Source organism: Oryctolagus cuniculus, chromosome 1, assembly GCF_051225735.1.
Source record: "Oryctolagus cuniculus isolate XC-2025 breed Fujian yellow rabbit chromosome 1, ASM5122573v1, whole genome shotgun sequence".
Classification (NCBI taxonomy): domain Eukaryota; kingdom Metazoa; phylum Chordata; class Mammalia; order Lagomorpha; family Leporidae; genus Oryctolagus; species Oryctolagus cuniculus.
In genome coordinates this window covers 15,483,722-15,555,810 of record NC_142867.1, presented here as the reverse complement: position 1 = coordinate 15,555,810, position 72,089 = coordinate 15,483,722, and the positions used below count along the sequence as shown (strand labels likewise).

At 39.1% G+C, this 72,089-nt stretch overlaps 5 protein-coding genes across 5 annotated transcripts in view; all 5 read right to left on the bottom strand.

Moving 5' to 3' along the window:
• Window positions 1-376: 376 nt before the first annotated feature.
• On the bottom strand, window positions 377-7,511 carry LOC100344801 (olfactory receptor 5AP2). The gene is made up of 2 exons (XM_002709142.4): window positions 7,499-7,511; window positions 377-1,284 (listed from the first exon to the last, which is right to left on the bottom strand). Coding segments are annotated over exons 1-2 (909 nt in total). The 5' UTR covers window positions 7,500-7,511.
• Window positions 7,512-18,416: 10,905 nt separating this feature from the next.
• Window positions 18,417-19,367, bottom strand: LOC100345056 (olfactory receptor 5M10). Its single transcript, XM_002709143.3, has one exon. The coding sequence runs from the start codon at window positions 19,365-19,367 to the stop codon at window positions 18,417-18,419; it is 951 nt and encodes a 316-aa protein (XP_002709189.3).
• A 14,010-nt stretch (window positions 19,368-33,377) lies between these two features.
• LOC100345310 (olfactory receptor 5M10-like) lies at window positions 33,378-34,328 on the bottom strand. Its single transcript, XM_002709144.3, has one exon. It carries the CDS (start codon window positions 34,326-34,328, stop codon window positions 33,378-33,380), a length of 951 nt encoding a protein of 316 aa, XP_002709190.3.
• A 3,552-nt stretch (window positions 34,329-37,880) lies between these two features.
• Window positions 37,881-67,193, bottom strand: LOC100353652 (olfactory receptor 5M10). Its single transcript, XM_089312097.1, has 3 exons — window positions 66,272-67,193; window positions 59,919-59,997; window positions 37,881-38,067 (listed from the first exon to the last, which is right to left on the bottom strand). The coding sequence occupies exons 1-3, from the start codon at window positions 67,191-67,193 to the stop codon at window positions 37,881-37,883; spliced, it is 1,188 nt and encodes a 395-aa protein (XP_089168223.1).
• Window positions 67,194-71,517: 4,324 nt separating this feature from the next.
• The window catches only part of LOC100345568 (olfactory receptor 5AP2-like), a 954-nt gene continuing 382 nt past the window's right edge, over window positions 71,518-72,089 (bottom strand). Inside the window, exon 1 of the mRNA XM_002709145.3 lies at window positions 71,518-72,089. This exon is cut by the window's right edge and continues 382 nt beyond it. Within this exon, the coding sequence (XP_002709191.3) occupies window positions 71,518-72,089 (572 nt within the window).

Sequence of the window (72,089 nt, the reverse complement as noted above, 5' to 3'; positions counted from 1 at the left end):
AGAAAGAGAGAAAGAGACACCCATTTGAATGATCACTGAACACACCAGGAATGCCTGCAGTGGCCAGTGCTGAGTTCACTCAAATCAAGGAGCCTGGAACTCAATCCAGGTCTCCACACTGTTGATGGGAACCCAATTACTTGGTATATCATCAGTTGCCTAACAGGAGCAGGCATCAGGAGGGAAACCCAGACAAACTAGGCACTCATCTATGGGATCCAGCTTCCTAACTGTTAGGTACACTGTTCCCTTGATACACTTCATTTAAATCACTTAAATACACTTTATTTCATGGGAGAAAGAGCGTAAGTAGTCAGAAAATAAAATCATTATGAAATTATTTTGTCCTACAAAACCAGATGTTGGGTATATGAATTTAGAGTATGTGTTTCTGTAAGATCTTCTTTATGACACCTTTCACATCTTTATTTTTCAAACTATAGATGAGGGGGTTTAGCATGGGGATCACTACTGTATAAAATACAGAGACAATCTTGTCCTGCTCCATTGAGTAGCTAGATGTAGGGCGTAAGTACATGAAGAGAATTGTCCCAAAGAATATGGTGACAGCCATGAGGTGAGAGGCACAGGTGGAGAAGGTTTTGTACCTACCCTCTTTTGAGGGTATTTTTAAGATGGCAATGAGGATACACAGGTAAGAAATGAGGACAATCATAACACAGCTGATGATATCAAAACTGGAGAAAGCCATGATCACAATGCCATTGATGTGAGTGTCAGAGCAAGAGAGTTTGAGCAGGGGTGGAGTGTCACAGTAGAAATGGTTGATCCTATTTGAATCACAAAATGACAATCTGAAAGTCATCCCTGTGTGGATGGCTGCATTTCCAAAGCCTGCTAGGAAGGAAGTAGCTATCAACAAGAAGCAAATTCTCCCAGACATGATAACTGGGTAAAGCAGCGGGTTCCAAATTGCTGCATATCGGTCATATGCCATAATGGCCAACAGGAAGCATTCAGTCCCCAGGAAAGAGCCAAAGAAGAAAAACTGGGCAGCACATCCATTGAAAGAAATAGCTTTGTTCTTAGACACAAGGTTCACCAGCATCTTAGGAGTGACCGAAGAGGAGTAAGAGGCATCGACAAAGGAGAGACTGCTGAGAAAGAAATACATGGGATTGTGGAGACACGGATCAATCTTAATCAGTATGATCATCCCCAAATTACCCACCATGGTTGTCAAATAGATTGAGAGAAACAATACAAAGAGAACACCCTGTAGATCTGGATTGTCTGTGAGTCCTAACAGGATAAATTCCTTCACTTCAGTTTGGTTTTTGCCTTGGCTGTCTTTCATTTGAGCTGTAATAAAAGATAATATGGTATTTAGTCAAATGAGTATATAATTGGATCATAGAATTATTTTCCTGACATGCATATAATCTAACAGAAAAGAGTGAAAACACAATACAGATTATGCTGGATTTCATTTCAAGTCAAATTCTTGTAGTTGAGTACTGTATTTGTTGCCACTTTATGAAGGTAACTGATTTGGATCCATTATCTGTGATCACTTCTAGCATTTAATATTTTAATAATTACAAGAAAATATCCTTAAAATGTGACTATTATTTTGAGAATTAAATTAGCTGATATATTAGCATAATGTCTATACACAACCTCTTAGAAAGGTAACAGAATGAATTTAAGTCACAGACAATTTTTTCTCAATACTAATTGAAAAATTAAAAAAATATTGACAACAAAATGAATCGATAGCGGTATCTAAGGAAAACAGTTGGATATGCTTGACTTTAAAAACATAAAACCAGGGGCCAGTGCTGTGGCATAGTGGACTAAGTCGCTGCCTGCAGCGCTGGCATCCAGTATGGGCGCTAGTTCAAGTTCCAGCTGCTCCACTTCTGATCCGCTCTCTGCTATGGCCTTGGAAAGCAGTGGAGGATGGCCAAGTCCTTGGGCCCATGCACCCACACAGGAGACCTGAAGGAAGCTCCTGGCTCCTGGCTTCAGGTAGGCCCAGCTCCGGCTGTTGCAACCATTTGGGGAGTGAACTAACGGATGGAACACCTCTCTATCTCTCTCACTCTCACTCTCTCTCTCTTTCTATCTCTCCCTCTCAGCCTCTATAACTCTGCCTTTCAAATAACTAAATAAAATCTTTTAAAGAGTAAATAAAAGGTAAAAGTAATGAAAGAAATAGAAGATCTTTTCCTGCAGCCTATATAGTTAACTACAAACCAAATTTCCATGATGAACATTTACAGAGAAAAAAGAGTTCAGTTAACTATAGAAACTGTTCAGTAATTAAATAATAAGAGATCGATCAGACTATAAGATTAATAAATATCCTTGATGAAAGTGACACAACTATCCAAGGCCGTGAAAAATATTAGCACTCAGATTCACACAATGAGGGAACCAGAAAACCCCAGAAGTAGCAATGGAATTTTCCAGGCAGCTTTGTAAATCAGAAGAATTTGACAGAAATAACCTAAATATATCCGGCGCCGCAGCTCACTTAGCTAATCCTCTGCCTGCGGCGCTGGCATCCAGGGTTCTAGTCCCATTCGGGGTGCCGGATTCTGTCCTGGTTGCTCCTCTTCCAGTCCAGCTTTCTGCTGTGGCCTGGGAAGGCAGTGGAGGATGGCCCAAGTGCTTGGGTCCTGCACCCGCATAGGAGACCAGGAGGAAGCACCTGGCTCCTGGCTTCAGATCAGCGCAGCACACCGTGGCAGCCATTTGGAGGGTGAGCCAACGGAAGGAAGACCTTTCTCTCTCTGTCTCTCTCTCTCACTGTCTAACTTTACCTGTCAAAAAAAAAAATAACCTAAATATAAAAGAGAGTTATTCTTGCATAAAATGATGAATCAAACTACAGAACCAAAAAGTCAGAATAGACACTCAACTTAGATTTTCCAATTGTAAGTTTAAGCAACAGCAGCAGTAGAATTCTCTACTTCCACTCAAATCCCCAATATCTTCATGACCTTCAGATTGTTGAACAATAAGTTAAATTGCACTACCATATCCACTTAAGTATGGCTGAGAAGGTGAGACAAAGTGCTACATCTTTTATTACTCACAGAAATAAGTATCTTGCAACTGTCCAAAATTAAAACACATGGCCTACTTAATGCTTTTGCTAATACCAGAGGTAAATAATCTACTAAACACAGCAGGGGAGAGAGTGGACAGATGCTTCTCGACACTGCCATACACAGAAGTTCTTGTTGTGCTCTGCTTCCCTCATGTCCTTTGAGCTACAGGCGCAATATCCCCACCAAAAGTCACACCTGGCATTTTTACAGAGTAGTATGCAACTACCAAAGTGTCATCTCACCCATTAATATCTATGAGCCTTACTACAAATCAGTGGAGATGATAAGCAAGTATCAAGAAAGTGGTCTTTGTCATCTAAAGTTTGTAAAAGATGGTGATTTCTTAGCTATTCAGCGCTGAAGCCTGGAATCAGCTTCTCGACACCACATTGCCTGTCTCTGCGTTTCACCAGCACACAGGGACCTCTGACCTCTTCCTGAGAGAGATCTTGTTGTTAAAAATTCAAAGAAGAGCATCACCACAAGAATGATAAAGAAAAAATTGATCTTTCTTTTTCTTTCTTTCCCAAACATAAAAGTTTTGCTGAGTGAATAATTCAAATAGAAACAGTAAAATGGAAAAAAAAATGCTTCAAATGCACAAAGCATGCAAAACAGCAAAAGTAAAGGATAAAAAATTTCAAGATGTGCTAAAGTTTGGTGAGGATTCCCTGTGCTCTACCAGCATTGTGATACTTTGTACTATTTTATTAAAATTCTATGTCATAGACAGTGTTATTATCCCATTCTGCAGAGTGGAAATTAGAAGTACAAAAAATAACTTTGCCTTTGCCAAGAGCCACAGTTAGCCCATAAAGTTTAAATATATACTCAGATAATGCACTTCTTGTTTTATTTAACATTCTAGGTCATTTAGATTTATTCTATTCATAACAGAGCTATGCAGCAATACAAGAAACACTAGATATTGTCATACTCACGGCTTCAAGTATACCCAGGAAATATTTAATTATATGAAAAAATCATGTAACTCTTGACAAGATATGATTACAATCTTTCTAGAAATCATATTCATTAATTGCATTAATAGAAATCTACCTTTGTTTCACATTTTGTGCTTCAAACCACATGCTCCTATCTCTACCACAATCCGGGAAAATATATTTCTTGCTTCTCTGAAATATCTCCCCGCCCCAGAGCTGAGATTTTAAGGTCAACCTTATACCCTAGAGACACTTGATTTAGTTTAAGCTTCTGTTTATGAAAAGAATAGTGAAATTTCCATAAATATTTCTGAAGTTCAAAGGGGTCTTGAAATCTTGTTATTGTTTGTTGTTGGATTTCTCCTAAAGACATAAAAATTTTGCAGTAATAAAAGTGGATGCAGCATGAATTAAACATTTATTCTTAGTCTCTCGGTGCTCTGGGAACCCAGAGTCAATGAACGACTGAAGGAATTAAAAGGATTATGAGTTTTTCTGCAGGTCAGGATGTTAAATGAACAGACACATTCATAAACTGTCTTTACCTTTAGTAACTGCTTTACTTCTATTGGATTCCTTGTTTCTTTTTGTTTAATGCCTACATTCACCAAAAACAGAAAAGGAGAAAGGAAAACATAAATCCTTCACTTAGGAAGGCACTCCCTTTTATTCTCCCAAGTTAAGCCAGAAGCATAGTTTGAACAGATTTTAAAGACCATTCATCACAGATAGAGGGAAACTGACATCATTTCGGGCTTCTCCAATAGATTTGTTCTACATTCAACAGAGATTGACTCTCTGTCTTTTAGTCTTCCTCAATTATAAATACCCTCACTTGTTATATCAAGACAAATTAAGTTTCCAAATTGCAGTAAGGTAACTATACTATTGATTACAATTCTTTCCAACGCAGAGTATTCAGAACTGACTCTGGAGTGAGCACTCTAATTTATTTCAGATGTTTATTTCTTCTTCTTTGACCTCTTGGGACTCTATGAATCACGGTACCACATTATAATCTACTTATTTTTCCACCCTGAAATTAAGAAAATTTCAGATATCTTTTCTACTTCTCTCCTTTACTCATGGGATACATAAACCCAGTAGAGGATAAATTTCGAGTCACATATTCCTAATAACTATTAAGCATCTTTCTGCTGTTTTCCATGAGAGCTGATGAATTGGTTCCTTTGGGAGAATCAAAACAAATCTTCAAAACAGTACATTAGCTCTACCCCTGGCTCCACCTCCTACAAGGGCTCTCTGTTCATATGAGATGTTATACCATCAGTTGAATTGATAATTTGCTGTATAAATACAGTGGAATACTACTCAGACTTTAAAAGAATAAAATCCCATCATTTGCAGCAAAATTGATGGAACTTATAACATATTAGGTGAAATAACCCAGACACATAAAGACCATTACTGTATGCTCTTCCTCACAAACAGGAATTTTTAAAAAAAGTAAATCTGGACAGAAAATGCTGATTATTAGATTATGACATTGGGGATAAGGATAGAGGGAGATTGGATAAAAATATAGGGGAAGCTTTGCACAGCTCACTAATTGTGACCAAAAATATACTAAGATGAGATATTGATAATAGTAGAAGCTGAGTGTGGACTATACCAGAACTCTTTTTACTATTTCAGAAATTTTGGTTTATAAATTTGAAACTATTTTGAAGTTAAAAGCTTTTTAAAAATTATACCACTGATTATAAATCAGTGGACCACTGATTGTGAGGCTTTGATTGTTTCAGTGTATCTCTCTCTTCCTTCATTTCTTTATTTATTTATCTAGAAGAGTTACAGAGAGGAAGAGGGAGAGGGAGAGGGAGAGGGTGAGGGAGAGGGAGAGAGAGAGAGAGAGAGAGAGAGAGAGAAATCTTCCAACCATTGGTTACTCTCCAAATGAACACAACAATTGGTGCTGGGCCAGCCTGAAAACAAGGTCCAGGATTGCATCAAGGACTCCCACATGGGTGCGGAGTCACAAGCACTTGGGCCATCTTCCACTGCTTTCCCATGTGCATTAGTTAGGAGCTAGATCAGAAGTGACACAGCTAGGATTTGAACTGGCGACCATACAGAATTCGTGTATCAGGCAGTGGCTTTGCCCACTATGCCACAACACCTGCCCTGCCTTTTTCAATCCTAATGCTACCTCATAGTGTGACTTTACAGGTCAAATAAATTAATGAATATGAATTGCTGCATCAAACACATACACATTAATGAACAAGATTTTCCCTCATCTTGAAACTCTTCCCCACTCTCCAGAGTAAGAAACACTTTTCAACATTGGTGGCCTAGATTGAAATTTACAAGGTACCTCTTGTCCAAATTTATAAAAGACCCAGAGCCGGCACCACCATAGCTCAATAGACTAATCCTCCGCCTGTGGCGCCGGCACACTGGGTTCTAGTCCTGGTCGGGGCGCCGGATTCTGTCCCAGTTGCTCCTCTTCCAGTCCAGCTCTCTGCTGTGGCCCGGGAGGATGGCCCAAGTGCTTGGGCCCTGCACCCGCATGGGAGACCAGGAGAAGCACCTGGCTCCTGGCTTCGGATCAGCGCAGTGCGCTGGCCGCAGCGGCCATTGAGGGGGTGAACCAACGGAAAAGGAAGACCTTTCTCTCTATCTCTCTCTCTCACTGTCCACTCTGCCTGTAAAAAAATAAATAAATAAATAAAAGACCCAGAAAGACCCAGAAAAGAATAATCAATATCTGACAGTAATTTATGATACATTACTCTATCTGCACTGTTTGGGATTAAGTGAAAGTCCAATGCAATTGCATAACCTAACATCGATAACTCATTTTAATGACCATACAACCATCTAATGCAAAACTGGGTCACTCAATAGTCACCCTCTCCTTTATGATCACAGCCTCACATCCTCACACTTACAGCAGCCCCTGTTCTCTCAGGTAGATGCCTGTGCCTTATTGGTTCCTAAAGGCAACCGATCTCACTCTGTGCTGGTCTGTGGCTATTGGGATTCATGCAGACAAAGTTTCCCTTAACACTATTGCATGCAAAGTGAAAGCTACCTGTATTTTACATATCAAATGGTTTCTTTTCTCAACCATAAAGTAGAGAACCATGTTAATATTTGCACAGCTTCCTTACTAAGCCTTGTGCAGATTCTTAAAATCAAAAGATGCATAATACATATATTTGTGGCCACACTGTGGCATACTGAGTGAAGCCTCTGCCTACAGCACCGGAATCACATATGGGCACCAGTTCATGTCCCAGCTGCTCCTCTTTTCTTTTTTAAGATTTATTTATATTTATTTGAACATCAGAATTACACAGAGAGAGGAGAAGCACCGATCCAAAGCCAAGAGCCAGGAGCTTCTTCCGAGTCTCTTACATGGGCGCAGGAGCCCAAGGACTTGGGCCATCTTCTATTGCTTTCCTAGGCCATAGCAGAGACCTGGATCAGAAGTGGAGCAGCTGGGACTCGAACAGGAGCCCATATGGGATGTCATTAACCCGCTGCGCCACAGCACCTGCCCCATGCTCCACTTTTGATTCAGCTCTGTGCTACAGCCTGGGAAAACAGTGAAAATGACCCAAGTGTGTGGGCCCCTGCCATTTGAGGAATGAACCAGAGGACAGAAGACCTTTCTGTCTGTCTCTCCCTGTCTCTGTAATTCTACCTCTTAAATAAATAAAATCTTGAATATATATCTGATATTAAGAATTCTTTTTATTTTTTTTTAATTTATTTGAATAGCAGATTTATGAGGAGAGGAAGAGAGACAAAATGAGAGATCTTCCACTTGGTTCACTCTCCAAACAGCCGCAGAGGTCAGATTTGGACCAATCTGAATCCAGGAGCCCAGAGCTTCACTCAGGTCACTAGCATGGGTTCAAGGTTCCAATGACTTGGACCAATCTCTGCTGTTTTCCCAGGTGCATTAGAAGGGAGCTAGATCATAATTGCAGCAGCTAGGACTTGATCTAGTCCCCATACGGGTGACAGGGACTCAAGCATTTCACCCACCTTCTTTTTCCAGGTGCATTAGCAGGAAGCTGGATTGGAAGCAGAGCAGCTGGGACTCAGATTGGTATTCAGACATGGGATGCCAGTATCACATGCGGCAGCTTAACGTGCTGTACTACAGGGCCAGCCCCGTCTATATGAAGAAAATTAAATCTGTACAGGTCTTCCAGTTATCAAAAATCCCTGCCTTTTTTTAACTTTTATTTAATAAATATAAATTTCCAAAGTACAACTTTTGGATTACAATGGCCTCCCCCCCCCATAACTTCCCTCCCACTGCAACCCTCCCATCTCCCACTCCCTCTCCCATTCCATTCACATCAAGATTCATTTTCAGTTATCTTTATATACAGAAGATAAATTTAGTACATATTGCACAATGTGAATTAATGCTGTAACTCAAACAGTACTTTACACTTTGTGTTTCTGTGTGGGTGCAAACTGTTGAAATCTTTACTTAATATATGCTAAAGAATCCCTGCTTTTATATGAAAAGTACAACAATTCTACCTTAATGAACAAAACTTAGCATATAAACCTGAAATACCATAGAAAAGAGTTATTTACTGTACAGGATTCTTATCACTATCATCATGATCAATATTAGAAGACTCCTGGCTCCTGGCTTCAGATCAGACCAGCTCCAGTCAGAGGGGCCCTCTGAGGAGTGATCCAGTGGAAAGAAGATCTCTCTCTCTCTCTCTCTCTCTCTCTCTCTCAATCTGCCTCTCTGTAACAGCCTTTGAAATAAAATAAATAGATCTTTAAAAACAAAGAATTTACTATTGTGTGATTCGGTGGCTGAGTGACATACAGTGATTCATTCAATCTCCTTGTGGTTAAGACTCTAAATGTTGAAAATGCAGATAATTAGCCCTTCACTATTTCACTTGTGAAAATTGTGATATAAAACTGAGAACCACACCTATGATTAAGTGTTATAACTATCTTTAGGCCAATTGATTTATATTCTATCCCACTTCTCAAGAATTTCTGAGGTTGCTTTTACCCAAACACTGACACAAATAAAATCAAACAAAAGTAAATAAATAGAATATAAATAGACTGCAGTTAGGTCAGCTAATTTAAATTAACAAAAAAGCCAAGATTGGTTTAAGTTTCCTTGCTATAAGCCATAGTGGTTCTCAGGACTTGAACATGTTCAGGAAGGGGCTCCTGCTATGTCATAGCAAGTTAAACCTCTGTCTGAGGCTCCAGCTTCCCATATGGGCACCTGTTCAGTCCCACTTCCCCCAATTCCAATCCAGCTCCCAGGTGATGGCCTGGAAAGACGATAACGATGGTTCAACTGCTTGGAACCTGCACCCGAAGCTCCTGGCTAAGCTCCTGGTTGCTGACTTTGGATCAGCTCAGCTGTGGCATTTGTGGCCATTTGGGGGAGTGAACAAGTGGGTGGAATACCTCTTTTTGTTCCCCCTCTGTAACTCTGCCTCTCAAAATACAGAATACAAAATAAATAAATCTTTAAGACAACAACAACAACGAAATGTTAAGGAAGAATATCATTATTAATACAAAATGTAGCGTATTTTTGTGCTTGTTCAAATTTTTGAATAGTATGTTTTGAATAGTTTTTGAATAGTATGATGATTCTGAATGTCAAACCATTCTCATTCTAGGAATCAATAAACTCTCAATGTAACAACACAAAAAGGAGGCTTGCTATAAGATAAGGCCATCTTCCACAGAATAAGTGATGTTTGCCTTCAGAAAGCAGGTGCAGGTGTACCAGATCCTTTACTGTAATGATTACCTGTCATTCTAGGTGATTCCCTAGCCTCTCCTACATCATTCTTGATTCTGTACAAGATTTGCTCCTGATGCCTCCCTAACTTAGCCATAACCAAAGAAAAACACAACCAATAAATTCCTCTGAAAGCTAAAGATCATTACTCAGTAATCCATAAATTTTCACTCTTTTTTTCAGCTACTGTTTCATAACAAGGATTTGGATAGAACCAACCTTAGTCAATTAACCAAAACTTAAGAATGGAGCATAATTTTACAAAAATTAACCTAATTTTTACAAAATTATACATAAAATAGGCAGTACAAAAATACATAGTAATGCAAAAAGCAAAATTTATTCAAAAGGTTTAGGTCTGAGTGATTCATTGTGAAATATTTTTATTGCTTTAAAGTTAATATACTAGTTGAATGTATATAGCATTTCCTAGAGTTGTATTAGTTAAAATTAGAGTCAAAATTGTCATATTACCAACCATCAAATGTAGCTTAATAATGGCTAAACATTTATATATATTGAAATATTAAGCTGCTTGCTTAACTAAAATACATTTATTAAAGTAAATAAAGTATCTGACTCTTTTTAATCCATTGATTCCTCAACAAAAGTTGATAAAGCTTGGAATGAGCTTCTCGCAGACACTTTTAAGAACCAAAGTGAATGTTGGGTGTTCCCTCACAGAAAGATGCATATATACACACCCTCAATCATTTGTAGGCTCTTTCTGGAAATTCTTCAGAGTGGGTAACTTCATGAATAGCCCCATAAAATCCTAGTAAATTGTTCATAAGTCAAAGTCACTGCAGTGAAAAACACACCTGGAATTCCATTACACTGTGTTGATGATCAAATCTGAACCCACACTCTTGGAAACTCATAATCAGATATGGATCATTTATTTTTAAAATTGAAGAACATAAATAGTTTTACTGAATTTCCTGCAAAATGATAACAGGCATTATTCAGGCATCAGGGACATTGTTCTATGCCAGATTTGGAGTACAAATATTCTATCAGTCACAAGTAACAAGCACAATCCTAGTCACCCCTTTTTCAATATTACTACAGCTCTGTGGACCATAATTAAGAGAAGATGGTTTGGGGGGCGGAGCCAAGAGGCGGAATAGTGAGGGCGCACACCGATAGTCCGGGAAAATTTAGTTTAATAAAAGGGGAGTTACGGTAGCCTCAGAAAAAAGAACCAGGAAAATATTGCAGGGGAAACTCTTCTGGATCAAGTGGCCGTGAATCAGAGGACCTACTGGGAGAACAAGGTCGCCCACCGCGCGGAAGCCAAGCAACGGGACCAAGCCGCGGAAGAAGCCTCAGGGTCTGCGCGCCAGTGCTCGAAGGGGAGTGCATGCCACACAGACAACAGCGGGGAGACTTGGGACGTTCAGAGCTCTGAGTCCACACATTGGCGCTGGAAGGGGAGGTGAGCTCAATAACCCGAGACATTGGTGGGGAAACGGGGGTCAGAATCTAGAGGGGGCCGGAAAGTGCAGCAAACTCACTACCGGAAAGAAGGAAAAAAAAAGCTTCGGGTTTCTCTTCCCCCTAACCTTGCAAAGGTTACAAGGCTGCAAGGCTTGAAGAATTCCCAAGAGACAAAGAGCAGGCCCCCTCTCTGGATTTACATACCAATGGGAGAGAGCTAAGGAACTGAGTCACTACAATTCAGTAGCCTAGGCAACCCAGTGGGAGTCCAGAGGAGCCTAACAGACTCTGGGACTCTGCCGGTAGAAGCCAAAGACTGGAAGCCCTGCAGTGTTACTTACCCCCTGAATAAATAAAATAAATAAATAAATAAAAAGAGAGAGATTTACCACGCATAACCTGAGGGTGTCACCTTTGCACACCCTTAACCAGGAAGAACCAGGCAGAGCTCTCAGGCCGCACCCATCTCAAGCCTCCAAGGCTCCTCCAACAGCAGGCAATGCACTTAACACGGACACAGTATAAAAAAAAAAAAAAAATTAAAAAAAAAAAAACACACAGTGACGCAAGAAGAATTAACTATGCTGAGTAACAAACACAGAAATCAAGGGAACAAGATCAACGATGACACTATGATACCTCCAAATAAGCAAAACACCCCAAGCCAAGAGTATGAAGATGATGAGATAGAAGAAATGCAAGAAATGGATTTCAAAAAATTTATGATAAGAACATTTAGAAGTTTTCAAAAGCAAATCCTTGAACTACAGAAATCCTTAATGGACAAGATTGAAAATCTCTCTCGTGAAAATGAAATTTTAAGGAAGAGTCAAAATGAAACGCAGAAACTAGTAGAACAGGAAAGTGTTATAGTGAAGAGAAATCAAAATGAAATGAAGAGCTCAATAGATCAAATGACAAACACATTAGAAAGCCTTAAAAACAGAATGGGTGAAGCAGAAGAGAGAATATCGGACTTAGAAGATAGAGCACAGGAAAACATACAGTCAAACCAAAGAAAAGAAGAGGAAATTAGAAACCTAAAAAATATTGTTGGGAATCTACAGGATACTATTAAAAAAACCAACATTCGAGTTCTAGGAGTTCCTGAAGGCATGGAGAGAGAGAAAGGATTAGAAGGCCTTTTTAGTGAGATACTAGCAGAGAACTTTCCAGGTTTGGAGAAGGACAGAGATATCCTAGTACAGGAAGCTCATAGAACCCCCAATAAACATGACCAAAAGAGATCCTCACCACGACATGTGGTAATTAAACTCTCCACAGTGAAACATAAAGAAAAGATCCTAAAATGTGCAAGAGAGAAACGTCAGATTACTCTCAGAGGATCTCCAATCAGACTCACAGCAGACTTCTCATCAGAAACCCTACAAGCTAGGAGGGAATGGCGAGACATAGCACAGGTGCTAAGAGAGAAAAATTGCCAGCCCAGAATATTATATCCTGCCAAGCTCTCATTTGTGAATGAAGGTGAAATAAAGACCTTTCATAGCAAACAGAAATTGAAAGACTTTGTGGCCACTCGTCCGGCCCTGCAAAAGATACTTAAAGATGTGCTACACTCAGAAACACAGAAACACGGCCATCAATATGAAAGAAGGGAAAGGAAGAACACCTACCAGTAAAAGAGCATGGGAAGCTCAAAGCATATACTAGAATATATTTCCGGGAAAATGGCAGGGCAAAGTCACTACGTATCAATAGTCACATTGAACATTAATGGTCTGAATTCTTCAGTTAAAAGACACCGTTTGGCTGACTGGCTCAAAGAACACAACCCAACTATTTGTTGCCTACAAGAAACACATCTCTCTAACTAAGAGGCATGCAGACTGAAAGGGAAAGGTTGGAAAAAGATATTCCATGCCAACAGAAACCAAAAAAAAAGCAGGTGTAGCCATATTAATATCAGACAAAATAAACTTTAACACAAAAACTGTTAAGAGAGACAAAGAGGGACACTATATAATGATTAAGGGTTCAATTCAACAGGAAGATGTAACTATTATAAATGTATATGCACCTAATTACAGGGCACCGGTCTATTTAAAAGATATGTTAAGGGACTTAAAGGGAGATTTAGATTCCAATACAATAGTACTGGGGGACTTCAATACTCCACTCTCAGAAATAGACAGATCATCTGGACAGAAGATCAACAAGGAAACAGCAGATTTAATTGACAGTATTGCCCAAATGGATCTAACAGATATCTACAGAACTTTCAACCCTACATCTACAGACTTCACATTCTTCTCAGCAGTGCATGGAACCTTCTCGAGGATTGATCACATACTAGGCCATAAAGCAAGTCTCAGCAAATTTAAAAGAATTAGAATCATACCATGCAGCTTCTCAGACCACAGCGGAATGAAGCTGGAAATTAGCAACTCAGGAAACCCCAGAAAGTATGCAAACACATGGAGACTGAACAACATGCTCCTGAATGAACACTGGGTCATTCAAGAAATCAAAAGAGAAATCAAAAAATTTCTGGAAGTAAATGAAGACAACAACACAACATATCAAAACTTATGGGATACAGCAAAAGCAGTATTGAGAGGCAAATTTATAGCAATAGGTGCCTATATCAAGAAATTAGAAAGGTACCAAATAAATGAGCTTTCAGCGCACATCAAGGACCTAGAAAAACTGCAGCAAACCAAACCCAAATCTAGTAGGAGAAGAGAAATAATTAAAACCAGAGAAGAAATTAACAGGATTGAATCCAAAAAAACACTACAAAAAATCAGCCAAGTGAGAAGCTGGTTTTTTGAAAAAATAAACAAAATTGACACCCCATTGGCCCAACTAACTAAAAAAAGAAGAGAAAAGACCCAAATCATTAAAATCAGAGATGAAAACGGAAACGTAACAACAGACACCACAGAAATAAAAAGAATCATCAGAAATTACTACAAGGACCTGTATGCCAGCAAACAGGAAAACCTATCAGAAATGGATAGATTCCTGGACACATGCAATCTACCAAAATTGAACCATGAAGACATCGAAAACCTAAATAGACCCATAACTGAAACAGAAATTGAAACAGTAATAAAGGCCCTCCCAACAAAGAAAAGCCCAGGACCAGATGGATTCACTGCTGAATTCTACCAGACATTTAAAGAAGAACTAATCCCATTTCTTCTCAAACTATTCAGAACAATCAAAAAAGAGGGACTCCTCCCAAAGTCTTTCTATGAAGCCAGCATCACCTTAATCCCTAAGCCAGAGAAAGATGCAGCACTGAAAGAAAATTACAGACCAATATCCCTGATGAACATAGATGCAAAAATCCTCAATAAAATTCTGGCCAATAGAGTACAACAACACATCAGGAAAATCATCCACCCAGACCAAGTGGGATTCATCCCTGGTATGCAGGGATGGTTCAACATTCGCAAATCAATCAATGTGATTCACCACATTAACAGACTGCAAAAGAAAAACCATATGGTTATCTCAATTGATGCAGAGAAAGCATTTGATAAAATTCAACACCCTTTCATGATGAAAACTCTAAGCAAATTGGGTATAGAAGGAACATTCCTCAATATAATCAAAGCAATTTATAAAAAACCCACAGCCAGCATCCTATTGAATGGGGAAAAGTTGGAAGCATTTCCACTGAAATCTGGCACCAGGCAGGGATGCCCACTCTCACCACTGCTATTTAACATAGTTCTGGAAGTTTTAGCCAGAGCCATCAGACAAGAAAAAGAAATCAAAGGAATACAAATCAAGAAGGAAGAAGTCAAATTATCCCTCTTTGCAGACGATATGATTCTGTACTTAGAGGATCCAAAGAACTCTACTAAGAGACTATTGGAACTCATAGAGGAGTTTGGCAAAGTGGCAGGATATAAAATCAATGCACAAAAATCAACAGCCTTTGTATACACAAGCAATGCCATGACTGAGAAAGAGCTGCTAAGATCAATGCCATTCACAATAGCTACAAAAACAATCAAATACCTTGGAATAAACTTAACCAAGGACGTTAAAGATCTATACGATGAGAATTACAAAACCTTAAAGAAAGAAATAGAAGAGGATACCAAGAAATGGAAAAATCTTCCATGCTCGTGGATTGGAAGAATCAACATGATCAAAATGTCCATTCTCCCAAAAGCAATTTATAGATTCAATGCAATACCAATCAAGATACCAAAGACATTCTTCGCAGAACTAGAAAAAATGATGCTGAAATTCATATGGAGACACAGGAGACCTTGAATAGCTAAAGCAATCTTGTACAACAAAAACAAAGCCGGAGGCATCACAATACCAGACTTCAGGACATACTACAGGGCAGTTGTAATCAAAACAGCATGGTACTGGTACAGAAACAGATGGATAGACCAATGGAACAGAATTGAAACACCAGAAGTCAATCCAAACATCTACAGCCAACTTATATTTGATGAAGGATCTAAAACTAATTCCTGGAGCAAGGACAGTCTATTCAATAAATGGTGCTGGGAAAACTGGATTTCCACGTGCAGAAGCATGAAGCAAGACCCCTACCTTACACCTTACACAAAAATCCACTCAACGTGGATTAAAGACCTAAATCTACGTCCTGACACCATTAAGTTATTAGAGAACATTGGAGAAACCCTTCAAGATATTGGCACAGGCAAAGAATTTCTGGAAAAGACCCGGGAGGCACAGACAGTCAAAGCCAAAATCAACTATTGGGATTGCATCAAATTGAGAAGTTTCTGTACTGCAAAAGAAACAGTCAGGAGAGTGAAGAGACAACCGACAGAATGGGAAAAAATATTTGCAAACTATGCGACAGATAAAGGGTTAATAACCAGAATCTACAAAGAGATCAAGAAACTCCACAAAAACAAAACAAACAACCCACTTAAGAGATGGGCCAAGGACTTCAATAGACATTTTTCAAAAGAGGAAATCCAAATGGCCAACAGGCACATGAAAAAATGTTCAAGGTCACTAGCAATCAGGGAAATGCAAATCAAAACCACAATGAGGTTTCACCTCACCCCGGTTAGAATGACTCACATACAGAAATCTACCAACAACAGATGCTGGTGAGGATGTGTGGAAAAAGGGACACTAACCCACTGTTGGTGGGAATGCAAACTAGTCAAGCCACTATGGAAGTCAGTCTGGAGATTCCTCAGAAACCTGAATATAACCCTACTGTTCGACCCAGCCATCCCACTCCGTGGAATTTACCCAAAGGAGTTAAAATTGGCAAACAAAAAAGCAGTCTGCACCCTAATGTTTATCACAGCACAATTCACAATAGCCAAGACCTGGAACCAACCTAAATGCCCATCAACGGTAGACTGGATAAATAAATTATGGGATATGTATTCTTTAGAATACTATACCGCAGTAAGAAACAACGAAATCCAGTCATTTGCAACAAAATGGAGGAATCTGGAACACATCATGCTGAGTGAAGTAAGCCAGTCCCAAAGGGACAAATACCATATGTTCTCCCTGATTGGTGACAACTGACTGAACACCAAAAAGGAAACCTCCTGAAGTGAAATGGACACTATGAGAAATGGTGACTAGATCAGCATAGCCCTGACTGTTAATGGACAACTTAATACATTATCCCTCTTAGTATTTTTTTTTTGTCTGTTCTACTTAATATGACTGGTTTAATTCTGTAATTATCACACAGTGATTCTTAAGTGTTGAAAATTAACTGAAATGTGATCCCTGTTAAACATAAGAGTGGGAATAAGAGAGGGAAGAGATGTATTATTTGGGGCATGCTCGGGCTGACTTGCCCCAATTGGTAGAGTTGGAAACATACCAGGGGATTCCAATTCAATCCCATCTAGGTGGCATGTGCCAATGCCATCTCACTATTCCTAGTGATCAATTTCAGTTCACAATTGATCATAATGAAAGGACTAAGAGTCAAAGGGAGCACATAAACAAGTCTAGTACCTGCTAACACTAACCGATAGAATAAATAAAGGGGAGAGTGATCCAACATGGGAAGTGAGATACTCAGCAGACTCATAGAATGGCGGATGTCCTAAATAGCACTCTGGCCTCAGAATCAGCCCTAAAGGCACTCGGATCTGGCTGAAAAGCCCATGAGAGTATTTCAGGCATGGAAAGCCAAGACACTCTGGCAAAAAGATCTCTGTGAGTGAGATCCCAGTGGAAAGAACAGGTCTTCAAAGAGGGAGGTGCCTTTCTCTGACGGGAGGAGAGAACCTCCACTTTGACTATGACCGTGTCTAAACAAGATAAGAGTCGGAGAACTCAAGGGGCTTCCATAGCCTTGGAAACTCATGACTGGTGCATAGGGAGATTACTGATGCCATAAACAGGAGTGTCAATTTGTAAAGTCAACAACAGGAGTCACTGTGCAATTACTCCTCATGTAGGATCTATGTCCTTAATGTGCTGTACATTGAGGCTTAATGCTATAACGAGTACTCAAACAGTATATTTCAATTTGTGTTTCTATGGGGGTGCAAATGGTTGAAATCTTTACTTAATGTACACTAAACTGATCTTCTGTAAAAAAAAAAAAAAAAGAAATTATCAATTCCCAACTTGACTCTCACTGGGATTAAACATGACAATAGGTCTGATCTAATTTCATCATCATTTAAAAAAAATCATCTATTATTTTTCACTTTGTTTATGTGTGGGAGCAAACTGTTGAAATCCTTACTTAAGGTATACTAAGCTGATCTTCTGTATATTAAGATAATCGAAAATGAATCTTGATGTGAATGGAAGGGGAGAGGGAGTGGGAAAGGGGAGGGTTGTGGGTGGGAGGGACGGTATGGGGGGGGGGAGCCATTGTAATCCATGAGTCGTACTTTGGAAATTTATATTCATTAAATAAAAGATAAAAAAAAAGAAAAAAAAGAGAAGATGATTTTTCAGTATTCCAATAATAGCAATATAGAGGTAAATTAATGAAATATGTTATCAGACTTACACCAATTGATATTCAGAGTTTTTTGTCAGTATGATGGATTTTAATGAAGTATTAATTTTGAAAAAATATTTTTAAAATGGTCACTGGGTGTTGATGATAATAAGCAAGTCACAAGTACAGAGTAATAATTTTCTTCATTTTAGAGATTCACTGTATCATTATAGCTCATAGTGATTACAATGAAAAGAAGCTTAAACTACAGCTTTGCAACATAAGCTTCCTCTAATTACTTGCTTCAGGGCATGAATCACATCCTTATTCCTTAGGCTATAGATCAGTGGGTTCAGCATAGGACTCAAAAAGGTATAAAAAACTGCAATAACTTTGGACTCCTCTATAGACTTCTCTGATGGGGGCCTTAAGTACATGCAGAAGAGGGTTCCATAAAATATGGTGACTGTGGTCAAGTGGGAACCACAGGTGGAAAAGGCTTTGTGCCTGCCTTCAGCAGAACGGATCCTCAAGATGGCTGCAAAAATGAAAAGGTAAGACAGAAGAATGATGAAGAGAGAACTTGAGAGGGTAAAGCCCGCAACGATGAACATTGCCATCTTTTTGACATAAGTGTCGGAGCAGGCCAGCATTATGAGAGGAGGATCAGCACAGTAGAAGTGATTGATTTCTAGGGAGCCACAGAAGGATAAGTGAAAAGTCAGCAATGCCTGAGAGAGTCCATTAAGAAAGCCGTAAATGTAAGGGAAGGCAACCAGAGAGATGCAAGTGTTCTTGGACATTCTGGTGCTATAATGTAAAGGGCTGCAAATGGCTACATAACGATCCAAGGCCATCGAAGCAAGGATATAGAACTCTGTAATCACCAGGGCAATGAAGAGAAGACACTGTGTGAAGCATCCAGCATAGGAGATGGTCTTCTGGTCTGAGAGGAAATTGTTCAACATCTTTGGAGTAATATTAGTTGAGTAGCAAACGTCTACAAAGGAGAGGTGGCCAAGAAAGAAATACATGGGCGTTTGGAGGTGGGAATTGGTCCTGATCAGCAGAATCATGCACAGATTTCCTGCCATTGTGATTACATAGATGCCCAGAAAAACCCCAAACAGGATCTTCTCTAGTATTGGGTCATCTGTGAGTCCCAGGAGAATGAATTCTGTCACTTTGGTGTTGTTGCTCCAGGATGACATTTTCTTACACCTAGAAAACTGAAAGTGACAAAGAACAGAGAATTTTGTCTCATTCAGATTCTGCATTCAATCCATTCCTTTTATTATTCAGTTACCTATTGATCTGAAGTACAAAGACTCTGCAATATAGTCACCAGAATTCCTAATTATTTTTAACTTGGCTCTGAATTTCTTTCTCTATGTACCTCAAAAACGTATATACATTTTCTCTCTCTCTCTCTCTCTCTCTCTCTCTCTCTCTCTCTCTCTCTCATCCATGCACATATACTTTTATACTAATATTTTCTTAAGCTTTTATGTGTATTTGTGCATGTATCTTTACCTTTAGGACTTCCATTTTCTTTCCAAATTTCTAGAATAATAGTCAGCAACACAATAAGAAATGAACATCAGCATGTCATTTACATCATTCAAGCATAAAAATGGATGACCTGTACCTCCAGGACACCTCCAACCATAAAATTCATTGTATCAGATATTGAATTAAGGCTGAACTTTCAGCTCAGCATTTTCTCTCTTTTTCTCAAGATTTGTTTATTTATTTATTTGGAAGGCAGAGTTACAGAGAGGCAGAGGCAGAGAGGTAGAGAGAGAAATTTCTATCAATGGGTCACTCCCAAAATGGCTTAAAAGGCCAGAGCAAGGTGTTTCCTCCAAGTCTCACAAGCAGGTACAGGGATCCAAGGATGTGGGTCATCTTCCACTGCTTTCCCATACACATTAGAAAGGAACTGAATAGGAAGCCGAACACATGGAACTCGAACCAGCAGTCATATGGGATGCCAGCTTTGTAGGTGGCAGCTTTATCTGCTATGCCACAGCACCAGCCACAGCATTTTCTCTTAAAATTCAGGTTTGTATGACTTAACTTCATTCAGATAATAATGAATTTCTGAAATCTGTGTCTTGGTTTGTGACAAAAGACATGCAGAAGCAAGAATTATCCTCATTAGTTTAGAAATATATCCATCCATTTAATAGTGTATATTGCAAAAGTTAATTTTTTCTATTCTACATTATGGATTTCCACTTTCAAAGATCATGAATTATTGAAAAGAGGTAACATATAATAAACCTATAGACAAAAATATATGTTATCACATAAAGGCATGTAATATGAAGTAAATGATCTTAGGGTGCCATAGATGATCAGGGGAGACCTTGATGAGCAGGCAACATTTGAAGAGGAAATACAACAAGCATTTCAGGAAGAACGTGGGTTTTTTGTGCCATTAATCTCATCGTGAAAGCAACTGCATAAGGAAGCACAAGTGTTTAAATGTGATCCTATTTTCCAGGTCCACACACTCTCTCTCATTTCCTTCTGTAAATATAATCACTGTGACAATTACTCAAGAATTGCACCTTAAGGTTATTATTTGTTTAGTTCATACATATAATTTATAATCAGAAAAACTCACACATGGTAATAGAATCAGTGCTGACTCCATGGTGCAGAGGTTAAGTGGCCCTTTGCCACACTGACATACCACGTCGGAGTGCAGGTTCCAGTCCCAGCTACTACTTGTCTTGCCCAGCTCCTAATTAATGTGGCTGAGAAGGCAATGGATAATGGTCCAAGTCCTTGGGCCTCTAACACTCATGTGGAGACCAGAATGAAGCTAGTGGCTCCCGCCTGTGGCATCATCCAGAACTGGCATTAGAAAACATCTGGGGAGTAAATCAGTAGATGGAAGAGCTCCCTCTCCCTTTCTCTGTCTCTCCCTCTCTGCGTCCTACATCCTCCCAAATAAATAAGTAAATCTTTTAAAGAAATTGACTCTTCACAGAGTCGGTGAAATATTAATATATGAATGTAAATTCAGGTTCAGTTGATGGGAATATTTATCCCAAAATGATGGCATTATAACCTGCCACATGAAAACTCAACAAGTATGTTTGGTGAAGAAATTCAGATAATAACCTACCTGGGAATACTGACTCACTGCCTTTTGAAAAAACAAGATGAGGAGCTCTGTAATGCATTTAGTAGGAAAAGTCCCTGAAGTATTTTTGGAATAATTTTGAAGATCCCATTAAAATATTTGTATTACTCCAGGGAACAAACTTAATTTAGTGTTTTGATGGGCGAGATTCTCCTTTGAGGCCAAAACCCTTACCTAACATTTGTGTAGGTACTTTAGTATGTGTATACATGAGAGATCTCTAGCTCAGACAAAAACAACTTAACAATTTCAATTATAAGGAAAATATGAGTAGATGCATTGTATCCTTTAATGTAGCCAAGATAAAACATTTCCCATTAGAAGTCTTCAGTTTGTCTCCTTATACACTGAAATAGGTCACCTAATGAGTGTATGTGATAGGAATGTATGGTGAGAAATTTGAGAGAAAACTTCTTGATAGACTGTAGAGATCAGAAGTGACACACAAGCGACATAATTAGTAAAAACAAATATAAGTACTGGCCAGACCCAGGGACCTTTGTAGTATTTATGCAGGGATAATCTGCTCTAATGAGTTAATTCATCAATATACTAGGAACCATAGGCAGGTCTCAGGATCACAATACCGTCACAAAATTGATACGTCATGACACTGGTGATTTAAGTTGAATATTGAAAATATAATAAAAATACTTGGACAATATTCAGCACTATGCTTATTAGAGAATATAGAAGCTAAAGATGATATCACTGTTCTTTTTTATCCAAGGTACAAACAGTTACAGGTCAATACAACCCAATGAATCAAAGTATAGTTTGACCAATACAGTAGAAGCATTTCTAGTTTAGTTAGATCTTCAAATAATGAAGTATAAGGTCAGAAATCAGAGAGAACTTTTCATGTCAAAAACAAAACATGTATCTTTATCATCCCAAGAAATTTTAAAGATTTATTTATTTATTTGAAAGTTAGAGTTACACAGAGAGAGAAGGAGAGGCAGGGAGAGAGAAAGAAAGGTCTTCCATCCGCTGGTTCACTCGCCAATTGGCTGCAACAGCTGGAGCTGAGCTGAATCAAAGCCAGGAGCCAAGAGCACCTACCAGGTCTCCCATATGGGTGCAGGGGCCCAAGGACTTGGGCCATCTAATGCTGCTTTCCCAGGCCACAGTAGAAAGCTGGATCATATGTGGAGCAGCCAGGTCAAACCAGCGCCCATATGGGATGCTAGCACTACAGGCAGAGGCTTTACCCACTACGCAATAACACTGGCCCCAATCACCCCCAGAAATTCGAGATTTCAATATCTGTTGTAGAAAAGCTTTCTGTATTTCAAAGTTTCTGTTTTATTCTGATTCCTTACATAAGTAAATGTTAAAATAATTTTAAAAATAATGTTAACAACATAAACCTTTCTGTGGAGTAAAAGGTCTTAGAGAATTATGAAATTGGCACACTAATCTCTTGATGCCTTAAAGTGGACCACCTTTTTTTTTTTTTTTGCAGAGCAGAATTAGATTTCATTCTGATAAAATTGGTCCTGAAATACATATTTAGTTACTGATATATGGTAATAGCAAAATTATTTTAAAAAACATGTTATTTACAAAAAATTTTTCAAGCAAGAAATAGAACTAGCTTGATAATAAAAAATGTATATAATTAGAAATTTAAGATCTGAAAAACAATATTCCATGCTTATTAGTAAATGCCTTATAACTAAAATTCTATACTAAGGCAAACTGAAAAGTCATTTATCAAGGAATGAATAAGTTTACAGGAGGCAGACTTTTCCTAGATGAATGAGAGTGATTCAAAGGGTTTCATGTGATCTTATTTTAATTTTCCAAGAAAGGCTTCAGAATACTTGCATTATAGTTGAGGATAGAAATTGCTAGTTTATTTTAATTTGCTTTAATTGCAATTTCAAGTAATGTGTGTGTGTGTGTGTGTGTGTGACCAATGATCTTTGTTAGTGAAATGTGCTGTCTTATCTGAGGTGCCATCTTCAACCCCAGGCACCATCTTAGATCCTGACCCAGTCCCCATCTTGTACAATAAGTTTTGACCTATCCAAAATCCAGCCTGGCTTACTAGAAGTCAGGTGACCAAACTGCCCAACCACAGGTGTCAACTCCACCCCACACTAATGAGATTTTCTGCTCCCACTTCTCCACCCCTACGAGGCTATAACAAGACCTACCTTCCAGCACACTCTCTCTCTCCTTCTCTCTCCTCCTCTCTATCCAGCCTGTCTGGACCCCACCCCACCCAGCAATTAAGTTTTCCTTTACCTCCAGCATTTGGTATTTTGTGGTGGCTTTTCATTGGTGCCATGGCTCAGACCCAGGCTCTCCCATTGACCATGCTCTCCCCTCAGGGATCTGAGCTGTTTTGGAATCCTGGGTTCCTACCAACCACATAACTCAACCCCGGATCTCCGTCTTCACCACCAAACACGCGGTGATTCCTGTCCACACACCAGCTCTCCAAACCCTGAGGTTACACATGGAATTGTGAAGTTTGCCGCTGAGAACTCTACCTCCAATTGTGGTTCTTTTCATCTCCAAGTCCTGGTACCAGGCACCACAACCTCCAAGGGCTTTACACCTCTCCACAGACTTTACACCTCGGGGAACAGTGGGTGCAGGTGAGGACCCTGCCCTCTGCTCTGCCCCATACTCTCCTCTTCAGACTGCGGCAATACCAGGGATGACTACTGGCATCCAGTCTGACCCCTCAGTTCACTATGGGAGCTTCCTCATCCCACGTTCCATGCAACTCTCCCCTCAGTTATTTCCTAAATAATCTTGTTCCTCTCAAATTGGCCCCATATCTCAAACACCATCACCTCATTTTTGTTGTAGTCACGCGTGGCCCACCTATGATTTCGAGAACCAGAGCAAATGGCCACTTAACGGCACATTGGACCCTGACGTTAATCAGGACCTCTGCCGCTTCTGTGAGTGGGAAAGTGAAGGAAATCTCATATGTCCAGGCTTTCTCCTATCTCTCCTCTAAACCTTCGCGCTATACCTGTTGGTCTCGGCTCATGTTCTTTTAACTTCAAAAGCTCCAACTAAAAGGCCAAAACCACTTTCTTCTACTTTCTGCCCGACAGATGAGACCCCACATTTCCTTAAATGAAGGAGAGTAACTCAAAGGGTTTCATGTGCACTTATTTTTATTTTCCTAGAAAGCCTTCAGGATACTTGTGTTATACTTGAGGACAGTAATCGCTAGCTTATTTTACTTGGCTTCAGTTGCATTTTGTTGTTGTTGTTGTTGTTGTTGCTAATAAAAATTCCACAGTATTTATTATCTTCTTGTAACAACAAAGGGGTAATAATATAAGGGCTGACTGGCATCTCATATGGGTGCCAATTTGAGTCCTGGCTGTTCCACTTCCAATCCAGCTCTCAGCTACGGTCTGGGAAAGCAGTAGGAGATGGCCCAAGTCCTTGGGCCCCTTCTTGCAACTGGGAGACCCAAAAGAAGTTCCTGGCTCATGGCTTCGAATCAATGCATCTCTCTCTCTTTCTCTCTCTCTCTCTCTCTGAGCCTTTGCCTCTCTGTAACTGTGCCATTCAAATAAAAAAATAAATCTTCAAAACAAAAAAAAAAAAAAACCAATATGAGCAGGTATTTTGGAACTATACTCCCAATAAAAGGGCACCTAAAAAACAAACCAAAAAAAACCCTGTATTGATTTCTCCATATTTTCTCATTTCAGCAATCAGTTCAGGTTGGAGACACTTTAGAGCACAGTAATACAATCTCCTTATAGCATGACATTTTTATACAGTACTATAACTATCAAAGTGTCACTGCACCCATTAGCATCTATGATCCTTACTACAAATCACTGGAGATGATAAGGAGATTTTACTGCAAGAGAGTCAATAAGCTGGCCTTTGTCAGATAGTAAAGTGTGGTGATTTCTCAGCTACTGGGTGCTGAGCCTGGAATGGAGCACAGGCTCTTGGTGCTAACTCATCAGCTGCTCAACACCACATTGATATCTGTCCTCTTCCCAGGAGAGATGTGGATTGTTGAAATTCAAATATCAGAATCCACACAGGAACAATGAACACAAATATGATCCTTTTTCTCTCGTCCCAAACAAAAGCATTGCTGACTGTGTATTCTAATAGAAACAGGGAAAAGAAAAAAAAAATGCTTCAAATGCACAACATGCCAAACAGTAATGGCAAGTAAAAGATAACAAATTTCACGATGTGCCAAAGTCTGGTGAGGATTCCCTACGCTCTACCAGCACTGTGATACTTTGCCTGTATTATTTTATTAAAATTCTATGTCATAGACAGTGTTATTATCCCATTCTGCAGAGTGGAAATAAGAAGTAAAAAAAAAAAATTTGCCTTTGACTGGAACTGCAGTTAGCCCAAGAAGTCAAAATGTACACTCAGACAATGAACTTCTTGTTTGCTATAACATTTTAGGTCATTTAGAATTATTCTATTCATAACAGAGTTATGCAGAGTTAAGTAGCAATGCACTATATATTGTGCTTCATTTATATTCAGGACATATTTAATTACATGAAAAATTCATGTATCTCTTGACAAGAAGATATGATTACAATCTTTCTAGAAATCATATTCATCAATTGCATTAATAAAAATCTACCCTTTCACTCACATTTTGAGCTGTGAAACACATGCTCCTATCTCTACCACAATCCTGGAAAATACATTTCTGGCTTCTCTGAAATATCTCCCCACACCAGAGCTGAGATTTTAGAGTCAACCTTACACCCTAGAGACACTTGATCTAGTTCAAGTTTCTGTTTAAGAAAATAGGAGTGAGATTTCCAGAAATATTTCTGAAGTCTAAAGGGGTCCTGAAATCATGTTACTGTCTGTTGTTGGATTTCATAACAAATTTTGCAGTAATAAAAATGGATGCAGCATGAATTAAACATTTATTCTTAGTCTCTCGGTGCTCTGGGAACCCAGAGTCAATGAACGACTGAAGGAATTAAAAGGATTATGAGTTTTTCTGCAGGTCAGGATGTTAAATGAACAGACACATTCATAAACTGTCTTTACCTTTAGTAACTGCTTTACTTCTATTGGATTCCTTGTTTCTTTTTGTTTAATGCCTACATTCACCAAAAACAGAAAAGGAGAAAGGAAAACATAAATCCTTCACTTAGGAAGACACTCCCTTTTATTCTCCCAAGTTAAGCCAGAAGCATAGTTTGAACAGATTTTAAAGACCATTCATCACAGATAGAGGGAAACTGACATCATTTCGGGCTTCTCCAATAGATTTGTTCTACATTCAACAGAGATTGACTCTCTGTCTTTTAGTCTTCCTCAATTATAAATACCCTAATTTGATAGCCTAACAAGACAAATTATGTTTCAAAATTGAAGCATGGTAACTATACTATTGATTACAATTCTTTCCAACGCAGAGTATTCAGAACTGACTCTGGAGTGAGCACTCTAATTTATTTTAGGTAATGTTCATTTCTTCTTCTTTGACCTCTTGGGACTCTATGAATCATGGTACCACATTATAATCTACTAATTTTTCCACCCTGAAATTAAGAAAATTTCAAATATCTTTTCTAATATTCTCCTTTACTTTTGGGATACGAAAACCCAGTAGAGAATGAATTTTGAGTCTCATATTCCTAGCAACTATTAAGCATCTTTCTGCTGTTTTCCATGAAAGCTGATGAATTGGTTCCTTTGGGAGAATCAAAGGAATCTCAAAATAGTATATTAGCTTGGCCGATGCTGCAGCTCACTAAGCTAATCTTCTGCCTGTGGCGCCGGCACCCCGGGTTCTAGTCCTGGTTGGAGCGCAGGATTCTATCCCTGTTGCTCCTCTTCCAGTGCAGCTCTCTGCTGTGGCGAGGGAAGGCAGTGGAGGATGGCCCAAGTACTTGTGCCCTACACCCACATGGGAGACCAGGAGGAAGCACCTGGCTCCTGGCTTTGGATCAGCGCAGTGCACCTGGCACAATGTGCTGGCCATAGCAGCCACATGGGGGGTCAACCAATGGACAAAGGAAGACCTTTCTTTCTGTCTCTCTCTCTCACTGTCTAACTCTGCCTTTTAAAAAAATATAGTATATTAGTTCTACCCCTGGCTCCCCCTCCTACAAGGGCTCCCTGTTCATATGTGATGTTATGCCATTTGCTGGATATACATGGTGGAATACTACTCAGCCTTTAAAAGAATAATATACCATCATTTGCACCAAAATTGATGGAACTTATAACATGTTAGGTGAAATATCCCAGATACATAAAGACCATTACTGTATTTTCTTCCTCATAAGCAAGGACTTTAAAAAATAATGAATCTGGAAAGAACATGCTCCTTATTAGATTATGACAGTGAGGATAAGAATACAGGGAGATTGGATAAAAATATAGGGGAAGCTTTGCTTGACTTGCTAATTGTGACCAAAAATATACTAATATGAGATATTAATAGTAGAAGCTGAGTGTGGACTATACCAGAACTCTTTTTACTATTTCACAAATTTTGGTTTATAAATTTGAAACTATTTTGAAGTTAAAAGCTTTTTAAAAATTATACCACCTAGGTAAGGGTAACAAGAAAGCAGGGGAGACAGAGAGGTAAAAAGAAAAAGGACTGTGCTGGCTGAGAAGCCTGGCTCTGTGGCTCACTGATTGTGTGGCTTAGACTGTTTCAGTAAATCTCTCTCTTCCTTGACTTTTTCATATTTTTATTTATATATCTAGAAGAGTTACAGAGGGAGAGAGAGAGAGAAAACTCTTCCAACCTCTAGGTTACTCCCCAAATGGCCACCACAGTTGACTATGGGATAGCCTGAGGCCAGGGTCCAGGAGTTTCATCAGGACCTCCCAAGTGGGTGCAGAGTCAGAAGCACGTGGGCCATCTTGCACTGCTTTCTCATGTGCATTAGCAGGGAGCTAGATCAGAAGTGGCACAGCTAGGATTTGAACCGGCAATCATACTACAGGCAATCTTTGGACAAGTCAAGGCTAATCTAGGCCTGTGGAATTCCTGGGATAAGAAAGTCACATACTCCCATCCTGAAGGAGGATGTTCATCAAGAACACTCTGTTAAAATTATCTGTGCTACCGGAGGCCCCAATAAGTTGCTTGTGTATGTTGTTATCTTTTGTGCTTCTTTGTTCTGGACCTGGTTATGTATAAATACCGCTGAGACATTAGAACAAACGAGCCTTGATCAGCCTTTTTGTCTTGGCCCTATTCTCTGCGCTCTTGTCCCTCTTTTCATTCCCACTCCCTCCTTCAGGTTCCATTCGACTCGTGCAGCTGGCTGGCACACATACAGAATTCCTGTGTATCAGGCAGTGGCTTTACCCACTATGCCACAACACCTGCCCTGCCTTTTACAATCCTAATGCTACCTCATAGGGTGACTTTACAGGACAAATGAATTAACGAATATGAATTGCTGCATCAAATTCATATAAATCAATAAATAAGATTTTCCGTCATCTTGAAACTCTTCCCCACTCTTCAGAGTAAGAAACACTCTTGGGGCCAGTGCTGTGGTGCAGCTGGTTAATTCCCTGGCTTGAAGTGCTGGCATCCAGTACGGGTGCCGGTTCAAGACCCTGCTACTCCTCTTCCAATCCAGCTCTCTGCTAAAGCCTGGGAAAGCAGTAGAAAATGGCCCAAGTCCTTGGGCTCCTGCACCCATGTGGGAGACCCGGAGGAAACCCCTGACTTCTGGCTTCGGATTGGCGCAGCTCTGGCCATTGTTGCCAATTGGGGAGTGAACCTGCGGATGGAAGACCTGTCTCTCTCTCTCTCTCTCTGCCTCTCTTCTCTCTGTGTAATTCTGACTTTCAAATAAATAAATAAATATTTTTAAAAAACAGAGTAAGAAACACTTTTAAACATTTGTGGCCTAGATTTGAGATTTACAAGGTACCTCTATTCCAAATGTATCTTCTGTATAAAAGATGCAGAAAATGAAGAAAAACATTATCAATATCTGATAGTAATTTATGTTACATTATTGTATCTGCATTGTTTGGGATTAAGTGAGAGTCCAATGCAAATAATTAAAACAAAAGGTTTTTGGAAGTGATGATTGACAGGACATAAGAGCAGAAATCGGCTGTTTAAGATCCAGCTGGGGGCCGGCACCGTGGCTCAATAGGCTAATCCTTCGCCTGCGGTGCCAGCACACCGGGTTCTAGTCCCGGTCGGGGCACCGGATTCTGTCCTGGTTGCCCCTCTTCCAGCCCAGCTCTCTGCTGTGGCCAGGGAGTGCAGTGTAGGATGGCCCAAGTGCTTGGGCCCTGTACCCCCTGGGAGACCAGGAGAAGCACCTGGCTCCTGCCTTCGGATCAGCGTGGTGCACTGGTCGCAGTGGCCATTGGAGGGTGAACCAACGGCAAAAAAAGGAAGACCTTTCTCTCTGTCTCTCTCTCTCACTGTCCACTCTGCCTGTCAAAAAAAAAAAAAAAAAAAAAAAAAAAGATCCAGCTGGGATATGTGTTTGGTTCCCTCATGCCCTCGTGGTCCTTGATTTGTTAGCAGACAGCTCCTTCCTTCATTCTTAGCTCCCTCTTATTGGGCATCTTTGAGCTACTTTATCAACAAACTGAAATGATTCGTTACACATTTTCTTAATGATTTACATTCAAGTAAAATATTGCATAGTTTCTTTGGTCAGAATTCCATTCTCAAAAGAAAATTCTTTCTCTAGTATCAGACGCTTTTTCTTCCTACACTTTTGTAAAACTTTTGTGTTTATCTATCTTGAATTTCATATCATGTTTTTTTATGATTTATGATTTCAAACAGAGAATAACATTTTACATGTTTATGTGGCCCTGTGATTTGTGTCATTATTTTAAATTAATCAAACACATTACTTCTTAATAGATGTTGACTTGTCTCAACAATATTATAAATAAGTACTAGATATTAATTTTGCATTTACTTGCCAGCTTTTATCTATGCACAGGCTATTTTAACATAACAGCTATAGTAATATGAATGAAAATTTTGTTTCAGTGCTTTACAATTAAATTATAGCATTTAGTCCAGATTGATCATCTTTGAAATTAACTTTATTAACTGTATTACCTAACACTGATAACTCATTTTAATGACCATACAACGGTCTAATGAAAAACTGGGGCACTCAATATTCACCTCTCCTTTATGATCACAGCTCACATCCTCACACTTATGGCAGCCCCTGTTCTCTCAGGTAGGTGCCAGTGCCTTATTGGTTCTTAAAGGCAACTGATCTCATTCTGTGCTGGTCTGTGGCTATTGGGATTCATGCAAAGACAAAGTTCCAGTATGAACTGGTTTCCCTTAACACTATTGCATGCAAAGTGAAAGCTACCTGTATTTTACATATCAAATGGTTTCTTTTCTCAACCATAAAGTACAGAACCATGTTAATATTTGCACAGCTTCCTTACTAAGCCTTGTGCAGATTCTTAAAATTAAAAGAGATGCATAAAAATATATATTTGGTCTCGTACTGTGGCACAGTGGGTTAAGCCTCCACGTATGGCACCAGAATTTCATATAGGCACCAGTTCATGTCCTGGCTGCTCCTCTTCCAGTCTAGTTCTCTGCTATGGCCTGGGAAAACAGTGGAAGTTGAGCCAAGTGCTTGGGCCCTGGCATTTGGGGAATGAACCAGTGGATGGAAGGCTTTTCTTGCTGTGTCTTCCTCTGCCTGTAACTCTACCTCTCAAATAAATAAATAAAATCTTTAAAATATAAAGGTATATAAGACTTCTTTTTAAATTTGTTTATTTATTTTAAAGGCAGAGATGTGGAAAGAGAGAGACACTCTTCACTATTTCACTTGTGAAAATTGTGATATAAAAGTGAGAACCACACCTATGATTAAGTAGTAAGTGTTGTAATTATTTTTAGGCCACCTGATTTGTATTCTATCCCATTTCTCAAGTATTTCTGAGGTTTTTTTATGCAAACACTGACACAAAGAAAATCAAACAAACATAAATAAATAGAATATAAATAGACTGCAATTAGGTTAGCTAATTTAAATGATCAAAAAAGCCAAGATTTACTTAAGTTTCTTTGCTATAAGCTTCAGTGGTTCTCAGTACTTGAACATTTTAAAGAAGGGGCTCATGTTGTGGCAAGTGAGTTAAGCCTCTGCCTGAGGCACTGGCATCCCATATGGGCACCAGTTCAGTGCCAGTTACTCCAATTCCAATCCAGCTCCTTGCAAATGGCCTGGGAAACAGTGGAAGATGGACCCTGCACCTGACGCTCCTGACTAAGCTCCTGGTTCCTGGTTTTGGATCAGTTCAGCTCTTGCATTTGTGGCCACTTGGGGAGTGAACAAGTGGATGAAACACCTCTTTTTTGTCTCTCCTTCTGTCTGTAACTCTGCCTCTCAAAATACAAAATAAATAAATCTTTAAAACAAAGAAAAGAAAAGAAAATATTAAGGAAGAATACCATTATTAATGCAAAATATAAAGTAGTTTGCGCTTATTCTAATATGAAATTTTCAAATAATGTGATAATTCTGGATATCAGACCATTCTCATTCAAGGAATCAAAAATTCTCAGTTTCCCAACATGGTAGGAAGGTTTGTTATAAGATAAGGGCATATTCACCAGTATAAATAACGTTGCCTTCAGAAAGCAGGTGAACCAAGTGCTTTACTATAATGGTAATTCCCTGTCCTCCTAGGTGAATCCCTTCTACATCATTGCTGACTTTGTACATGATTTTCTCTGATGCCTCACCAGCTTAGCCATCACTAAAGAAAGCACAAGCCAAGAAATGACTCTGAAAGCTAAAGATTATTACTCAGTAACCCATACATTTCCACTCTGTTTTTTAGCGACTGTTTCAGAACAAGGATTTTGACAGAAGCAACCTTAGTCAATCAACCAAGATGTAAGAATGGAACATACCTTTACAAAACTTAACTTTTACCTAATTTTTATAAAATTGCACATAAAATGGGTAATACAAAAATACATAGTAGTACAAAACTCAAATTTATCCAAAAGCTACAGGTCTGGGAGATTATTTGTGAAATATTTTTAATACTTTAAAGTGATTACAGTAGTTGAATGTACAGCATTTCCTACAGTTTAATTAGTTAAAATCAGAGTCAAAATTATCAAATTACCAACCATCAAATGTAGCTTAATAATGGCTAAACATTTATATATATATATATGTGTGTGTGTGTGTATATATATATTTCAATATGCAGATACTTGCTTGACTTAAAGTACATTTATTAAAGGAAATAAAGTATCCAACTCTTTTTTTCCATTGATTTTATCAATAAAAGTTGATAAGGCCTGGAATGGGCTAATCACAGAAACTTTAAGAACCAAAGTGAATGTTGGGTGTTCCCTCACAGCAAGATGCATACATACACACCCTCAATCATTTGTAGGCTCTTTCTGGAAATCCTTCAGAGTGGGTAACTTCATGAATAGCCCCATAAAATCCTAGTAAATTGTTCATAAGTCAAAGTCACTGCAGTGAAAAACACACCTGGAATTCCATTACACTGTGTTGATGATCAAATCTGAACCCACACTCTTGGAAACTCATGATCAGATATGGATCATTTATTTTCAAAACTGAAGAACATAAATAGTTTTACTGAATTTCCTGCAAAATGATAACAGGCATTAGTCAGGCATCAGGGACATTGTTCTACACCAAATACTGGGGTACAAATCTTCTGTTAGTCACAAGTAAGAAGCACAATACTTGCTACACCATTTTCAATATTACTACAGCTCTGTGGACCATAATTAAGAGAAGATGGTTTTTCAGTATTCCAATAACGGTAATATAGAGGTAAATTAATGAAATATGTTATTAGATTACTACCAAATCAAATACAGATTTTTTGTTTAAAAGAGTATTTTTAATTTTCAATATTATAGGTTGCAGTGAAAAAATTTTGGATTCAAGGTATTACAATTGAGAACATATTTTTTAAATGATCCTGAGACTTGTTGATGATAAGTAAGTCACAAGTACAGAGTAATAATTTTATTCTCTTTAGAGATTCACTGTATGATTACAGCTCATAGTAATTACAAATGAAAAGAAGCTTAAACTACAGTTTTACAACATAAGCTTCCTCTAATTACTTGCTGCAGGGCACGAATCACATCCTTATTCCTTAGGCTATAGATCAGTGGGTTCAGCATAGGACTCAAAAAGGTATAAAAAACTGCAATGACTTTGGACTCCTCTATAGACTTCTCCGACGGGGGCCTTAAGTACATGCAGAAGAGGGTTCCATAAAATATGGTGACTGTGGTCAAGTGGGAACCACAGGTAGAAAAGGCTTTGTGCCTGCCTTCAGCAGAACGGATCCTCAAGATGGCTGCAAAAATGAAAAGATAGGATAGAAGAATGATGAACAGAGAACTTAAGAGGGTAAAGCCCGCAACAATGAACATTGCCATCTTTTTGACATAAGTGTCGGAGCAGGCCAGCATTATGAGAGGAGGATCAGCACAGTAGAAGTGATTGATTTCCAGGGAGCCACAGAAGGATAAGTGAAAAGTCAGCAGTGCCTGAGAGAGTCCATTAAGAAAGCCGTAAATGTAAGGGAAGGCAACCAGAGAGATACAAGTGTTCTTGGACATTCTGGTGCTGTAATGTAAAGGGCTGCAAATGGCTACATAGCGATCCAAGGCCATTGAAGCAAGGATATACAACTCCGTAATCACCAGGGCAATGAAGAGAAGACACTGTGTGAAGCATCCAGTGTAGGAGATGGTCTTCTGGCCTGAGAGGAAATTGTTCAACATCTTTGGAGTAATATTAGTTGAGTAGCAAACGTCTACAAAGGAGAGGTGGCCAAGAAAGAAATACATGGGTGTTTGGAGGTGGGAATTGGTCCTGATCAGCAGAATCATGCACAGATTTCCTGCCATTGTGATTACATAGATGCCCAGAAAAACCCCAAACAGGATCTTCTCTAGTATTGGGTCATCTGTGAGTCCCAGGAGAATGAATTCTGTCACTTTGGTGTTGTTGCTCCAGGATGACATTTTCTTACACCTGGAAAACTGAAGTGACAAAAAAAGTAAATAATTTTGTCTCATTCAGATTCTGTATTCATTCCATTCTTCTGTTATTAATTTACCTATTGATCCTAAGGACAAAGCCTGCAATAAAGTCACCAGATTTCCTACTTACTTTAAATTGGCTCTCTGAATTCCTTTCTCTATGAACCTCAAAAACATATACACATTCTCTCTCTCTCTCATACACACACGTATAATTATATATTTATTAATATTTTCTTATGCTTTTATGTCTATTCATGCAAATATCTATCCCTTTAAGGACCTCCATTATCTTTTCAAATTTCTAGAATAAAAGTCATCAGCAACACAATAAGAAATGTACATCAGTAGGTCATTTACATCATTCAAACAAGTGAAGAAACTGTACCTCCAGAGTACCTCGAACCATAAAATCCATTGTTTCAGATATTGAACTAAAGCTGATCTTTCATCTCAGCATTTTCTCTTAAAATCCATTGTTATCGGGCTCAATTTCAATCAGATAATATTGAATTTCTGAAATCTATGTCTTGGTTTGTGACAAAAGACATGCAGAAGCCAGAATTATCCTCATTACTTTGGTAATATATCCATCCATTTACCAGTGTATGTTAAAAAGTTAATTTTTTCTATTCTACCTTATGGAGTTCCACTTTCAAAGGCCACATGAATTATTGAAAAGAGGTACATATAATAAACCCAAGGACAAAAATATATGTTATCACATAAAGGCAATTAATATGAAGTGAATGAACTTAGGGTACCGTAGATGATCAGGGGAGACCTTGATGAGCAGGCAACATTTGAAGAGGAAATACAGCAAGCATTTCAGGAAGAATGTGGGTTTTTTGTGCCATTAATCTCATCGTGAAAGCAACTGTATAAGGAAGCACAAGTGTTTAAATGTGATCCTACATGCCAGGTCTACACACTCTCATTTCCTTCTGTAAATATAATCACTGTGACAATTACTCAAGAATTGCACCTTAAGGTTATTATTTGTTTAGTTCATACATATAATTTATAATCAGAAAATCTCACACATGGTAATGGAATCAGTGCTGGCTCCATGGTGCACAGGTTAAGTGGCCCTTTGCAACACTGACATACCACGTCGGAGTGCAGGTTCCAGTCCCAGCTACTACTTGTCTTGCCCAGCTCCTAATTAATGTGGCTGAGAAGGCAATGGATAATGGTCCAAGTCCTTGGGCCTCTAACACTCATGTGGAGAACAGAATGAAGCTAGTGGCTCCTGGCTGTGGCATCATCCAGAACTGGCATTAGAAAACATCTGGGGAGTAAATCAGTAGATGGAAGAGCTCCCTCTCCCTTTCTCTGTCTCTCCCTCTCTGCGTCCTACATCCTCCCAAATAAATAAGTAAATCTTTTAAAGAAATTGACTCTTCACAGAGTCGGTGAAATATTAATATATGAATGTAAATTCAGGTTCAGTTGATGGGAATATTTATCCCAAAATGATGGCATTATAATCTGCCACATGAAAACTCAACAAGTATGTTTGGTGAAGAAATTCAGATAATAACCTACCTGGGAATACTGACTCACCGTATTTTGAAAAAATAAGATGAGGAGCTCTGTAATGCATTTAGTAGGAAAAGTCCCTGAAGTATTTTTGAAATAATTCTGAAGATCCCATTAAAATATTTGTATTACTCCAGGGAACAAACTTAATTTAGTGTTTTGATGGGCGAGATTCTCCTTTGAGGCCAAAAACCTTACCTAACATTTGTGTAGGTACCGTAGTATGTGTATACATGAGAGATCTCTAGCTCAGACAAAAACAACTTAACAATTTCAATTATAAAAAAAATGTGTAGATGCATTGTATCCTTTAATATAACCAAGATAAAATATTTCCCATTAGAAGTCCTCAGTTTTTCTCTTTATACGTTGAGGAAGGTCACCTAATATGTATTTCTGATAGGAACATGTGGTGAGAAATTTGAGAGAAAACTGTTTCATAGACTGCAAAGGTCAGAAGTGACACACAAGTGACATAATTAGTAAAAACAAATAAATGTCTTGTCATTGCTCAGGGATCTTTGGAGTATTTATCCAGGGATAATCTGCCCTAATGCATTCATTCATCAACATACTAGGAACCAAAGGCAGGTCTCAGGACTACAATATCTTCACAATATTGATACTTCATAATATTTGGTATTTTTAGTCAAATATTGAAAATATGATGAAAAAATACTGGACATTTTTCAGCGCTGAGTTTATTAGAGAAAATGGAAGCTTAAGATGATATTATTCTTCTTTATTATCCAATGTACAGATAGTTCTAGTTCAATACAATCCAATGAATCAAAGTATAGTTTGACTGAGACAGTGGAGGCATTTCTAGCTTGGTTAGATCTTCACATGATGAAGGATAAGTCAGAAATCAGTCAAAGATAACATTCCATTCAAAATCAAAATATGTATTTTCTTCACATCAAGAAATTTGAAGTTTCAAATTTTGTCATATGTTTCTTTCTCAACAGAAATGTAAAAGCTTTCTCTACTTCCAAGTTTGTGTGTTAGTCTGATTCCTTACATAAATAAAAATAAAATAATTTTTAAAATAAAATTTAGAACATAAATATTTCTGTGGAGTAAAAGGTCTTATAGTATTATGAAACTGACACAACCAATCTCTTGATGCCTTAATGTGGACTACTCAATTTTTGCAGGACAAAATGACAAATTTCATTCTGATAAAATTGGTCCAAAATATTTATTTAGTTATTGTTATATGTTATTCGTATATGTTAATAGCCAAAAATAGTTTTAAAAACATGTGATTTACAAAAAGATTTTTCAAGCATGAAATAGAACTGGCTTGATAATGAAAAATGTATGTAATTAGAAATTTAAGATACAAAAAAGCAATATTCCATGCTTATTAGTTGATGCCACATGACTAAAATTCTATACCAAGAATTTTCAGTAAACTAAAAACTCATTTATCCAGCTATGAATAGGTTTACAGTAGGCAGACTTTGCCTAGATGAATAAGAGGAATTCAAAGGGTTTCATGTGCCCTTATTTTAATTTTCCAAGAAAGCCTTCAGAATGCTTGCCTTATAGTTGAGGACTGAAATTGCTAGTTCATTTTACTTCCATTGCAATTTCAATATATATTCAATTTCAATATATGTGTGTGTGTGCATATTATATGTGTGTGCTACTTCTACAACGATTGTTACTGAAATTGTGCTGTCATATCTGAGGTGCCATCTTAAGCCCTGAGCACCATCTTAGACTCTGGCCCAGTCCCCATCTTGTACAATAAGTTTTGACCTATCCAAAATCCAGCCTGGCTTACTAGAAGTCAGGTGACCAAACTGCCCAACCACAAGTGTCAACTCCACCCCACACTAATGAGATTTTCTGCTCCCACTTCTCCACCCCTACAAGGCTATAACAAGATCTACTTTCCAGCACACTCTCTCTCTCTTTCTCTCTTGTCCTCTCTCTCCATACAGTGAGGTCTCTCCCTACCCCACCCAAGAATAAAATTTTCCTTTACCTCCAGCATTTGGTGTTTTGTGGTGGCTTTTTGCTGGTGTCATAACTCAGATCCATGCTCTCCCCTTGGTGATCTGAGCTGCTTCGGGATCCTGGATTCCTACCAACCACAAAACTCAACCCTGGATCTCCTTCTTTGCCACCAAACACTGTGATTTCCATCCACACACCAGCTCTCCAAATCCTGAAATAAGTCAGGGAATGGGGGAATTTTCGCAATGCAACCTCTACCTTGGGTTTGGTTCTATTCTGCTTCATCTCAAAGTCCTGGTACCAGGCACCACAACCTCCACAGACTTTATGTCTCTCTGTGGGCTTTACACCTCGGGTAACAGTGGATGCGGGGACAACCCTGCCCTCCGCTCTGCCCCTTACTCTCCTTGTCGGACGGACAGCAGTGATACCAGGGAAGCCTGCTATCAGCCAGCCTGACCATTCAGGTTACTACAGGAGCTTCCTCATCCCATGTTGCATCAGATTCTCCCCTTGGTTGTTTCCTAAATAATCTTGTTCCTCTTAAATTGGCCCCAGACCACAAATGCTATCACCTCATTTTTGTTTATAATCATGCATGGCCCACTTATGACCTCGACAATCAGTCCAAATGGCCATTTAACAGCACATTTAATGCTGACAATATTCAAGATATCTACCACTTCTGTGATCATGCAGGAAAGTGGAAGGAAATCCTCATGTTCAGGCTTTCTCCCATCTCTGCTCTAAACCTTCTCTCTACACCTCGTGTTCTCTAACTCAGGTTCTCTTAACATTGAAAGCTCCCATCAAAATGCCAAAACCCCTTTCATCTACAGATGAGCCCCCACCTCAAACCCATCCTCCACTCCAGGACCATTTGTCCCAGATCTCATCGACACCTCCTCTTTCTTCAAGACATTCCAGGAGGTGATGTCTGTTTCTACTCTGGCTCTCACTTACTTTCCCTTTCCTTACCTCGAGTCTCCTGCTCATCCTTATTTCAAAACCAGTCTTTATCCATTTCTGTTCCTCCCCCTCCCTTTACCTTATCTAAAACCCATCCTAGTTCTGACAATCGCCCTCCCCCATTCCACAGAGCCAACATTCTGTCCCCACCTTGCCATCGCCCTTCAACCACCCCTCTCCTGTGCCCTGCCCCCGAGTCACTTGCTGATCTCTCACAAGTCAAACAAAAAACTGGATGCATTCACCTCTAACTCAATGTTTTGCATCAAGAAGTCCTATGATCTGACTTTTCACGATGCCTTTATGATTGTCTCTAATACCCTCCTTCCAGAAGAGTGAAGGCGAGTTTTGGAACAGGCCTGTCTCCATGCCAATCAGACACATCAAACTGACCCTGTCCATCTCATAGGAGCAGATGTGGTTCCCAAACTGGATCCCACTTGTGATTGTAACTCTTCCAATGGCATAACGGTCAGAAGTCATTTCATTACCTGCTTACTAGCTGGCCTCAAAATATCCACCAGAAAGACAAAGTTAAATCAGCTTGAGAGGGGCCCATTAACTCCACAGGCAGAAATTTAAAGGCAGCCTTTAAAGTATACAATGATAGGGGATGAGAGAACATAAAAGGCAAAATGCCAAATCCTGGCTAAGGCTTTTCAGCAACCTGCTGCCTCTGGTAACCCTGCCAACTTCAGGAGTCCTCTGGTCCATGCTTTTAATGTGCCCAAAGAGGCCACTGGGCCTAAACATGTACTAACCTTAAGGATCCACTGGGCTTTTATCCTAAATGACACCAGAAGGGCCATGGGGGATGGACTGTCCTCTTGTCCATTGATTCTTTAGGTCACCTACTCCACCCATGCCCCGAGTTGACATTCTGGGACTGCCAACTAAGGATTAAAAGTGCCTGAACTCCCGCCACCCAACAATAGCCATCTCTCTGGAAGTCCAGGATAGCTGTGATGGTAGTGTTAGGTTGGAAGTTAGAAATGAGCTTATGTGTGTGTGAAAAGGGCCTAAGGAATTGACATCTACAGAGGTCCAGCATCTGCATCTCAAAGTCATCTTGATAACCTTCCAGGTGCAGCCCAGTATCCGCACTTCAAAGTCCCACCAGGATCCTGATGACCTTCCAGGGAGTTCTGACCCTTCTACCTGGCCTGATAAACATCCTTCCTCTAAGGTGGGGCGACACCAGCCAGGCTTCTTCCCCTGATAACTTCAGGGGGGAAAATTTACAAAGGAATTTTTTTGTATTTACACCCAACAAGTCCTTTGTTTGAGAGAAGGAGAGGGGGAGAGAAAAGGCAAGACCCATCCCCTTAAAAACCCCAGCCTAAATATGAACTGTGCACTCTCTCTCAGGTTCTGTCTAGAGAGGTGCCCATCCATTCTTACAGATGTCCCTACCCTAATAAACCTTGCTATTTTGCTTTCCACTGCTCTCTGTCTCACACCTGAATTCTTTCTTGCACGAAGATAAGGACCCTTTGTTTCTTGGGTAACAGTAGAAGGTAGGCTAACTTCTTTCCTCATAAACACAGGGGCAACCTTCTCAGTTATTACCCACTATTGATGGCCCACCTCTACTGCCTCAACCTTCATAGTAGGGGTAGAGGAAAACCTTACCTCTACAGACTCCCAGTCTACTCTGCATGATTGAAGACACCCTTCTGTTAGGAAAAGAGTTGCAGATTGGTGCCTCCTTACATGGGGCACCAAAATGTTAGGAAAAGAGGTGCAGAATAGAGAGAAGGCAGTGTAGAATTTACAGCCAGACCAAATTTAATCAGAGAAAAAAAATTTGTAGAGGTGGGTGACCCATGTGAGCATGTTGGAACACATGGCAGAAGACCCTGAGCACCAGCGGTTGGGCCTTTTTAAGGAGGGTTAGGGCTGGGGGTTGGGGTAGGAGGCAGCAGGCAAAGGGGAATTCTTGGAACTGGGCAAGGCCTTGGGAACCCAGAAAAGAATGCAGGGTGGGGTATGAAGGCAACAGGGTGTGAGACCCAGCTGAGATTCAAGGGCAAGGAATGCATTCCAATGTTTGTCTTTTTGGGCAATGAGAGAGAATGGCTGAGCCTTATGTCTTTGTTCCATCACCTTCTCTCACTCTTTCCTTGTTATGCCTCAATGCCCTGTTCGCTTCTGGGAAGAGACATACTCCATTGGCCCCATCCTCCAACTTGTCCTTGCCCCTCCCCCTCTTGTTCACAACTTTACCATAAGAATGGTAAGGACATGGCAATTCTATCCTTCTGAGCTCACATTTTACTGTAAACAAGTCACCTATCCCACCCTTCAGATGGCTGTTTTGTTTTTATCATGAGTAAGCCAGACAGGATAATCAAGTCTTTTGCCGGGTTTTCAGCCCCTTAGGAGGTCGGCTAAAAACTGCACTCTGTTCTCTCTTCCTCAGAGATTAATTTGTTAGTGAGACTGGGTACAGCCTGGAGAGAGGCTATAGGCTCAATGCTCCACGCTTCAGTGAATTTTTCCTTTACCTCAGATCCCAACAAGATCTCCATCTCTCTCTGCTCCTCTAAATGTGTTCTGTACCTCACCAGGTCTCTTCAATTCCTGGTCCCATTAGTGGGTATTTCCTAGATATTTTGTTCATTAGCTCTGAGTTAACTGCCAAAACTGCCTCTTTCCTCCTAAACCCTCCTCCTCCATTCTGCCACTTTTTTACCTAGCCACCTTGGTATCTCTCCCACTCTGCACCAAGAGAGTCATAAAGCCCTTAGAGAAATTTCAGAAATTCTGTACCTATAAATAGCCCTCTACCCATTAATGTTCACATTACCCTGAGAGATATCTTCCCCAGCCTATGTGAAATAATGATCAAGACTACTGATCCTTCAAACCAGCAGGATCACCAGGTTAATTACTATTTCCAGACATATCTCCTTTTCCATAATTGCCCCTTATTCTGTCATCTATCAGATTCTCCTTAAGAATCTCTGGAAGGGTGCCCATCTGCTCTGATGGATGTCCTCTCCCATTAAATATAACATAATGATGAGCAATAACTTGCAAAACTTGTTTTACAACTTGGTTTAACAGGTTTCTGATAGCAATGGTTATCTCTGGATTAATGTCACTGATTTACAGCTAAAAGGAGTAAAATTCCATATAAATTCAATTAAGACCTTAATTAAGACAGAGGTATGATATAACATCAGCATCTTCAATCATCTAGGTGTAATTGTTAAATATTAATTGGGTAAAGACAAATGATAAATGTGTTAAATGTATTCAATAGTAAAGCTATTTGAGTTTGCTAACATGTTTTTATAAATTGTCCATATAAAAAATAGATCAACACTGCTTGAAAGTAACTAAGTCTGAAATATCATGTCTTATCTTATTTAGAAAATGTTGTCTTAGTTTGGACATTTTTAAAAGATGAGCGGAATAGGAAGGGAGCACACTGATAGTCCGGGGAGAGATAGTTTAATAAAAGTGGAGATACTGCAGGTTCAAGGAAGAGTAGGGGAGGAAACAGCAGAAGAAACTCTTCCGGAACGCATGATTCACAGTGGACCTGCGTGGAGAGCGTGGGAGCCCACAGTTCGGGACACCAGCGGCAGACTCAACACACCAGCGCTGGAACGCGAGGTGAGCCGAACCTCAATAGACCGAGACACTGGCAGGCAAGCGGAGAGAGGAGACTAGAGGGAACGACCCCCGGGGGGGGGGGGAAAGTTCACCAGGCTAACTGGAAGAGAGAGAGAGAGAGAAAAAAAAAAGGTGACTGGTACGGACACGGGTTTCTCTCTCTCCATTCACCTCTCAAGGGCGAGCAAGACAAAGAGCAGGCGCCATCTTGGACATACGTCATAAGCAGAGCGACCTCAGGTCTGCACCGGCCCTGAGCCCAGCAGAAAAACCTGACTCTGGGCGGGGCGAATTAACAGGAGATTAGGACCTAGTAAATTTGTGGTGCTACCAAACTGAGACTGTGAAAAAAGAGACGGTGGGGGAGAAAACTCACGGAATTCACGTGAGCACTCTCCAGAGACGCTACAATTCAGTAACTTTGGCAACCCAGTGGGAGACTGAAGGAGAATTTGAGCCCACTCTGAGGGCCAAACAGATTCCCTGTGTGGTCCTTGGGAAAGAGCTTCCGATCTCTGGCTCCTGTGGCTATATCATTTGCCTGCTAACTACCTCCAACTTCATTCAGTTGTGCGGAATCACTTCCATTTTGAATCAAAAAAAGCAAGAGAGAGAGAGAGAGAGATTTACCACGCCTAACCTGGGAGTGTCACTTTTGGCACACCAAACAGAGCTCTCAGGCCACACCCATCTCAAGCCCTAAGGCTCCATCAAAAACAGATAGTCCACTTAATCTAGAGTCATAGTATAACAAGAAAAAGCACCACAGTGAAGAAACCAAATATCTCCAATATGCAAAATAACAAACACAAAAACCGAGATAATAAAAACAAAGAAGTCACCATGACGCCCTCAAATGAAAAAGACACCACAATTCAAGATTATGAAGATGATGACATAGAAGAAATGCAAGAAGCAGATCTCAAAAAATTGATAAGAACATTAAGAAGTTCTCAAAAACAAATTCTTGAACTACAGAAATCCTTAATGGACAAGATAGAAAATCTCTCTCGTGAAAATGAAATATTAAGGAGGAATCAAAATGAAACAAAACAACTAGTACAACAGGAAACTGTGATAGTGACTGAAGTGAAGAATTCAATAGATCAAATGAGAAACACAATAGAGTGCCTTACAAACAGAATGGGTGAAGCAGAAGAGAGAATATCGGACTTAGAAGACAGAGAACAGGAAAGGATACAGTCAGACCAAAGAAAAGAAGAGGAAATTAGAAATCTAAAACATTGTCGGGAATCTTCAGGATACTATTAAAAAACCCAACATTCGAGTTCTAGGAGCTCCTGAAGGCATGGAGAGGGAGAAAGGATTAGAAGGCCTTTTTAGTGAGATATTAGCAGAAAATTTCCCAGGTTTGGAGAAGGACAGAGAAATCCTAGTACAGGAAGCTCACAGAACCTCTAATAAACACGACCAAAAGAGATCCTCACCACGACACATTGTAATTAAACTCTCCACAGTGAAACATAAAGAAAAGATTCTAAAATGTGCAAGAGAGAAATGTCAGATTACTCTCAGAGGATCTCCAATCAGACTCACAGCTGACTTCTCCTCAGAAACCCTACAAGCTAGGAGGGAATGGCGAGATATAGCCCAGGTACTAAGAGAGAAAAATTTCCAGCCCAGAATATTATATCCTGCAAAGCTATCATTTGTGAAAGAAGGTGAAATAAAGACTTTTCATAGCAAACAGAAATTGAAAAAAAATTTGTCGCCACTCATCCAGCCCTGCAACAGATGCTTAAAGATGTATTACACACAGAAACACAGAAACACGGTCATCAATATGAAAGAAGATAAAGGAAGGAAACCTCACAGCAAAAGATCACAGAGAATTCAAAGCATATATTAGAACTTATCTTTGGCAAATGGCAGGGCAAAGTTACCACTTTTCATTAGTCACATTGAACGTTAATGGCCTGAACTGTCCAGTTAAAAGACACCGATTGGCTGATTGGGTTAAGGAACAAAACCCATCTATTTGCTGCTTACAAGAAACACATCTTTCCAACAAAGATCCATACAGACTGAAAGTTAAAGGCTGGAAAAAGATATACCATGCCAACAGAAATGAAAAAAGAGCGGGCGTAGCCATCTTAATATCGGACAACATAAACTTTACCATAAAAACTATTAAGAGAGACAAAGAGGGGCACTCTATAATGATTAAGGGATCAATACAACAAGAAGATATAACAATTATCAATGTATATGCACCTAACTACAGGGCACCAGTTTATCTAAAAGATTTGTTAACGGACTTTAAGGGAGACTTAGACCCCAATACAATAGTACTGGGGGACTTCAATACTCCACTCTCAGAAAAGACAGATAAATAGGACAGAAGATGAACAAGGAGACAGTAGATTTAAATGACACTATAGCCCAAATGGATCTAACAGATATATACAGAACTTTCAATCCTACAGCTAAAAATTTTACATTCTTCTCAGCAGTACATGGAACCTTCTCTAGGATTGACCACATACTAGGCCATAAAGCAAGTCTCAGCAAATTCAAAAGAATTAGAATCATACCATGCAGCTTCTCAGACCATAAAGGAAAGAAGTTGGAAATTAGCAACTCAGGAATCCCTAGAGCATACACAAACACATGGAGATTCAACAACATGCTCCTGAATGAACAATGGGTCATAGAAGAAATTAAAAGAGAAATCAAAAATTTTCTGGAAGTAAATGAGGATAACAGCACAACACACCAAAACTTATGGGATGCAGCAAAAGCAGTGTTAAGAGGAAAGTTTATATCAATAGGTGCCTACATCAAGAAATTGGAAACGCACCAAATAGATGAGCTCTCAATTCACCTCAAGGATCTAGAAAACCTACAGCAAACCAGACCCAAATCTAGTAGGAGAAGAGAAATAATTAAAATCAGAGAAGAAATCAACAGGATTGAATCAAGAAAAACATTACAAAAAATCAGCCAAACGAGGAGCTGGTTTTTTGAAAAAATAAACAAAATTGACACCCCATTGGCCCAACTAACTAAACAAAAGAAGAGAAAAGACACAAATCAATAAATTCAGAGATGAAAAAGGAAATGTAACGACACCACAGAAATAAAAAGAATCATCAGAAATTACTACAAGGACCTGTATGCCAGCAAACAGGGAAACCTATCAGAAACGGATAGATTCCTGGACACATGCAACCTGCCTAAATTGAACCAGGAAGACATCGAAAACCTAAACAGACCCATAACTGAGACAGAAATTGAAACAGTAATAAAGGCCCTCCCAACAAAGAAAAGCCCAGGACCAGATGGATTCACTGCTGAATTCTACCAGACGTTTAAAGAAGAACTAACTCCAATTCTTCTCAAACTATTCAGAACAATCGAAGAAGAGGGAGTCCTCCCAAATTCTTTCTATGAAGCCAGCATCACCTTAATTCCTAAGCCAGAGAAAGATGCAGCACTGAAAGAAAATTACAGACCAATATCCCTGATGAACATAGATGCAAAAATCCTCAATAAAATTCTGGCCAATAGAATGCAACAACACATCAGAAAGATCATCCAACCAGACCAAGTGGGATTTATCCCTGGTATGCAGGGATGGTTTAATGTTTGCAAAACAATCAATGTGATACACCACATTAACAGACTGCAGAAGAAAAACCATATGATTATCTCAATAGATGCCGAGAAAGCATTTGATAAAATACAACACCCGTTCATGATGAAAACTCTAAGCAAACTGGGTTTGTAAGGAACATTCCTCAATACAATCAAAGCAATCTATGAAAAACCCACAGCCAACATCCTATTGAATGGGGAAAAGTTGGAAGCATTTCCACTGAGATCTGGTACCAGACAGGGATGCCCACTCTCACCACTGCTATTCAATATAGTTCTGGAGTTTCTAGGCAGAGCTATTAGGCAAGAAAAAGAAATTAAAGGGATACAAATTGGGAAGGAAGAACTCAAACTATCCCTCTTTGCAGATGACATGATTCTTTATTTAGGGGACCCAAAGAACTCTACTAAGAGACTATTGGAACTCATAGAAGAGTTTGGCAAAGTAGCAGGGTATAAAATCAGTGCACAAAAATCAACAGCCTTTGTATACACAGACAATGCCATGGCTGAGGAAGAACTGCTAAGATCAATTCCATTCACAATAGCTACAAAAACAATCAAATACCTTGGAATAAACTTAACCAAGGACGTTAAAGATCTCTACGATGAAAATTACAAAACCTTGAAGAAAGAAATAGAAGAGGATACCAAGAAATGGAAAAATCTTGCATGCTCATGGATTGGAAGAATCAATATCATCAAAATGTCCATTCTCCCAAAAGCAATTTATAGATTCAATGCAATACCAATCAAGATACCAAAGACCTTCTTCTCAGATCTGGAAAAAATGATGCTGAAATTCATATGGAGGCACAAGAGACCTCGAATAGCTAAAGCAATCTTGTACAACAAAAACAAAGCCGGAGGCATCACAATACCAGATTTCAGGACATACTACAGGGCAGTTGTAATCAAAACAGCATGGTACTGGTACAGAAACAGATGGATAGACCAATGGAACAGAATTGAAACACCAGAAATCAACCCAAACATCTACAGCCAACTTATATTTGATCAAGGATCTACAACTAATTCCTGGAGCAAGGACATTCTATTCAATAAATGGTGCTGGGAAAATTGGATTTCCACATGCAGAATCATGAAGCAAGACCCCTACCTTTCACCTTACACAAAAATTCACTCAATATGGATTAAAGACCTAAATCTACGACCTGACACCATCAAGTTATTAGAGAACATTGGAGAAACCCTTCAAGATATTGGCACAGGCAAAGAGTTTCTGGAAAAGACCCGGGAGGCACAGGCAGTCAAAGCCAAAATCAACTATTGGGATTGCATCAAATTGAGAAGTTTCTCTACTGCAAAAGAAACAGTCAGGAGAGTGAAGAGACAACCGACAGAATGGGAAAAAATATTTGCAAACTATGCAACAGATAAAGGGTTAATAACCAGAATCTACAAAGAGATCAAGAAACTCCACAAAAACAAAACAAACAACCCACTTAAGAGATGGGACAAGGACCTCAATAGACATTTTTCAAAAGAGGAAATCCAAATGGCCAACAGGCACATGAAAAAATGTTCAAGGTCATTAGCAATCAGGGCAATGCAAATCAAAAGCACAATGAGGTTTCACCTCACCCCAGTTAGAATGGCTCACATACAGAAATCTACCAACAACAGATGCTGGCGAGGATGTGGGGAAAAGGGGATACTAACCCACTGTTGGTGGGAATGCAAATTGTTTAAGCCACTATGGAAGTCAGTCTGGAGATTCCTCAGAAACCTGAATATAACCCTACCATTCGACCCAGCCATCCCACTCCTTGGAATTTACCCAAAGGAATTTAAATTGGCAAACAAACAAGCGGTCTGCACCCTAATGTTTATTGCAGCTCAATTCACAATAGCTAAGACCTGGAACCAACCTAAATGCCCATTAACGGTAGATTGGATAAAGAAATTATGGGATATGTATTCTTTAGAATACTATACCGCAGTAAGAAACAACGAAATCCAGTCATTTGCAACAAAATGGAGGAATCTGGAACACATCATGCTGAGTGAAGTAAGCCAGTCCCAAAGGGACAAATACCATATGTTCTCCCTGATCAGTGACAACTGACTGAACACCAAAAAGGAAACCTGTTGAAGTGAAATGGACACTATGGGAAATGGTGACTTGATCAGCATAGCCCTGATTGTTAATGAACAACTTAATACATTATCCCTCTTAGTAGTTTTTTTGTCTGTTCTACTTAATATGACTGGTTTAATTCTGTAATTAATACACAGTTATTCTTAAATGTTGAAATTTAACTGAAATGTGATCCCTGTTAAACATAAGAGTAGGAATAAGAGAGGGAAGAGATGTACAATTTGGGACATGCTCAAGCTGACTTGCCCCAAATGGTAGAGTTAGAAACATACCAGTGGACTCCAATTTAATCCCATCAAGGTGGCATGTACCAATGCCATCTCACCAGTCCAAGTGATCAATTTCAGTTCACAATTGATAATAATGAAAGGACTAAGAGTCAAAGGGATCACATAAACAAGTCTAGTACCTGCTAATACTAACTGATAGAATAAATAAAGGGGAGAGTGATCCAACATGGGAAGTGAGATACTCAGCAGACTCATAGAATGGTGGATGTCCTAAACAGCACTCTGGCCTCAGAATCAGCCCTAGAGGCATTCCGATCTGGCTGAAAAGCCCATGAGATTATTTCAGGCATGGAAAGCCAAGACACTCTGGCAAAAAAAAAAAAAAAAAAAAAAAAACCCTAAATGAAAGATTTCTGTGAGTAAGATCCCAGTGGAAACAACAGGTCTTCAAAGAAGGAGTTACCTTTCTCTGAAGGGAGGAGAGAACCTCCACTTTGAATATGACCTTGTCTAAACAAGATAAGAGTCGGTGAACTCAAAAGGCTTCCAGGCCGGCGCCGCGGCTCACTAGGCTAATCCTCTGCCTAGCGGCGCCGGCACACCGGGTTCTAGTCCCGGTTGGGGCGCCGGATTCTGTCCCGGTTGCCCCTCTTCCAGGCCAGCCCTCTGCTGTGGCCAGGGAGTGCAGTGGAGGATGGCCCAGGTGCTTGGGCCCTGCACCCCATGGGAGACCAGGAAAATCACCTAGCTCCTGGCTCCTGCCATCGGATCAGCGCGGTGCGCCGGCCACAGCGCGCCTGCCGCGGCGGCCATTGGAGGGTGAACCAACGGCAAAGGAAGACCTTTCTCTCTGTCTCTCTCTCTCACTGTCCACTCTGCCTGTCAAAAAAAAAAAAAAAAAAAAAAAGGCTTCCATAGCCTTGGAAACTCATGACTGGTGCATAGGGAGATTACTGATGCCATAAACAGGAGTGTCAATTGGTAAAGTCAACAACAGGAGTCACTGTGCACTTACTCCTCATGTGGGATCTCTGTCCTTAATGTGCTGTACATTGAGACTTAATGCTATAAAGAGTACTCAAACAGTATATTTCGCTTTGTGTTTCTATGGGGGTGCAAACTGTTGAAATCTTTACTTAATGTATACTAAACTGATCTTCTGTAAAAAAAAAAAAAAAGAAGAAGAAGAAATTATCAATTCCCAACTTGACTCTCACTGGGATTAAACATGACAATAGGTCTGATCTGATTTCATCATCATTTAAAAAATCATCTATTATTTTTCACTTTATGTTTGTGTGGGAGCAAACTGTTGAAATCTTTACTTAATGTATGCTAAACTGATCTTCTGTATATAAAGAGAATCGAAAATGAATCCTCATGTGAATGGAAGGGGAGAGGGAGTGGGAAAGGGGAGGGATGCGGGTGGGAAAGACGATATGGGGGGGAAGCTATTGTAATCCATAAGCTGTACTTTGGAAATTTATATTCATTAAATAAAAGTTAAAAAAAAAGGTTATTTCAAAATGTAAATGAAGGAAATCAGATAAAAAAGGTCACAAATATAGAAATGTGTTCTTGGTAAGGATGGTTAAGAAGGAAAGAGTTTTCTTTTTGAATAAAGAAAGGACATGGTTTGTAAAAATTACTGTATCACGATGGCTGGTTTATTCGACACTGGCATGCAAAAGATAGAAAGCTTCAAGTAAGTTGCAGAAGCTGTGTGGAAGTCACAGATGGTTATGAAAGAAATACTTTTTTGGATACAAAAGCTATTAATCTATTTTTCTTTGATGTAAAATTAGAATCTGATCCTCTTTTAAAGTCAGGAGATCTTTGCAATACATATATGTTTGTAAATATTTTGATATTGTCTTAAAAATCTGTTTAAAAACTGCAGCATCTCCTTTTGATAGCTTTTGTTTAATTGGTGACGCTCTGTTAGTTTTCTAGGCAGCTCCAGTAAGATATTTTCTCTTCCCTATTTTTGACTCTGTTAAAATTGTTCCAAGTTATGGAAGATTCCACGTTCTAACTAATTTAAGTTTTTATTTGCAATTCTTGGAATAACCAAAGAGAGTATTGTGTTCTCTTAATGCCTCTGTTAAGTTTTGATTCTTTAAAAGCAACTAAATTATTTATGATTTATTTGGGTATATACTCATTCTAAAGCATATGAGTAATTACCTTGTAACAATGATCATATCTGCTATATCTATATATCATGATCATTTTAAACCCCCTTGGCACCCTTGACAGACGTTCAGAAACCCAAAGTTCCAAATTCTTTGGACTTTGATAATTCCAATTGAGCTCTTGGAAATATCAAAGGATATTTCTCTCATCTTGTAGAGACACCAACTAATAAGGCTATTTGGATTATATTACAGGTACTGTCAAGATGTTAAATGGTGCTAAATTTTAACTTATGGTAATATAAAATGCTATAGATACAAATGTCCGAAAGTTATCTTGTTGTTTTGTTATCAGACATGATGGTTATCTTAATGAGAATGGCCCAGAGGCCTAAAAGGGATAAATGTCTTATAAAATCCTACAGGTGCTTTCAAAATACTGTGTAGTGCAAGCAAGTGCCTCTTCCTGTTGGTTAATGAGTTTATAATTGTAAACATGGCTATTTGAAGTCTTTGGTCAACCACAGTTTTGTATGTGAGATTTACTGCTCATGGAAGTTAAAACATTGTTGACTGTTTAAATGTATCCTCTTAGGTTCCAAAGGACTTCTTTTTCCTTGACCTCCAACATACATAATACCTTGGGACAATTTATATAAACAGATAAAGCCAATAATGTACTATAGGTTCCAACTTTTAAAAAAATGTGGTTAATTCAGATTACTAAGAACAGAAAAAATTTCCAATTGAATGATGGTAATTAAGAAACAGATTTTAAGACACTATTATTGAAACCGCCTTTTATTGTTCTATCTTTTATAGGTCTGGGCTTCCTAACTGGAAAGGCCTTAAAGCCCGCTTGATTATTATCAAGCCCCTTCTGTCAGTTTCTATTTGCCTCTCAATGAAAAACTTGCTCCTGGTTTAGATAGCACCTTTCTTAGGCCCTCTAATAATGACTCTGTCCTTTGTTTTAGACCTGTCTAGCCCACTTGGTGCCTTATTTCTTTATAATCATACACTCTACACTTACATCAGTGGCTCTACTCCCAGCCCATGTGTATCAGTGGCCCTCATCCCCCACTTAAGTTTGTATGATTATTCAAAATTTTCCTACAGACAAACCCCTCTACCCATAAGACATGAGCGGTCTTTCTCCCAGTTTTGGTTGAATCGGCTTTGTAGCCTCCCTCTCATCAGTAGTGATCACAGGAACAGCTTATAACATTATCTCAACAACCAGCTCCAAAACAACTCCAACAATTATAAGAGGAGGTCACTAGGTCCATTGAGATTTCAGCTGATGCCATACAAGATTTCCAAAGCCAAATCAACCTAACAGGTGTTGTACTACAGAACAAACCAGCTTTAGAACTTATAACAGCTAAAAAGGGGGAAACTTGTATCTTTTTGGGAGAACAATGCTGCTGTTATGTTAATCAATGGGGCCAGGTAAAGCAAGATGTTAAAATGCCCCCAACAATTTGCTACATCCATTAAAGAGTCTGCCCTAGGGTCCAGAGAACCTCTCCTCTCTTCAGCCCTACGGAGTCCCCTCACTACTTGGCTAATGCCACTCCTAGGACCATTGACTGTTATTCTCACCCTGGCTTTTATACTACCATGTCTGTTCAAGTGTTTGCAGGGGGTGATAATGGAACAAACCAAAGCCTTCATCAGCTAGGCGATCAATCAAATGTTACTACAGGGATATACTCAGCTCCCCACTCAGGAGATCATGACTTAAGATGTTGTCTCGGGCCGGTGCCGTGGCTCACTAGGCTAATCCTCCACCTTGCTGCACTGGCAAACCTGGTTCTAATCCCGGTCGGGGTGCTGGATTCTGTCCCGGTTGCCCCTCTTCCAGGCCAGCTTTCTGCTGTGGCCAGGGAGTGCAGTGGAGGATGGCCCAAGTGCTTGGGCCCTGCACCCCATGAGAAACCAGGAGAAGCACCTGGCTCCTGCCATCGGATCAGCGTGGTGTGCCAGCCCAGTGGCCATTGGAGAGTGAACCAACGGCAAAAGGAAGACCTTTCTCTCTGTCTCTCTCTCACTGTCCACTTTGCCTGTCAAAAAAAAAAAAATTGTTGTCTCACCAGCAGAGAGTGACTGACACCCCATGACAGCAGGAAGTAGCTCTAGAAGATAGATCATCATCAGTCCACGCTTCCTGGGCTCTTGCAGCCAATGTAATCCTAATACATCACTTCCTTTATAAAAAACAAAAGGGGTCTCTGTAACTCTGCCTTTCAAATAAATAAATAAATCTTAAAAATGTTAATTAAAAGGGGGGATGTTAATAAAATGGTGCCATCCTATCTGAGGTGACATCTTAAACCCTGGGTATCATCTTGGGCTCTGGCCAGGTCACCATCTTGTAAAAATGAGTTTTGGCCTCTCCAAAATCCAGCCTGATGTACAAAAGATCAGGTGGCCAAACAGCCCAACCACAAGTGTCAACTCCTCTCCCACCTTAACAGGATCTCCTGCTCCCACTTGACCACTCCTGCAAGGCAATAACAAGAACTGCTTTCCCTCACTCTCGCTCTTTCTCTCTCACCCTCACTCTCCAGCCTGTCAGATCCCCCTCAACACTAAGCTTTTCCTTTAACTCCTGTGTTTGGTGTGTTTTGTGGTGGCCTTTCAATCTTAGCTACAAAAATGTCATAATAGTCAGATAGTTTGATACATCCTTCTTGTCCTGTAAGTTTTTATAATTCTCAAATTTTATTGAAATGTTATAGGAGATGGCTTAGACCATTAATGCTACCATAATAATATACCTAAGACTGTGTAATTTATAAATTATGAAAATGAATTTCAGTAATTTTGGAGGGTAGAAAGCCCAGTTACAAAGTGCCAAAAGGATCACAGTCTGGTAAGAAACTTTCTTTGTTTCCAAAATGGTACCTTGAATGCTGTATGTTTACATGGCAGAAGGTGGAAGCACACAAGGAACCTACCTAGTTCTATCCAGTCTTTTTACAAGTGTACTAACTCCACCCAGTTGCCTCCTAAAGGTCTCATTTTTAACACTATTGCATCAGGGAGGATATTAGAATATGAATTTTTGATGACAAATATTGAAACCTTAGCATCAGGTTTTAACATTAACTAGAAGTCCTGACATACACAACAAAGGAGAGGATGTCATTCCCTTTCATGTCTTAATATACTCCAATGAGTATGTGTGTGTGCATGTGTGTGCGTGTGTGTCTGTGTGTGTGTTACATTTATTTCATCCATTCTCCTCTAGAGGAGCATTTAGGCTGATTCCATATCATAGCTATGGTGATGGTGCAAAAATAGCCAGGGATGTGAAGGTATTTCTTTGACATGTTGATTTTATTTCAATTGGATGTATACCCAGAAGTGAACAGCTAGGTCATATGATAGATTTGCTTTTAGTTCTTTGAAGAACCCCCATTCTGGTCTCCATCATGACAGTTCTAATTTACATTTCCACCCACAGTGTCCCCTTTTCTTCTTCACACCCTCACCAGAATTTCTTTTGTCTTTTTTTGGACAGTCATTCTAACAAGTGAGAGGTGACATCTCACTTGGCTTGACTCACATTTCCCTGATGATTAGTAATGTCATGCATTTGCTCATATACCTGTTGGTCACTTCTGTCCTTTGACAAAAATCTATTTGGATCTTATTTCCCATTTTAAATCAGACTGTATTTTTGTTATTGAATTATTTGCATTCATTATGTATTCTGGATATTAACTCCTTGTAAAATATACAGTCTGCAAATATTTTCCTCCATTCAACAGGCTGATAATTTTGCTATGCATGAGCTTTTTAATTTGATTTTATCTGATTTGTCTGTATATTGGAGAGATAACTGCACTCTTATGCTTTTATCATAATAAAAAAGAAACAGGAGGCCAGCGCTGCAGCTCACTAGGCTAATCCTCCGCCTTGCAGCGCTGGCACACCGGATTCTAGTCCCGGTCAGGGTGCCAGATTCTGTCCCGGTTGCCCCTCTTCCAGGCCAGCTCTCTGCTGTGGCCAGGGAGTGCAGTGGAGGATGGCCCAAGTGCTTGGGCCCTGCACCCCATGGGAGACCAGGAGAAGCACCTGGCTCCTGCCATCGGATCAGCGAGGTGCGCCGGCTGCAGCGGCCATTGGAGGGTGAACCAATGGCAAAGGAAGACCTTTCTCTCTGTCTCTCTCACTGTCCACTCTGCCTGTCAAAAAATTTTAAAAAATAAAAAAAAGAAACAGGAATAACCTAAGTCTCCATCAATTGTTAACTGGGATAACATGGATGGAACCGGAGAATATTACATTAAGTAAATTAATTCAGGCACAAAAAGACAAATATCGTATGATCTCACTTACATGTGTAAATTTGAATACTTAATCTTTTTTTTTTTTATTTGGCAGATAGAGTTAAACAGAGAGAGATAGAGAGAAAGGTCCTCCTTCCATTGGTTCACCCTCCAACATGGCCACCATGGCCAGAGCTACACCGATCCAAAGCCAGGAGCCAGGTGCTTCCTTCTGGTCTTCCATGTGGGCACAGGGGCCCAAGCACTTGGACCGTCCACCACTGCCCTCCCAGGCCACAGCAGAGAGCTGGACTGGAATACTTAATCTTATAGAAGTTGAGAATAGAATAGCGGTTATCAGGGACTCAGAAGAGTAGGGTTAAGGAAGGAATGATGAAGTTTGTTCAATAGTCACTAAGTTACAGTTATATAGAAGAAATAAGTTCTTGTGTTCTATTACTTAGTAGAGTGGCTATATATAATGGTGTATGTCAAAAAATCTAATGGAGAGGGGCGGAGCCAAGATGGCGGAATAGTGAGGGCGCGCACCGATAGTCCGGGAAAATTTAGTTTAATAAAAGGGGAGTTACGGTAGCCGCAGAAAATAGAACCAAAAAAAAATTGCAGGGGAAACCCTTCTGGATGGAGCAGCCATGAATCGGAGGACCTACTGGGAGAACAAGGTCGCCCACCGCGCGGAAGCCAAGTCGCGGGACCGAGCCGCAGAAGCCCCAGGGTCTGCGCGCCAGTGCTCCAAGGGGAGTGCATGCCACACAGACAACAGCGGGGAGACTTGGGACGCTCAGGGCTCCGAGACCACACATCGGCGCTGGAAGGGGAGGTGAGCTCAATAACCCGAGACATTGGTGGGGAAACGGGGGTCAGAATCTAGAGGGGGGCCGGAAAGTGCAGCAAACTCACTACCAGAAAGAAGGAAAAAAAAAAGCTTCGGGGTTTCTCTTCCCCCTAACCTTGCAAAGGTTACAAGGCTGCAAGGCTTGAAGAATTCCCAAGAGACAAAGAGCAGGCCTCCTCTCTGGATTTACATATCAATGGGGGAGAGCTAAGGAACTGAGTCACTACAATTCAGTAGCCTAGGCAACCCAGTGGGAGTCCAGAGGAGCCAAAGACTGGAAGCAAAATACCATCAATTCTGCACAGCCCTGCCCTGCGGTGTTACTTACCCCCTGAATAAATAAAATAAATAAATAAATAAAAAGAGAGAGATTTACCACGCATAACCTGAGGGTGTCACCTTTGCACACCCTTAACCAGGAAGAACCAAGCAGAGCTCTCAGGCCGCACCCATCTCAAGCCTCCAAGGCTCCTCCAACAGCAGGCAGTCCACTTAACACGGACACAGTATAAAAAAAAAAAAATTTAAAAAAAAAAAACGCACAGTGACGCAAGAAGAATTAACTATGCCGAGTAACAAACACAGAAATAGAGGGAGCAAGATCAACGATGACACTATGATGCCTCCAAATAAGCAAAACACCCCAAGCCAAGAGTATGAAGATGATGAGATAGAAGAAATGCAAGATACGGATTTCAAAAAATTTATGATAAGAACATTTAGAAGTTTTCAAAAGCAAATCCTTGAACTACAGAAATCCTTAATGGACAAGATTGAAAATCTCTCTCGTGAAAATGAAATTTTAAGGAAGAGTCAAAATGAAACTCAGAAACTAGTAGAACAGGAAAGTGTGATAGTGAAGAGAAATCAAAATGAAATGAAGAACTCAATAGATCAAATGACAAACACATTAGAAAGCCTTAAAAACAGAATGGGTGAAGCAGAAGAGAGAATGTCGGACTTAGAAGATAGAGCACAGGAAAACATACAGTCAAACCAAAGAAAAGAAGAGGAAATTAGAAACCTAAAAAATATTGTTGGGAATCTACAGGATACTATTAAAAAAACCAACATTCGAGTTCTAGGAGTTCCTGAAGGCATGGAGAGAGAGAAAGGATTGGAAGGCCTTTTTAGTGAGATACTAGCAGAGAACTTTCCAGGTTTGGAGAAGGACAGAGATATCCTAGTACAGGAAGCTCATAGAACCCCCAATAAACATGACCAAAAGAGATCCTCACCACGACACGTGGTAATTAAACTTACCACAGTGAAACATAAAGAAAAGATCCTAAAATGTGCAAGAGAGAAACGTCAGATTACTCTCAGAGGATCTCCAATCAGACTCACAGCTGACTTCTCATCAGAAACCCTACAAGCTAGGAGGGAATGCCGAGACATAGCACAGGTGCTAAGAGAGAAAAATTGCCAGCCCAGAATATTATATCCTGCCAAGCTCTCATTTGTGAATGAAGGTGAAATAAAGACCTTTCATAGCAAACAGAAATTGAAAGACTTTGTGGCCACTCGTCCGGCCCTGCAAAAGATACTTAAAGATGTGCTACACTCAGAAACACAGAAACACGGCCATCAATATGAAAGAAGGGAAAGGAAGAACACCTACCAGTAAAAGAGCATGGGAAGCTCAAAGCATATACTAGAAAATATTTCCGGGAAAATGGCAGGGCAAAGTCACTACGTATCAATAGTCACATTGAACATTAATGGTCTGAATTCTTCAGTTAAAAGACACCGTTTGGCTGACTGGCTCACAGAACACAACCCAACTATTTGTTGCCTACAAGAAACACATCTCTCTAACAAAGAGGCATGCAGACTGAAAGTGAAAGGTTGGAAAAAGATATTCCATGCCAACAGAAACCAAAAAAAAAGCAGGTGTAGCCATATTAATATCAGACAGAATAAACTTTAATACAAAAACTGTTAAGAGAGACAAAGAGGGACACTATATAATGATTAAGGGTTCAATTCAACAGGAAGATGTAACTATTATAAATGTATATGCACCTAATTACAGGGCACCGGTCTATTTAAAACATATGTTAAGGGACTTAAAGGGAGATTTAGATTCCAATACAATAGTACTGGGGGACTTCAATACTCCACTCTCAGAAATAGACAGATCATCCGGACAGAAGATCAACAAGGAAACAGCAGATTTAATTGACACTATTGCCCAAATGGATCTAACAGATAAATACAGAACTTTCAACCCTACATCTACAGACTTCACATTCTTCTCAGCAGTGCATGGAACCTTCTCTAGGATTGATCACATACTAGGCCATAAAGCAAGTCTCAGCAAATTTAAAAGAATTAGAATCATACCATGCAACTTCTCAGACCACAGTGGATGAAGCTGGAAATTAGCAACTCAGGAAACCCCAGAAAGTATGCAAACACATGGAGACTGAACAACATGCTCCTGAATGAACACTGGGTCATTCAAGAAATCAAAAGAGAAATCAAAAACTTTCTGGAAGTAAATGAAGACAACAACACAACATATCAAAACTTATGGGATAGAGCAAAAGCAGTATTGAGAGGCAAATTTATAGCAATAGGTGCCTATATCAAGAAATTGGAAAGGTACCAAAAAAATGAGCTTTCAGCGCACCTCAAGGACCTAGAAAAACTGCAGCAAACCAAACCCAAATCTAGTAGGAGAAGAGAAATAATTAAAACCAGAGAAGAAATTAACAGGATTGAATCCAAAAAACCATTACAAAAAATCAGCCCAACGAGGAGCTGGTTTTTTGAAAAAATAAACAAAATTGACACCCCATTGGCCCAACTAACTAAAAAAAGAAGAGAAAAGACCCAAATCAATAAAATCAGAGATGAAAACGGAAACGTAACAACAGACACCACAGAAATAAAAAGAATCATCAGAAATTACTACAAGGACCTGTATGCCAGCAAACAGGAAAACCTATCAGAAATGGATAGATTCCTGGACACATGCAATCTACCAAAATTGAACCATGAAGACATCGAAAACCTAAATAGACCCGTAACTGAAACAGAAATTGAAACAGTAATAAAGGCCCTCCCAACAAACAAAAGCCCAGGACCAGATGGATTCACTGCTGAATTCTACCAGACGTTTAAAGAAGAACTAATCCCATTTCTTCTCAAACTATTCAGAACAATAGAAAAAGAGGGAATCCTCCAAAATTCTTTCTATGAAGCCAGCATCACCTTAATCCCTAAGCCAGAGAAAGATGCAGCACTGAAAGAAAATTACAGACCAATATCCCTGATGAACATAGATGCAAAAATCCTCAATAAAATTCTGGCCAATAGAATACAACAACACATCAGGAAAATCATCCACCCACACCAAGTGGGATTCATCCCTGGTATGCAGGGATGGTTCAACATTCCCAAATCAATCAATGTGATTCACCACATTAACAGACTGCAGAAGAAAAACCATATGGTTATCTCAATTGATGCAGAGAAAGCATTTGATAAAATACAACACCCTTTCATGATGAAAACTCTAAGCAAATTGGGTATAGAAGGAACATTCCTCAATATAATCAAAGCAATTTATAAAAAACCCACAGCCAGCATCCTATTGAATGGGGAAAAGTTGGAAGCATTTCCACTGAAATCTGGCACCAGGCAGGGATGCCCACTCTCACCACTGCTATTTAACATAGTTCTGGAAGTTTTAGCCAGAGCCATCAGACAAGAAAAAGAAATCAAAGGAATACAAATCAAGAAGGAAGAAGTCAAACTATCCCTCTTTGCAGACGATATGATTCTGTACTTAGAGGATCCAAAGAACTCTACTAAGAGACTATTGGAACTCATAGAGGAGTTTGGCAAAGTGGCAGGATATAAAATCAATGCACAAAAATCAACAGCCTTTGTATACACAAGCAATGCCATGACTGAGAAAGAACTGCTAAGATCAATCCCATTCACAATAGCTACAAAAACAATCAAATACCTTGGAATAAACTTAACCAAGGACGTTAAAGATCTCTACGAAGAAAATTACAAAACCTTAAAGAAAGAAATAGAAGAGGATACCAAAAAATGGAAAAATCTTCCATGCTCATGGATTGGAAGAATCAATATCATCAAAATGTCCATTCTCCCAAAAGCAATTTATAGATTCAATGCAATCCCAATCAAGATACCAAAGACATTCTTCTCAGATCTAGAAAAAATGATGCTGGAATTCATATGGAGGCACAAGAGACCTCGAATAGCTAAAGCAATCTTGTACAACAAAAACAAAGCCGGAGGCATCACAATACCAGACTTCAGGACATACTACAGGGCAGTTGTCATCAAAACAGCATGGTACTGGTACAGAAACAGATGGATAGACCAATGGAACAGAATTGAAACACAAGAAATCAATCCAAACATCTACAGCCAACTTATATTTGATCAAGGATCTACAACTAATTCCTGGAGCAAGGACAGTCTATTCAATAAATGGTGCTGGGAAAACTGGATTTCCACGTGCAGAAGCATGAAGCAAGACCCCTACCTTACACCTTACACAAAAATTCACTCAACATGGATTAAAGACCTAAATCTACGACCTGACACCATCAAGTTATTAGAGAACATTGGAGAAACCCTTCAAGATATTGGCACAGGCAAAGAATTTCTGGAAAAGACCCGGGAGGCACAGGCAGTCAAAGCCAAAATCAACTATTGGGATTGCATCAAATTGAGAAGTTTCTCTACTGCAAAAGAAACAGTCAGGAGAGTGAAGAGACAACCGACAGAATGGGAAAAAATATTTGCAAACTATGCAACAGATAAAGGGTTAATAACCAGAATCTACAAAGAGATCAAGAAACTCCACAAAAACAAAACCAACAACCCACTTAAGAGATGGGCCAAGGACTTCAATAGACATTTTTCAAAAGAGGAAATCCAAATGGCCAACAGGCACATGAAAAAATGTTCAAGGTCACTAGCAATCAGGGCAATGCAAATCAAAAGCACAATGAGGTTTCACCTCACCCCGGTTAGAATGGCTCACATACAGAAATCTACCAACAACAGATGCTGGCGAGGATGTGGGGAAAAAGGGACACTAACCCACTGTTGGTGGGAATGCAAACTGGTCAAGCCACTATGGAAATCAGTCTGGAGATTCCTCAGAAACCTGAAGATAACCCTACCGTTCGACCCAGCCATCCCACTCCTTGGAATTTACCCAAAGGAGTTTAAATTGATAAACACAAAAGCGGTCTGCACCCTAATGTTTATTGCAGCACAATTCACAATAGCCAAGACCTGGAACCAACCTAAATGCCCATCAATGGTAGACTGGATAAAGAAATTATGGGATATGTATTCTTTAGAATACTATACCGCAGTAAGAAACAACGAAATCCAGTCATTTGCAACAAAATGGAGGAATCTGGAACACATCATGCTGAGTGAAGTAAGCCAGTCCCAAAGGGACAAATACCATATGTTCTTCCTGATCGGTGACAACTGACTGAACACCAAAAAGGAAACCTGTTGAAGTGAAATGGACACTATGAGAAATGGTGACTTGATCAGCATAGCCCTGACTGCTAATGGCAACTTAATACATTATCCCTCATAGTATTTTTTTTTTGTCTGTTCTACTTAATATGACTGGTTTAATTCTGTAATTATCACGCAGTTATTCTTAAGTGTTGAAAATTAACTGAAATGTGATCCCTGTTAAACATAAGAGTGGGAATAAGAGAGGGAAGAGATGTATAATTTGGGGCATGCTCGGGCTGACTTGCCCCAATTGGTAGAGTTGGAAACATACCAGGGGATTCCAATTCAATCCCATCAAGGTGGCATGTGCCAATGCCATCTCACTATTCCAAGTGATCAATTTCAGTTCACAATTGATCATAATGAAAGGACTAAGAGTCAAAGGGAGCACATAAACAAGTCTAGTATCTGCTAACACTAACTGACAGAATAAATAAAGGGGAGAGTGATCCAACATGGGAAGTGAGATACTCAGCAGACTCATAGAATGGCGGATGTCCTAAATAGCACTCTGGCCTCAGAATCAGCCCTAAAGGCACTCGGATCTGGCTGAAAAGCCCATGAGATTATTTCAGGCATGGAAAGCCAAGACACTCTGGCAAAAAGATCTCTGTGAGTGAGATCCCAGTGGAAAGAACAGGTCTTCAAAGAGGGAGGTGCCTTTCTCTGAAGGGAGGAGAGAACCTCCACTTTGACTATGACCGTGTCTAAACAAGATAGGAGTCGGAGAACTCAAGGGGCTTCCATAGCCTTGGAAAGTCATGACTGGAGCATAGGGAGATTACTGATGCCATAAACAGGAGTGTCAATTTGTAAAGTCAACAACAGGAGTCACTGTGCACTTACTCCTCATGTAGGATCTCTGTCCTTAATGTGCTGTACACTGAGGCTTAATGCTATAACGAGTACTCAAACAGTATATTTCACTTTGTGTTTCTATGGGGGTGCAAACGATTGAAATCTTTACTTAATGTACACTAAACTGATCTTCTGTAAAAAAAAAAAAAAATATTATCAATTCCCAACTTGACTCTCACGGGGATTAAACATGACAATAGGTCTGATCTGATTTCATCATCATTTAAAAAAATCATCTATTATTTTTCACTTTATGTTTCTGTGTGGGAGCAAACTGTTGAAATCCTTACTTAAGGTATACTAAGCTGATCTTCTGTATATTAAGATAATCGAAAATGAATCTTGATGTGAATGGAAGGGGAGAGGGAGTGGGAAAGGGGAGGGTTGTGGGTGGGAGGGACGGTATGGGGGGGGAAGCCATTGTAACCCATGAGTCGTACTTTGGAAATTTATATTCATTAAATAATAGATAAAAAAAAAATCTAACGGAAAGGATTTTGAATGCTTTCACCAGTAAGATGTGCTAATTGTGGAGATAAATATGCTTACCATAATTTGAACCTTACACAATGTATATACTAGATGTCACGTAAATATGTACAATTTTGTGTCAATTTGAAAAATGATTTAAAAATGTGGTGCTGTCTTGAAATACTTAATCTATATAAAACTGCAAATGTTATGAACCATTCATATATGGCATAGACCCTAATTTTGGTTTATGAATTATAATAATGTGTAAGCATATAAATGTATAACATGATGAAATACAGATATGTTAACTATTGGTTTAAGGCATAAGAAATTGTATCTATCATATTATTAACTTCACATTTTATTGATATTAGCATGCATTTTTTAATTCTTTCTAATGAGCAAGAGTGCTTTAATAATTTAGTATATATATTAATAAAATGAATGTTAAATACAGATAAGATATAGCAAAATCCTCTGCTCTGGCATGGAAAAGTACAATTTTACTTATAATGCACGCCAATTATCATGTTAACCTGACATACCATAGGAAATTGATGTTATTCTTAGGATATTTATTGCTAGCATCATGATCACGATTATTTCATCTACAGCAGCAACCTTGTTAGCTTCTTACTCCCATCATCCCTTCCAGCATTTACCCTGTGTTAAGGAGTTTGTTAATCACTGCATTGTAAATTGGAAGCAGATGGAATTTATATAAGGGGTTTGCTTTTGTGAAGCATTGGTGGCTGAGTGACTACGTACAAGCCATTTAATCTCTTTGTAGTTAACACTCTAAATATTATAAATGAGAATAATAATTCTTACACTGTTTTATTTGTGAAGATTTAAATATTGATAGAAAGGTGAGCACTAACATGATTAAGTACCACAATAATTTTATGCATAACTGATTTATCTTTATTTCTAAAGGATTTCTGAGATGGCTATCATGAAAATACTTGTACAATGAAGCAATAAATCATAAATAAAAGTAAGTAAGTAGAGTACAAATAAAGACAAACTACAAGTAGTTCACCTACTTGGATTAGGAAAGGTTCCAGGACTGAATTCTGGCTTGTTCAACAGCAAGTTGCAATGGTTCTCAGATTTTGAAAATGAAACTAACATACAGACATTTCATAAAATAGAATAAATAGGTAAAAAGAACATTTTTGTATTGATTCTAACAGAACATTTTTCAAATGGGGTTATAAACCTGAGTATCAGATTATTCTGGTTCCTAGGAATGCAAATAATACCTGGTTTAACAGAGAATTTTGTTGTAAAACAAAACAATATCCCCCAGAATAAACAGTGCTGATTCTTTAAAATGAAAGGAACCTGCATTGGTGTGTCTAATGATTACTTTCTCTTTTTTTAAGTGTTTATTTTATTTATTTGAAAGGCAGAGTTACATAAAAAGAGAAGGGAGAGAGGGAGAGAAGGGAAGAAGGGAGAGAAAGGTGATGAGAGAGAGAGAGAGCGAGAGAGAGAGTCCATCTTCCAACTGCTGGTTCACTCCCCAGATGCCACAATGACCAGCTTTGGACCAGACTGAAAACAGGAGCCAGGAGATAGGAGCTTCTTCCAATCTCCCACATTGGTGCAGAAACCAAAGTACTTGGGCTGTTTTCCACTGCTTTCTTGAGCCCATTACCAGGGAACTTGATCAGAAGTGCTACAACTTGATCCAGTGCCCCATGGGATGCTGGCATTGCAAACAGCAGCTTTACTGACTATGCCACAACGGCATGTTCTGCTATCATAGCCAACATGAAACAAATAGCTCTTAATTTTTTTAAAGGTTTATTTATTTATTTGAAAGGCAGAGTCACAGAGGCACAGGCAGAAAAAGGTATCCATCTGCTGGTTCACTTGCCAGATGGCCACAATGGCTGGAACTGCACCGATGCAAAGCCAGGAGCCAGGAGCCAGGAGCTTCCTCCAGGTCTCCCATGTTGGTGTAGTGGCCCAAGAACTTGAACCATCATCCCCACCATTTTCCCAGGCCACAGCAGAGATCTGGACCAGAAGTGGAGCAGCCAAGACCTGAACCAGCACCCACATGGGATGCTGGCACTGCAGGCGGCAGCTTTAACCACCATGCCACAGAGCTGGCCCTGCTCTTAAATTTAAATAGTATATTCAAGTAACACAGAAATTGCTTTATTTCTCTTTTTAGTTATGTTTCCTTAAACAGGATTTTGATACACCTTGGTGTATCAAGCAAAGAATGGGACAGAGCTTTATCAAAACTACAAGTCTAAGTGATATGCTTCAAAATAATTTTAATGTTATATGGTAAATACAATAATGGAATCTTTAACAGCATTTCCTTTAGTAGGGTTAATTAAACTCACAATGTCAAATATTAAAATACTCAACATATAAGGCAGTGTAACAACGGCGCTTTCTCTCTCTCTCTCTCTCTCTCACTCCCTCTCTCTCTCTTCCATGTAAGTGAAGTATGTATCATTTTATATAGGCCTTTTTACTAGTGACTCTTGATAGAAGTTTTGAAAACTGCTGAATAACTTTATACAGGAAATGATTCACAGACAATTTTACAAGCCAAACTGTATATTTGGTTTTGTGCTTTAGAATACACTCTCACCTTAAAAAAAAAAAAGATTTATTTTATTTATTTGAAAGGCAGAGTTGCAGAGACATAGGATGGAGAGACACAGAGGGAGAGATCTTCCATCCTCTGGTTCACTCCCAAAATGGCCACAATGACAGGGGCTGGGCCAGGCTGAAGGCAGGAGCCAAGAGCTTCTACTTGAGTGCAGGGAGCCAAGCAATTGGGCCAAATTTCACTACTTTCCCAAGTGTGCTAGCAGAGCACTGGATCAGAAGTAGAACAGCTGGGACTATAACAAAAGCCCATAGGTGATGCTGTCACTGCACGTGGCAGCTTAACCCTCTATTCCACGATGCCAGACCCCTACGCACCCACCGTTATTTACTGTTTCTGAATAAGTCAATTCATAGGACCCACTGAGTCCTAATAAATTATCTGTGAGTCAGAGCTATTGCAATGTAAAGTATACCAGATATGCCATTTTGCTACACTGAGTTGAATCCCTATCCTTTAAAACTCATATATAGGGAGTTGCCACTTGGCTTCCAAAATTAAGAAACATAACATATAATTGGATGAATGAAAAGAAAATTTACAGAAAATTTAAACCAACAGGTGATCAATATATTTAAATTTTCTGCCAGCTGATCACAGTGATTAGTCAGGCATCAGAGCCATTCTTATAGAGACAGTAGATATCATTTCATCATTGAAGAAAAATAGTGCAAACCAATTCACACTCTTTTCAATGATAATGCAGTTCTATGAAATGACATTTCTCAAAGAAAATAAATTTCCAGGGTTCCTATCATAATGTTAGTTATAATAGATAATCTACCAGTAAGTAAAGACATTAAGTTATTATAGAGTGTGATAAAATACTGAACAGTTCATATTTACAATTTCTGCACTAAAAATGTATTTTATTTTAATGGTATCATTTTCTTGAAATAATTTGTCTTTACAGTGTTAATCTGAGAAGAAATTAGCAAAGGTGGTAACTTAGAGTTCCGGTTAACTACAAGTCATAATATGGAACACTAATTTATCCCTTTCAAGAAATCATGGTCAACACCGTTAGTGATAAAAAGTGAAAAAATGCCCAAACTGCAATTTTATAGAAGAAATGTCCTTAATTACTTGCTGCAAGGCATGAATCACATCTTTGTTCCTTAGGCTATAGATCAGTGGGTTCAGCATAGGACTCAAAAATGAGTAAAAAACTGCAACGACTTTGGACTCCTCAACAGACTTCTCTGATGGGGGCCTTAAGTACATGCAGAAGAGGGTTCCATAAAATATGGTGACTGTGGTCAAGTGGGAACCACAGGTGGAAAAGGCTTTGTGCCTGCCTTCAGCAGAACGGATCCTCAAGATGGCTGCAAAAATGAAAAGGTAGGACAGAAGAATGATGAAGAGAGAACTTGAGAGGGTAAAGCCCGCAACGATGAACATTGCCATCTTTTTGACATAAGTGTCGGAGCAGGCCAGCATTATGAGAGGAGGATCAGCACAGTAGAAGTGATTGATTTCCAGGGAGCCACAGAAGGATAAGTGAAAAGTCAGCAGTGCCTGAGACAGTCCATTAAGAAAGCCGTAAATGTAAGGGAAGGCAACCAGAGAGATACAAGTGTTCTTGGACATTCTGGTGCTATAATGTAAAGGGCTGCAAATGGCTACATAGCGATCCAAGGCCATTGAAGCAAGGATATAGAACTCTGTAATCACCAGGGCAATGAAGAGAAGACACTGTGTGAAGCATCCAGTGTAGGAGATGGTCTTCCGGTCTGAGAGGAAATTGTTCAACATCTTTGGAGAAATATTGGAAGAATAGCAAATGTCTACAAAGGAGAGGTGGCCAAGAAAGAAATACATGGGCGTTTGGAGGTGGGAATTGGTCCTGATCAGCAGAATCATGCACAGATTTCCTGCCATTGTGATTACATAGATACCCAGAAAAACCCCAAACAGGATCTTCTCTAGTATTGGGTCATCTGTGAGTCCCAGGAGAATGAATTCTGTCACCGTGGTGTGGTTTGGAGTGGACATTTTCTTATTCCATAAAAACTGAAAGTGACAAAAAAGTGAGCTTCTGTCTTATTGAGACACTCATTTTATCATTTTCTCACTTATCTATTTCTCTAAAAGATAGCTGCTCTTCTCTTTTTAATAAACGCATCAGCATATCTATATAATATTTTCACAATATATCTCTGGATTACCTTTCTATCTACATTTCAAACACACACATACACATACCTCTATTTTTTTACAAACTTGAGCGCTATTACAAAAAAGCATACAAGGGTACTTAACTTTTGAAGATGGAAGTAAAATATAAATTTATAGTTCTTCAAAAAAAAGCTTTTAAAGTCACACATTGTTCCTTCATGATATACTTTTATCATAAACTTTTTCAGGACCTCTTTTATGTACATATTTCAGCTTCTTTGCCCCAAATTAAACTTAGCTTTCAATGTCATTTCCCATTACCTTTTGCAGTACCTTCAAATATGAAAATATATGTATATATATTCACTTAGTTATCTCCATACTTGATATTTTTCTCTAAACTTTATGGCAAACATTCAAAGGTAGGGAAGTAAGAAATTAATATAGCCAACTCATATTTATAATTTAAATGTACAAATGAAGAAAGCTGGATCCCCAGAATGCTTTCCATCTTATTATCCTATTGTTTCAGATACAAAAAAGAGGATGAATATTCAGTACCACATTTTCACTTAAAACCCACAGTTTTCAGCCTTAACTGAATGAATTAACAATGGATTTCTGAAATTTATCTCTTGATGTATGATTAAAAGGATATAACTCAAGAATCATTCTTGTTCCCCTGGTAATTTTCACCCATGTATTTGTGTGCACTGCAAACCTTGATTTATTCTGCTGTTTTGAGTGATGAAATTAATGCAGTGCAGAAATTCTCCATTCTCAGAGATCATGCAATGTAGAAAATCATGTTAAATGATACATAATGTTCATAAAAGCAAGGACTATGAAGAAATATGAAGGTGGGATACCCTTAGATATTCAGAGGAGAGCTATCTGAGAAAATAATATTGGAAGAGTAAATAAACAAAGCAAGAATCAAAGATGAGTATGCATATTTTTGGTTCACACATTCTTCTGTCACTAATCCACTCATGAAAATATTTCTTTAGGAATGCATGGATCATGTTTAAGTGTGCCCTCAGTTTCTAGATCAAGTCATTCTTTCTGTCTCAGTTCTGCTACAGAGTAGTATGACTGTAAAAATTATTACTCAAGAACTGTACCCTAAAGCCATTGTTTATTTGATTCACAAATAAATTCCTTTATCAGAAGAGCTTGTACGAAGTAATAGATTCTTTAGGGAGACAATGATCTGTGAATATATGAATGTAAAAGTCAAGGACGATTGCTGAAAAATTTTCCACATTGATAGGATACTATTTTCCACATTAAAAAGAAAGAAAAACTTTAATGAACAAATGTAGATAATAACCTACCTGTGAATATTGGCTCACCATATTTTATGAAAGCAAGGTGGGAATATTTATAATGTAATTCTTAGGTATTGCCTCTAGAGTATTTTTAAGGATAATTCTAAACAACCAATTAATTTTTTTTTTATTCCTCAAGAGCACAACGTTAATTTGGTGCTTTGATAAGCTGGTTTCTCCTTTGTGGCCAAAATCCTTACCTACTATTTGGATACATGTCTTGACATATATGTGCATGGGATCTTTAGCACAAAGAGAATTAAATGTCACTTCCAATTATGCAGAAGGCAGTAAAAACAGATAGACATATTGTAGGTTTTTAGTGTAGTAAACATAAGAATATTATACTTGTTATTATTAAGTTTTTTCTCTATAAACAGTGTGGGAGGTCATCTAAAGGAGTAAAATGTAGGATGATGTGGTAGGTGAGAGATCTGAGAGAAAATACATGATAGACCAGACAGCTTAAAATAATATAATCAGTGGAAGGAAGTTCTGGTGAGAGGGTTGATGGTCCTTTGGAGGAGAGACATTATGGGTTTATGTGGTAGTAATCTTCCATATTGAATTAATGTCATGAACATATGTTGAAACTAATACAAGGATGAAAACTAGGACCATTTATAAAATTGCCAATTCATCACATTTGTGATTTAAAATGAGGACTAAATGTAGAAGAAAGAATAGTCAAACACTGTCATGAGTTAGGATAAGGAAGATAAGGGTGTTTTCATAAGTCTATCTTCCAGGTCACAGAGAGTTCCAGGTCCATGCAGTGAATTGAGTTATATCCACAAATGATGAATTACACTGTCAGAAATTAGTCAGTAAGATAGTTTATATCAATATCAAAATAAATATTGTTATTATTCCATGAAATTTGAAACTTGAGCATTTGCCATGTATTCTTTTTCTGAAATGGAAATGGAAAAAGTTTCTGTATTTCATACTAAATCCTTACATAAATTAAATTAATAAAATTTAAAAACTAAGACTTAAAAATTAAGCATAGCTATAGAATGAAAGGTTTTTTGCAGTATAAAATAGGCATGCTGACATTTAATGTGGACAACTTATTTTTTAGAGATCAGAATGACAGATTTTATTTTGAATAAATTTTGTTCTGAAAGACTTATTTATTGATATAGGTTAATAGATAACATTGTAAAAATCATCACATTTACAAAATGATTTTTCTAGAATAAATAGGATTGGCTCATTATAAGAAAAATAGGTTTAATAGATACATATATATGTGTGTATATATATATATATATATATATATATATATACTTAAGTATCTATTTCATGTCTGGAAGGGGACTATATCCATAACTACATTTTAGATGCTAATGCTTGGGAAGAGTAGAAACAAAGTCCAGATAAGGCTCTGAAGATGTGAGAGAGCTTGTCTTAATTAAAGAAGAGCTAACTAGTCCCGGTCGGGGCGCAGGATTCTTTCCCTCTTGCCCCTCTTCCAGGCCAGCTCTCTGCTGTGGCCCGGGAAGGCAGTGGAGGATGGCCCAAGTACTTGGGCCCTGCACCCCATGGGAGACCAGAAGAAGCACCTGGCTCCTGCCTTCGGATCAGTGCGGTGCGCCAGCCACAGCGCACAAGCTGTGGCGGCCATTGGAGGGTGAACCAATGGCAAAAGAAGACCGTTCTCTCTGTCTCTCTCTCTCACTATCCACTCTGCCTGTCAAAAAAAAAAAAAAAAAAAAAAAAAGCTAAATCAGCCGTAATGATAGGAGGGTATCAAGAATATATGTATAAAAAGTGAATATTCCCCAATAAACTTCCTGAATATGTACAAATTTCTGTCGCAGCGTCTGTTTGCCAGAAACCAAGTAAAGGCATCATGTGTGTATACATATATATTATATAGAGAAATTGAGATTGTGTATATAATCAAAAACTAAATATTGGAATTGGAAATTAAAAACAGATCAACCAATGCTAAATGATTTGATATTTTTAAAAGATACCACCTCACCCACTGTGTTGACTGACAAGATGGGTGCATGTACACATATGTAATGCTCTAGGATTAGGAAGTAGACCTCAGTTTATTTTTATGTTGCTTTTTTCAACATTTTATTGCTTTATTTTTGTTTTTGACAACTTTATGTAATTTTACTGTGATAATGTATTTTAATTCACATTGTAGTCAATGGCTTAATGCCTCTGTTAAATAAAAGATTCAATAAAATTAAGTTGAAAGATCACAGTTCAGCAGAAAAGTAGGCAAGGGCTATAAACAGTAATCAAGGAAAAAGATGTTCAACTTCATCATATAAAGTGAATTTTTAAATAGTCACAAAATCATTGAAACTATACTAGTATATAAATCCTATCAATTTGTTGTATTTGAGAGACAGAGACAGTAAAATAGGATGAGAGAAATGATAGAGATAGATTAAGATAGAGATAGAGATAGAGATAGAGATAGAGATAGAGATAGAGATAGGGAAGAGAGAGAGAGAGAAAGAAAGAGAGAGAGGAAAGAGAGAGAAACATTCTCATTTGCCATTTCACTTCCCCAATGCCTGCAAATGTCCAGGATGAATCAAGGCCAAAGCCTGGAATGCTGTTCAGATCTTCCATGTTGGTGACAGGGAGCAATTTCTTGAGCCATCACCTGCTGCCTCCTGAGATCTCCGTAACATGAAGCTGCAATCAAGAGCAACATTGAGACTCAAACCCTCACAAACTTATATAGGATGCAATCTACTAAACTGCTAGGCCAACTGTTTGCTTGATATACCTCATTTTAAATCATTTACTTTAACAGAGGGAAAGAGCTTAAGCAATCATAATAACATTAGTATGAAAAGTATCTTCTACATAACAAGGTGTTTGATAAAGTGGCTTTAGAGTATGCGTTTCTGTAAGATCTTCTTTATGACCCCTTTCACATCCTTATTTTTCAAACTGTATATGAAGGGGTTTAGCATGGGGATAACCACTGTATAAAATACAGAGACAATCTTGTCCTGCTCCATTGAGTAGCTAGATGTAGGGCGTAAGTACATGAAGAGAATCGTCCCAAAGAATATGGTGACAGCCATGAGGTGAGAGGCACAGGTGGAGAAAGCTTTGTACCTGCCCTCTGTTGAAGGTATTTTCAAGATGGCAATGAGGATACACAAGTAGGAAATGAAGACAATTGTAACACAGCTGATGATAACAAAACTGGAGAAAGCCATGATCACAATGCCATTGATGTGAGTGTCAGAGCAAGAGAGTTTGAGCAGGGGTGGAGTGTCACAGTAGAAATGGTTGATCCTATTTGAATCACAAAATGACAATCTGAAAGTTATCCCTGTGTGGATGGCTGCATTTCCAAAGCCTGCTAGGAAGGAAGTAGCTATCAACAAGAAGCAAATTCTCCCAGACATGATAACTGGGTAAAGCAGCGGGTTCCAAATTGCTGCATATCGGT

Coding starts and splice junctions, on each gene's coding strand:
- LOC100345310 (XM_002709144.3), bottom strand. CDS start 34,328: ATGTCATCCTGGAGCAACAACACCAAAGTGACAGAATTCATTCTCCTG.
- LOC100345056 (XM_002709143.3), bottom strand. CDS start 19,367: ATGTCATCCTGGAGCAACAACACCAAAGTGACAGAATTCATTCTCCTG.
- LOC100353652 (XM_089312097.1), bottom strand. CDS start 67,193: ATGTCCACTCCAAACCACACCACGGTGACAGAATTCATTCTCCTGGGA. Junction 59,998..66,271: donor GCAGCAAGTAATTAAGGACA/TTTCTTCTATAA, acceptor CTGCCCTGTAGT/ATGTCCTGAAGTCTGGTATT. Junction 38,068..59,918: donor TTAGCTATTCGAGGTCTCTT/GTGCCTCCATAT, acceptor GACTTATTTCAG/GATTTGGAGAGCTGGTGTGT.